Source organism: Lactuca sativa, chromosome 1 (assembly GCF_002870075.4).
Source record: "Lactuca sativa cultivar Salinas chromosome 1, Lsat_Salinas_v11, whole genome shotgun sequence".
NCBI lineage: Eukaryota > Viridiplantae > Streptophyta > Magnoliopsida > Asterales > Asteraceae > Lactuca > Lactuca sativa.
Genome location: NC_056623.2, coordinates 46800301 through 46872389, shown reverse-complemented (window position 1 = coordinate 46872389; position 72089 = coordinate 46800301). Strand labels below are relative to the sequence as shown.

At 35.6% G+C, this 72089-nt stretch overlaps 2 protein-coding genes across 3 annotated transcripts; one reads left to right on the top strand and one right to left on the bottom strand.

The window, feature by feature from the left end:
- The first annotated feature begins 21586 nt into the window (after nucleotides 1-21586).
- On the top strand, nucleotides 21587-27508 carry LOC111882475 (phosphoinositide phosphatase SAC2). Of its 2 annotated transcripts, none has more exons than XM_023878850.3 (16): nucleotides 21587-21854; nucleotides 21941-22142; nucleotides 22544-22748; nucleotides 22849-23014; nucleotides 23641-23863; nucleotides 24028-24104; nucleotides 24349-24536; nucleotides 24610-24707; nucleotides 25464-25597; nucleotides 25684-26107; nucleotides 26195-26316; nucleotides 26406-26519; nucleotides 26656-26829; nucleotides 26931-27107; nucleotides 27190-27283; nucleotides 27374-27508. In XM_023878850.3, the coding sequence occupies exons 2-16, from the start codon at nucleotides 22047-22049 to the stop codon at nucleotides 27458-27460; spliced, it is 2379 nt and encodes a 792-aa protein (XP_023734618.1). In that variant the 5' UTR covers nucleotides 21587-21854; nucleotides 21941-22046; the 3' UTR covers nucleotides 27461-27508. The 2 variants fall into 2 exon arrangements, with proteins under 2 accessions (XP_023734618.1, XP_023734609.1); XM_023878841.3 differs by having other exon boundaries at nucleotides 21590-21854; nucleotides 26641-26829.
- A 2575-nt stretch (nucleotides 27509-30083) lies between these two features.
- LOC111882465 (40S ribosomal protein SA) lies at nucleotides 30084-31992 on the bottom strand. The gene is made up of 5 exons (XM_023878831.3): nucleotides 31781-31992; nucleotides 31000-31262; nucleotides 30717-30914; nucleotides 30419-30641; nucleotides 30084-30323 (listed from the first exon to the last, which is right to left on the bottom strand). The coding sequence occupies exons 1-5, from the start codon at nucleotides 31908-31910 to the stop codon at nucleotides 30238-30240; spliced, it is 900 nt and encodes a 299-aa protein (XP_023734599.1). The 5' UTR covers nucleotides 31911-31992; the 3' UTR covers nucleotides 30084-30237.
- Between the last annotated feature and the right edge of the window lie 40097 nt (nucleotides 31993-72089).

Below are 72089 nucleotides of genomic sequence, written 5' to 3'. Positions count from 1 at the left end.
CCATGGTACGCTGCGCGTACTGGGTCAACTTCCCACTTTTGATCAAGGTCAGTGTACGTTGGGCGTACGTGCCAGGTACGCCGTGCGTACGCATGCAGAGTGGCAAACTTGGGCTTTTGGGCCTAAGAAGTTTGGGCCTGGATAATTGGGCCCCATGTCAAAGTTATTTATTTTGGGCCATATAGGACCACTCAAAATTATTTATTTTGGGATAAGGATTTATTGGGCTTATGATAAGACCCATTTGAGGAATTGGGCCTAATTTAGAAAATTGGGCCATTAGTGGGCTTTAGTGGGCCATTAGTGGGCTGGGAAAAATAAGATGGAATTGGACCTTGGGTATGGTCCAAATTAGACCAAGGGGTAAAATGGTCATTTTACCCTAAGTAGTATTCTAGATTTTGATTAAGTGTTGTTATGATAATGATATTCGGGGAGTCGTTAGAGCAACTGTTGGGTATTCCGTGCGGCGAGATTCGACACTTAGCTTTGCGAGGTGAGTTACCTTCCAATAGAAGTGGGTCGAAGGCACCAATGTCGGCCCACTAGTAATTGTTTATAGTTGAGATGATTGTTTTGAGATAATTGTCAGGTATGCCACTATTTGTTATACTTTATGTGCTAGGATGTTATGATATTATGTGATAGTGATAGGAGGGGTAAAATAGTCCCCAGTTATGGGTTGAAAGAAACCGAAAGGGTAGACAATACCCATGTATGCCTAGCATTATGTTTATGATTTGTTATTATGTAGTAGTGGTAGGGGTAAAATAGTCTCCGTAACCGGTTGAGATAAACCGGAGGGTAGGTCGGGCACCCAGATATCCCTGACATGGGTAGGTCAGACACCCAGGTATGTCTAACAGGGGTAGGTTGGGCACCCTGGTATTGATGGGTTTTGAGCATTCTAACACTCCTATGGTGTACATGCAACCCTAGAAACCTTGGATCTATGTTTTCTCTAATATTCATGCAAATAAGAATTTTCCACTGTTTACATCCTAACTAGCATGGCATGGGGTACATGTAATATAAAAACTAGTAGAATGACATACTTTCATAGTTGCTTGGATTCCTTAAGACTTTATGAGCCTAACACCTCAAATGTGATGCCTCAAATGTTTCACACAACACCAAATATTGATGTGATCTAAATTGGGAACTTTCCCGGTCCACATCTCGTGAGGTGTTTTTGGCAACCTTCTTGGTAGGGACTAGATTTAGGATATGGGCGGTAGTCTCTAAGGCAAACCCCCATAATGAGATTGATAATGAAGCTCGACTCATCATGGAACGAACCATATCCAACGAGGTTCGATTGCACCTCTCAGCCACACCATTAACCTGTGGTGTCCTGGGAGGTATCAGTTGTAAAACAATTCCACATTCCTTAAGATAGTCAAGGAAATATGTACTAAGATACTCTCCTCCTCGATCAGATCGGAGCATCTTAATGTTCCCGCCCAACTGAATCTCCACTTCATGTTTAAACTCTTTGAACTTTTCAAAGGTTTTTGACTTATGCTTGATTAAGTAGACATAACCATATCTACTATAATCATATGTAAAAGTCACATAGAAGCGGTTAGCATCCCGTGTGGCGGTTTTGAAGGGTCCACACACATCTGTGTGTATGAGGTCTTTGAAATCCCTAAAATCACGGCCAGAAAAGTGTTGGATAAGGTGTCTAAGTCTATAACTATTTCTGGTATGTACTTAACCCGACCCGGCATGGTCCATTTGGGTTGCATGGCATCATGCAATTGAATAAACTAAATGAGAGAAATAACACTTATGGTTTATTAATATATTATAAGTTCTAATATATTAATAATATTATTTAATTAGTTTTGATCAAGAATTAATTTAGAATTAATTAAGTGATCAAAAGATAACTAATTAGATATATGGGTAGATTATGTAAATCTTCCATATCTTATATAGTGGGCTAAGAGGCTCCATGGATTGTCAAGTTGGGTTCCACCCATAGGATGCTCCATGGATGCTCCATGGAGTTAACCCATGGATCAAGAATTGAAGAGTCATGTTACATTAGGGTTTACCTAATGCAACACACTATATAAGCAATGTATTTCTCCCCAAAAATGGCTACACTAACTAGAAGAAGAGGGCTTGGCCGATTTTGCAAGTGTTAGAGTTTTCTCTCAAGTTTGTTCATTGCATTTGGTGTTGTGTGAAGCATTTGAGGCATCACACTTGAGGTGCTAGGCTCACAAGGTTTTAAGGAACACTTTCAACAACAAGGTATGTAGTTTATCTTTCATTCAAAGAAATATTGTTCCCCGTGTATGCTAGATAGGAACATAACATTGGAAATCAACTTTGCATGATAATTAGACAAACATAGATCCAAGGTTATTAGGGTTGCATGTACACTTAAGAAGTGTTAGAATGCTCAAATCCCATCAAAAAGACCGTTTTAATTTATGCTTTTTAAATAATTTCAGAGTAAATCCTTTTGATTTAAAAGAGTTGTGGAATTTGTTCCCAAAACAAAATATGATAAAATAAAGTTTATCAAAGCATTTCATCAAGAGATGCATTTTCATTATATAACAATATTCGGGATGTCATGTTCCGATAAACAGACCAAAAGTATAAACAACAAAAGATATATCATACAACAGTTACATATAACAACTGGTCTAATATCAAAAGATCTTGATAAGTCGTCCAACTTATGCTCTCGCGCCACTACCTATAATACAACAAAACTGAGTGGGTCGGGTTTGGGAGCCTGGTGAGCATATAGGGTTTTCAACCCATAATAAATAAATATATTTAATTTACCAACCAACAATAACCCGATTACCAATTCCCGTTATCCTCACTCTACGTACCTAAAACAACATCTATCTCAAGGGCCCTGATCTAGGATTTTTCATCGGGACGGACATTACTGTAAGGGGTTTCCTCAAGAATAGATGTCCTAAAGGCAACCATGAGGGGGATAGAGTACACCGGTGAACACATCGTTCACAACACCTACAGGTTATGAGCCTGCTAGCGTTCCACAGGACTGTCTAGAAAGAGTATGTGGTCGTTATCCATACTCCGCTGAATAATTAGATCAACAACAACAACATCGAGGCCTCTCATCTGTTTATCACACATCAACTATCTACCCATGTTTTACCCAACATATTAGTAGATAAAAATATATATATTTATACATAGTTTAAAACCTGTATAGCATTCTCATTCAATACATATTCCAAACAACAGATGAGACACATACACATAACACGTATTTCATAAAGAATAAATCATATCTATGAGATAGAAAAAAGTGAATATACATTCACACATATAACAACAAAATATACACATAACACGTATTTTGTATAAAATACTTCATAATTATGCGTTAGAAGAAAGTGACTACACTCACTTGATCAGAAGATGATCGGAAAACACTACGACTTGTAGAAGTAGTATTCTTCGGTAGATCTGGAAGATCTTCACAAAAATTGGCTTCTCGTGGGCAGAGCTTCGGCTCTGGAATCTCACTTCTCGGGATCTTCGGGGATTCGAGACTTGCTTCGGGGCTCGGGATTAATACCGGGGATTTGGGATATAAGTTGCACGCAAAACGATGCAAAACGGGAGAGAGAGAGAAGAGAAATTGAACAAAAGGATCGACTGCCCTCGCATGCCCTTTTATAGAGGCTGAAGCCTCGCATTACGTTGGGCGTAATGCTCCGGTACGCGGGGCGCACTCCAGATTCGTCACCGCATGCGTCATCAAAGTACTTGAGTGCGAAGCGGATCACGCTTCGGTGTACGTTGGGCGTAGTGTGGATCGGATTGCTGACTCCTTCGGATAACCATCCGAATTAAAGATTAAATAATAAATATTAATTATTTAAAATTTTCAGAAATTCATATCTTCTTCATACGAACTCCGTTTTTGACGTTATTTATATCCACGCGTAGGTGAGACTACGCTCTACAACTTTCGTTTAGACTCCGTTGGCTAATTTTGAATTTATTTTTATTATTTGTTTTTAGCAGGCCGGGACATGAAAACTCCGTTATAAATTCATAACTTCTTCACCTGATGTCCGTTTTCGTCTGTCTTTTCACCAATGCACTACTATCAACGAGATCTTCGATTCTCATTTAGATTGTTTCGACCAACAATCACTCGATCCCGAATTCGAGTTTCGGGCTGCATACTGCTAAGCTGGAACTTAGAAAAATCATAACTTCCTCATACGAAGTTAGATTTGGGCATTCTTTTTATGCACACTCTCGATTTAACAAACTATACAACATTCATTTAGATCACTAGGGCTAAATATCACTCTAACATAATTTCACTTTTTACGTTATTCAGCGTCGTGCCGGTTCTGTCGCGAAACTTCGACAGATCATAACTTCTTCGTTATAACTCGGATTTCGGCATTCTTTATATATTCGGAAACCACGTTTCAACTACTACAACATTATCCATAGGTATCGGCTTTATCTAATATTTCATTTTGACGCTTATTTTCATACTTAATTCAATTAAGACACACAATTAAGCACAAAACATATAATACTCAAATAATACACTCCTATTATTTCAAAACGGGTTACAAAGGTTAACCTAGACTATTATATCAACATTAATGACAAGCCTAGAAACACAGACATTACAAGGTCCAACAAACCTTCACCCCTAGCACAAGAACCAGTGAAGGGTGACTTTGTCATTTTTCCAAGTAAACAAGACTCGCAACTATCATCAGACTTTAACTCAAACGACTCCAAAACTCCAACCTTCTGGAGTTTGCCTATGCGCTTCTTGTTCACATGTCCAAGACGACAATGCCACAAGGATGCTTTGTCCAAACTAGTGGAAGAATCGATATGTAATACATTATTTCCAAAGTTGTCTACAACCGACACAGTTTCATATACACCATTACAATGTAATGCTTTAAAATAAAGAACATTATTATAAAAAGCATTAATACCACCAATTTCATTATCAAATGAAAAAGTAAATCCTTGTTTGTACAAACCATGAAAGGAAATAATATTTCTTGCCATTTCAGACGAGTAACAACATTTATTCAAATCTAACACTAACCCACTACTTAGCAATAAAGAATAAACTCTAATCTTGGTGACAGGTGAAGCTTTCCTATTACCCATGATATGGTTTATCTTTCCGTGCTCCACATCCTCGCTTCTTCTTAGGCCCTGCATGAGTAGGTTTGACCTTCCCATCTTTAACATATTGCAAGTACTTAGGGCAGTTTTGTTTCTAGTGCCCCTTTTCCTGACAATAGAAGCATTGAGCTTCTTTAGGGTTGGAAGAAGGAGTGATGGAACCACCTTTGGCTCCACTTGAAGAAGAGCCATCAAGAGACTTTCCCTCGGTACCCTTCGAAGGAGTCTTCCTATTTTTCTCTCTACTTTGCCTGATTGCCAGAACATGGTGGCGGTAGGAGTAGGAGTAGTAACAACCGATTTGCCCTTAAGACCAGTTTCAGTGATCTTAAAAAGCCCTTGAAGTTTGCTAAGTGTGACCTCCTCCTTGTTCATGTGATAGGTCATTTGGCATTGATCACAACAAGAAGGTAAGGAGTGCAGTATGATATCAATAGCCAACTCCTCAGGGAAGTTCACCTTCAACTTCAGCAGACGGTCTACATAGCTTTGCATTTTCTACATGTGGCCAAAGATGGGTACACCATCCTTCATTCGGGTTGTTATCATGGAAGAGATGATTTCATACCTCTCTTGACGAGCACTTTGATGGTAGCTGTTGGATTAGTGTCTAAGTCCATAACTATTTTGGTATGTACTTGACCCGATGGTGCATGGTCCTTTTGGGTTGCCTTCACCAAAGCAACTTGATTGGAGAAATAAATAGAGAGAGAGGTTATTATGATTTATTAATATGTTATAAGAATAATATATCAAAGGAGAAATCATATTTGTTTAATTAATATTGGTCAATAATTAATTAAGAATTAATTTTGTGATCAAATGTAATTAATTAAACTAGAGGGGCTGAATTGTAATTATGTGATAGTTACAAAATAGGGTAAGGATTATCCTAAGGATAGGTTGGACGAATTTAAGGTGATAAGGTCTTAGAATTCGACCATGATAAGGATTCAAGGCTTATCTTATGGGTCGCTTGGTGGGCAAGCAACTAGATAAGGATAAGGACTGAAACCCTATCTCTACACCTATATAAACACCCCTTTGGCTCATAATTCGTCCAGACCTTCCCAAGGCTTCTTAGGGACGAATTCTATACCTCTCCTCTCTCTTTATATCTTCTCCATTTTCTCTTGGTGTTTGTAAGCCATTAGAGGAGTGACACTTGTGACTCTCAGCTTTCTAAAGTCAATACAAGGAGGAATTGGGATTGTTATTGCTACATAACAATCAAGGTATGATCTTAAACCCATTTATATGTTAATATCAATTTCCATATACTAGAATTAGGGTTTATAGTCTTGTATTCAAAGCATGTACAATAGAGAAACTTAGATCCAAGCTTTAGGGTTTGCATGAGCACATAGGATGTTATTATGACTAAAACTCATCAGTGGTATCAGAGCCATGATTGGTTTCTATTGTATTGATGCCTTGTATGTTTGAAAAATTCGTTTTTTGTGGTTCTGCCTCCTGAACTCGGCGAGTACCACAGTGTACTCGGCGAGTAGGCCTCAACTCGGCGAGTACAGTGTGGTACTCGGCGAGTTCGAGCGTCAGATGGAGCTATATCCGGGATTTCTTGCTGTATTTGCTTAAGGATAGTTGCCTTATCATATTATATCAATATAAATCCGATTTTATGATATATTTGACTATATTCTTGATCTAATTAAATATATTTATCAATTAATAAAATATTTATTTCCTTATATGATAATTGATTAATTATTTTGATTAAATTGGTAAATTGTTTTGCAAGAAATCATTAAATAAATCAAATATGGATAATTATGTGATTAAATTTTAATTTAAATTATTTGTTATTTGATCCTTGTTGTTATGAAAAGTTTCATATTTTCCCCTTTAGGTTTTATAGTCTAAATTTGGACCCAAAAGTTTTGTTGTTTTGAAATTTAAATAGTTGAAACCCTAATGTTTTGAAAAAAGGTTTCAAAACTTGCCCTCAAGTTTTGGAATTTAAATTTTGATTAATAGTTTAATTTTGATGTATATTTAAATTCTAAACCCTAATGTTTTGAAATGTTTCAAAACATGCCATCAAGTTTTGGAATTTAAAAGTTGATTAAAAGTTTGATTAGGAATGTTAAATTCTAAAACCCTAGTATTGTTTTGAAAAAGTTCAAATCACACCCTTATGGTTTTATTAATTAAGGAGTATAATTAAAAGAGGTTTAATAAATCCATAATAGTTTTGGTTTACAATTTAATTGAATTAAAAGTATAATTGTTAAATTAGACCACCTAGTATTTTCAAAGTGTAAAATACACCCTATACTATATATAACATTAAAAGTATAACATTATATATATGTATGAGTAAAAGTCAGTCTTACCGTTAGTAAGCCTCATTCACGAAGCTAGTCTATAAGGGGTGTTTAAGGAAATTGCCTATAAAATGGCGATTGAATGGGTATCCACTCTTACCCACCGCACTCTTGACTAGTGGAGGGTCGTTAGCCAAACGGGTAGGATAGGACAAAACCTTCCATTATAAGTATAATGAAATATAAAAGTAACTAAATGTTTTCATAAAATTCCCAATCTTAGTTACTTAGGCAAAAGTGAATTGATGCAATTCCATGAAATTACACTTTGTGCCCTTGCGAAGACGTTATTGGAGCGTGTGTGGTTTACTGGAACACTAAATGGTTCTAAGCAAAGGTAGCAAAGGGTGACTCAATGTTTGTCATAGTTCGGTGGAGCGTGTGTGGTTTACCGGCACATCGAATAGGTGACTGTAACATGTGAGGGCACCATGTAAGTTTACATGGTTATTCATACCCGCTTTGTGATCCTCGGCATCCCAGTCACAAACTAGAGTGGCATATCGAGATTTAAACATGTCATTGAAGTGTTCAATGAATCTCAAAGGATCTAGGAGTTTTCATAGATTTAAAACTTAAATTTCTTTTTCGTTTTTCATGGTGGAAATTAGTGAATCGTCATTCACTTACCTTCAAATGTTCTGCAATTTGGGTTACGGCATCCCTCTCCCGAGTTGTAGAATATTGTGTTGGGTCCTAGCCTTAGTATCTCATTTGGGTGATTTACTAAGGACTCAATCAATCAACTAACTTGAATTCGTTTTCTCCCGTTTTGTAGATGTCAAAGTTCGACAACTATGGTCTTCCCAAATCCCGTGGAACGAGCTTTCCACATGAAGATGATATTCCACGATTCGATCGAGGAACAAGAAATCATGCTTCACTTCCTCCACCTCCTCCAATTATTCTCCCTAACCCACAAGTTCAAAGGCTTGAAAAGTTCAAGATCACTCAATCCCTTTTGGCAAGTAAGTATAAAGAAGGAAAGTCGGTGTGTGCACACGTCCTAGGGATGAAGTCACACATTGATAGGTTAAGAATGTTGGGATCCATTGTTTGTGAGGAAATGGCTGTTGATTGGGTTCTTCAGTTACTTCCTAACTCATATAGTGAGTTCGTAAGAGAGTACTATATGATAAACCGCGACGTGACCCTTATAGATCTCACCTATATGCTTATTGCTGTTGAATCAGCAATGGTTTGGCGCAATAGAAAAGCAAAGATGATTGGTGAATCTGCCTTCAAGACCTCTATGGATATAGACAATGGCAACGAAAGACATGCTATGATCAAAAAGCTTGATCATAAGAGAAAGGCAATGTCTGAAGTAGTTCCATGTCATGTTCTAAAAGAGTCAATTTGCTTTTATTGCCAAGAGAAAGGGCATTGGAGACGAAGCTGCCCAATTTACCTAAGAGATCTAAGAGATGGGAGAGTCGAAACGTATGGCTCCAATATAGGTAAAATCCAATAACAAACTCTTTTAAGCCTCTATTCTAGATTCTTAATACATAATGTGATAAGATTACAATTGATGTTTTGTAGAATCGAAAAAAAGAAAGGAAGCTTAAGGGATGAAGTGAGCAAAATCTAACCGTGAAGGAATGGATTTCGATCGCATTTCTCGAAGATTAGATTCTTGAGCTACTACTTAGAGTTAGAATTAGATTGCTAAGAAAGATGTATTAACATAGTTTTTCAATGAATTGCATTGTAAGGACAAATTTTTCCGCAATAAAATAAATTTTGATTTTATATTATCCTTGCAATGGCGTATATGAAAAATTGATGTTTGAATGTTTCTATTATTAGCAATAATGGATTTGGTTCTTATTATGTTATTTATGGAAAGTCGAAGAATTTACCGAATAAGGAAAGTTTGTCATCGCCCAAGTTTCAATTGGATAGAAACTTGGAATCATGCAACTTGGTTGCACGATGAATGAGAAATTTCATATTAATTCATTGACAAAGTGTCAAGTGAAGGACTAGGAGATCGAGCACACAAAGTTGCGTGTTGATCAAGTCCACCATAAGAGTAACAAAGATATTCGTCATGATTTACTAAAGGTTTAGTAAATATGATTATACTTATAAGATTAAGTGTAATTCGGAATTGATTAAAAAGGTTTAAATCAATAGCAAAACGAATAAGAAGAATCAAGTAGGCAGAAAGATAAAAGTTTCTCCGTTCTAAGAAGAAGGGAGAGTAGCTTTTATGCTTTATGATAGGTCTTAATGATTAAGAACCATATCTCAATTGATCCTCTAAGTGAGTCTTAGTACAATTGTATGTCTAAGTAGAGAAATCAAGAATTGAAGAAATGGTTAAATCAAGAAGTCAATCATACTTCGTTCCAAAACAAGTCTTAGAGTTAAGATTGTGAAATTGAGTGATACATATTAAGAAGGTTTATAACATTCATCAAATGTGGAAAGTTGCGATGTCTTGGATAAGACAAAGACCAACTAGGACCATTTTATGAAGTGTTTTGATAAAAGCTACACTAACTCTTGAATATTTGTTTTGTCAAGAAATGGTTATTGACAAGAGAATGTTATATGTCAAGGAGTCAGTGGGAGCTTTAATGGTCTTGAAAGGTTTCAAGAACAAATAAAATAAACCTTATTGATCATCACTAGCACACGAGTTGAGGTTTACAACCTATCGTGTTGACATTATTTTGTTTCTGTGATGTTCCAATTGAGTTAATTATGCATGTGAGTTCTATGAGTTCTCATTTTGAACGCATAAAAGGCAAGGAACCTTAATCAATGAAAGGTACATTGATAGGAAAGGGTGAGCTGCTTAACTACTTGGAAGACATGGTGGGCAGCTATGCTACCATAAGGCAAGAAATCAAGAGTAAGAAAGTTCGGTCCATATGAGTTTGAATTTGTCGTAAACTTTGGTTTTGACAAATTCACATGGATAGGAACACATACACCATTTAAATCTACGTGTCATAAGATTTCCTCCTTCATGAAAATGATTGTGAGGAAATGCTTTCACTAAGAAAGATTTTAAGAAGATAGTGATTGTAAAATTGCATTCTCGAATTCGATTATGGTTACGGTATCCCTTTGCATGATTTGAATTGTGAGGTTTGGCAATTAGTCTTAATTGTTTAGACACACATATGAACTATCTAAGGCAAAGGTGTATAAGTTTAAGAGGCCTTGATAAAAGATTATTAAAGCATTAAGTATTAGAAACATGGACTTAAGAAATTCAATAGGTATTGTCTTTCTGGAAGTTAAGATGTTTATAAATACATGTCGAAGCTAGTGGGAGCATAAGTGTTATATTTTATAATAATCATCATGATAGTGGGAGCATAAATGTTATGATTGTATGATTATTAAGGCACGTATTGCAATATTAATTATAGAAAACAAGAGTTATACCTTGCAAAGTCGTAAGGGTTGTAAAGTTGTTTTGCTATAACTAAGGGAGAGAATATTATGCTTTATTTCAAATCTAAAGGTTTAGGTTGAGAGATGTTAATAAATTTAGTCAAAGGTAAATAGTGTGTTCTTAAAATTTCGATTATGATTACGGCATTCCTCTTCACAATTCGAATTTTGAGAACATAGCAAATAAAACATTATGCGTCGTGTCCCATACGCTTCAGGAATAGGATCGATTGCAAATGCTTTAATGTTTGACCATTCTAAAATTTTCCAAATGTCTAGCGCATTTAGAGGAAAAAAAGACTAGAATCAGTTTTGACTAAAATAATTAAACAACTATCAAAGGACAATCCAAAGTTCGATGAGGATTGGTTGTTTGAGAGTAGTTGGAAGCATCGTACTGGATGGACCATATCGACATTATTATGAATAGAAAAGATTCTATTAAGAATAAGTTGTCATATGGAAAATATGGAAATGTATCCATATTGGAAATTGAATATTGAAAAATCTATGACTAGATTAGAAACTTTTATGCAAAAGGATGTTCAAAGGAATGTACCTTGAATGAGAGACATCATATCTAAGGAGTTGTCCTGTAACAATTTCCGATAGAGGACTTTGTAATATCATTGGCAATAGTCTTTGTGACTTTGGTGCAGTGACATTACGAAAGGATCGTTGCATAGAATGTTAGAATCTAGCATAATCTATAAGTAGCAAGAATTTGATATTCTTTCACTTATGGAAAAAGGATTTGGAGTTGTGAAATGAGAATGATTGGGAATGTGCTCAATTTGGTCTATTTCACAAAGTAAGAATCATAGGTAAACATTGTGTGCATGCTAGGAGCATGGGACAAGTGTAATAATTCAAGTAAGAAGTTGATTACCCGAAACGACAAATAATGAGTAATCGATATGGTGATAAATAAAAGGTGTTTTATTTATGCTCAAAGGGTTGAGGCCATAGTCGTTCATATGTTGGAAGTAGGTATGAATGAAGACTGTCGTGAATTAGTGTGTGGATTGTCTAAAGAGCATTAGACATTAGAAAATGTTTGCTGCAACGTTCATGAGTGCTTATGAATATGATTTGAGCATTGGATCAAACCCACGCTCACTTGGATCACTCCATGGATTGTGTCACGAGTGATTGGTGAGACGATAACATCTTATATTCTTGAAACCGATATGTGTGAGTTGTATCTTGCAAATCGGTTGCACATTGATAATATGTAAACACACTAGTAACTTGGTGTTATAAAACATATTGTTGTGTGTGATTCGGTGAGTGAGTGCAAGCAAGCATTGTATCAAAGTTTATCCGTTCCTTTTATCCAAAGTAGGATAAAAACGATATCTTTGGGCCCCTCGATGATTTAGTGATGACAAACGTAAATGCTCGGCCGGGCTAGGGCTAATTTGATTTATTCAATTGGTCAGTCGTCATAAATCAGAAGTCGAGAAATAGTACAAAGAGAATGATTTGAAATCATATCTCATACGATATCTAGAATGGAGGAATATATGATCCCTTATCTAAAGGACACACGTATCTGATAGGATTAGAGTTGACAGCGGTTTTGGAAAGCTACGATTGCAGATCAGGATCTAAAGTCATACGCAGAATAGTTATTAGACTTATCCAAGTGGGAGACTGTTGGATTAGTGTCTAAGTCCGTAACTATTTTGGTATGTACTTGACCCGATGGTGCATGGTCCTTTTGGGTTGCCTTCACCAAAGCAACTTGATTGGAGAAATAAATAGAGAGAGAGGTTATTATGATTTATTAATATGTTATAAGAATAATATATTAAAGGAGAAATCATATTTGTTTAATTAATATTGGTCAATAATTAATTAAGAATTAATTTTGTGATCAAATGTAATTAATTAAACTAGAGGGGTTGAATTGTAATTATGTGATAGTTACAAAATAGGGTAAGGATTATCCTAAGGATAGGTTGGACGAATTTAAGGTGATAAGGCCTTAGAATTCGACCATGATAAGGATTCAAGGCTTATCTTATGGGTCGCTTGGTGGGCAAGCAACTAGATAAGGATAAGGACTGAAACCCTATCTCTACACCTATATAAACACCCCTTTGGCTCATAATTCGTCCAGACCTTCCCAAGGCTTCTTAGGGACGAATTCTATACCTCTCCTCTCTCTTTATATCTTCTCCATTTGCTCTTGGTGTTTGTAAGCCATTAGAGGAGTGACACTTGTGACTCTCAGCTTTCTAAAGTCAATACAAGGAGGAATTGGGATTGTTATTGCTACATAACAATCAAGGTATGATCTTAAACCCATTTATATGTTAATATCAATTTCCATATACTAGAATTAGGGTTTATAGTCTTGGATTCAAAGCATGTACAATAGAGAAACTTAGATCCAAGCTTTAGGGTTTGCATGAGCACATAGGATGTTATTATGACTAAAACCCATCAGTAGCGGTCCATCAAGCCCATGTGCATCTCAAAAGGGTAAAAGTCCTCATAGGACCATCTGGAGTTCATCTTTCATTATGGCCAACATGATACATGCCACCTTGGTAGCATCTCTCTCATGTTCCCTAAATTCAGCGATCTCCCCTGGAGTAGCAGTAAACTCATCAATTTCCTTCAGCTCCTTGTCGAGGACATATTCCTTGTTCTCGTAATGAGTGACCATCCTGATGTTCATGATCGAATCATTAAAGTTTGAACCATCAAAGATGACTCTCCCACAAAGGTTCATGAGAGAGAATGAGTCGTTAGGGTTTGAGCCAGAAGCAGCATTGTTGGAAGACATCTGAAAAGAAGAAAGACAAGTTTAGATTAGATATAGAATCCTTAATAAGACACCCAAATGTAATATTAAGGCTAGGACCCAACACAATACTTTATAACTTGGAAGAGGGATCCTGTAATCCAAGCTATAAAATATTTGAAAGTATGTGAATAATGATTCACCAATTTCCACCATGAAAAACGAAATGAATTATTAGGTTTTAATTGGATTGAAACTACTAGATTCTTTTGAGATTCATTGAAATTTTTAATGGCATGTTTAAATCTCGATTGTGCTCTCTCAAGTTTGTGACTGTGATGTCGAGGATCACAAACAAGGTGTGAATAACCATGCAAATTTACTTGGTACCCTTACTATTTATCATCTAATCAATGTGTCAGTAACCCACACACGCTCCACCGATATATGATAAATATTAAGTCACCCTTTGCCACTCTTACTAGTCCATGTTAGTGTGTCTGTTACCCATACACGCTCCACCAACGACTTGGTAGGGTACAAAGTGTAATTTCATGGGTTAGAACCAATTTCACATTTTCCTAAAGCAACTAAGATTGGGAATTTATAAAAGGTTTAGTTACTTTATGTTTTTCATTATACTTTTAATGAGGATTATAGTCCTTGTCCCACTCGTTCGGCTTACGACCCTCCACCAGTCAAGGAAGCAGTGGGTGAGAGTGGACACCCATAAGATGTCATTTTATAGTAGGCAACAACCTTATACCCCCTTTATAGACCAACTTCGTGAATGGGGCCTACTAACGGTAAAACTAACTTGCTCTTATACATACACACACACACACACACACACACACACACATATATATATATATATATATATATATATATTAACTTATAATATTGTAAAGTATAAGGGTTGAATTTTAACTTTTAAAACTCTAGGGTATGGAATTAAAGTTTTCTAAAGTGACTTTACAAATTCCAAAACTTGAGGACAAGTTTTGAAACTATTCAAAACCTTTCATATTCATAACTTATGAGTTAATGGTTTATTAAAATGATGACTCTTCATTTTATGTAACTTATGTTTCTTTAATGACTTTTAAAGAAGTGACTTTTGGTAATCCATAACTTGAGGACAAATTATGGACTCCATCAATTACGTTTAGATCAAGAATTCCACTAAAAAACAATTTGAAAATAATTATTATGATCTTTTAAAACTCATAAGTATGATATTAACAGTTTCAAGAATCATATAAACACATATAAAAACTTGAAATTTTGATAACAACCATTGAAAATGGATTAGCATAGACATTACACCATCAAAAACAGGTTTTATAAGTCCAAAACAGTTTAGGGTAATGTTTCTAGTCCATTTCCAGCAACAAAACTTGAAATTCTGCATACAGGGGCTCCTACTCGTCGAGTGCAAGAACCTACTCGACGAGTAGGATGCATTTTTCCATGGACTCGTCGAGTCCCCCCCCCCCCCCCCCCATGGACTCGGCGAGTTCACTATCCAGATTGCAGAATTCTCGACTTTTTCAAGCAGTTTGCATCAAATACAAAGAAAACAAGCATAGTCTTTGATACCAGTGATGGGTTTTGAGCATTCTAACACTCCTATGGTGTACATGCAACCCTAGAAACCTTGGATCTATGTTTTCTCTAATATTCATGCAAATAAGAATTTTCCAAGGTTTACATCCTAACTAGCATGGCATGGGGTACATGTAATATAAAAACTAGTAGAATTGCATACCTTTGTAGTTGATTGGATTCCTTAAGACTTTTTGAGCCTAGCACCTCAAGTGTGATGCCTCAAATGTTTCACATAACACCACAACTCTTGGAATAACTTGAGATAAGAACACTTTGATCACAAAATCGACTAGCCCTCCTTGTCTTGTCTTAGTCGCCAATTTTGCTAGCTATATAGCTTCTTATATAGTGTGTCACATGTAGGGTTACACCATGTAAACCCTAATGTGCATGACTTTTCATTTCCCCCATGATCCATGGGTTATAACCTCCATGGAGCACCCAATTGGTCCTAGCCCAATCTAGTGAATCATGAACCATAAGCCCACTATAAAAGAATGAATGATTTACAAATCAATCCCCATATATTTAATTAGTCTCTTTTTGATCACAAAATTAATTCCAAATTAACTCTTGATCAATACTAATTAAATAATATGTTTTCATATTAATATATTAGAACTTATAATATATTAACAAATCGTAAGTGTCCTTTTTCTCATTTTGTCTATCCAACAGTTGAGATGTCGATGCAACCCAAATGGACCATGCCAAGTCGGGTCAAGTACATACTAAATATAGTTATGGCCTTAAACACCTTATCCAACATGTATGCTTAACATGGGTAGGTTAAGCACCCCGATATGCTCAGCAGGGTAGGTCGGGCACCTAAATATGCCTGACAATATGTTTAGTGTATGGTATGTGGTATGATGGGGGAACTCACTAAGTTTCATGCTTACGGTTTACAGTTTTGGTTTCAGGTACCTCTTCTTCGAAGGGAAAGGAGTCGACATGACTGCAGCGCATCGCACACCATGATTTTGTGCACTATGATGTTCTTGGGATTTTATACTCTGACATTATTATATTATGACATGTTTTGAGACATATGGCGTATGGGTTTTTATGATATGAGATAACTTCATGATGTTTTCAATAATCTGTTTTATGATTTATTAAATTAAAAATGAAATTTTTGGTCTTGAATTTTGGGATGTTACAATATATATAAAAATCACACATTACTATTCTTTCAAAATGTGACATGAGTCTCTTCATTGTACTCATGAGTCGAAGGCACCAATGTCGGCCCACTGGATTATGTTTGTAGGATGATGGTTGTCTTTGTGAAACTTACTAATATGCTTGTATGTGCTTGTTGTCTTTGTGAATCATGCTTATATGTTTGTATGCTTATGTATACGGGGTGAAATAGACCTGGGGGTTGATTTGGACCCGAGGGTTAATATAGACCTGACACAGCCAAGTATTGTTATATTTGTATATATATGGTATGCAGTATTTTGGGGAACTCGCTAAGCTTTGTGCTTACGGTTTCATACTTATGGTTTCAGGTACTTTCAGTTCGAAAAGGAAGGGCCCGGCGTGTCTGCACAGTATCCCCCAGAGTTTTCTGCATTGACAATTAATGATAATACTCTGATGTTTAAATAACATATTCACTTTAATCGGTTTTGGAACAACTCATTTGTATGATTTATTGTTTTGAAAATTAAAATTTTACCTTGGATTTTCAGGATGTCACAAGTTGGTATCAGAGCCTTGGTTTAAGGGATTCGGACACACTCTTGGGTATGTCCGAACTCAAACTGGGGAATTGGTAATCTTTTGAAAGAAAAAAAAATTTCTAAAAAGATTTTTATAAAGAAAGGGGGTGGGTATGATGCGTGGAATCAGCCGAGCTCAAGTAAGTGATCACCAGAATACCCATACATGTTGATATGATATATGATATGAATGTTCACATGCTAGGATAAGGATAGGGATACTTTCAGGAATTGCATGATAGATCGGCATGTTATGTGATGCCTTGTAGCCTACATGTTGATATGATCATGGTTGTTCTTTCTTCTGCTTGAGGTACTTTTGGTGTTGGCGTGTTGATGAAATTTGGGAGACTCACAAATCAGTTGGTTCGGATAAAGGAAACAATTAAAGGTTGTTGGGAGTATCAGAAAGTCTCTACAAAATGTTGCATTTTACTCCCGTTTGTTCGCAATATGTTTTTAGGGGTTGATCATCAAGGTTGAGAATCGGTTACGAAGTCTCAAATCAAAATATCTTTGTTATGTCTCGAGTGTCTTGCCAGATGGGGTTACACCAGAGTTGTTAAGGATTAGAGGTAAATGTGAAGGTTCTTAGAATTCTTATCTTTGCTCGTATGAGCAGCGAGTGGAATGGCGTGACAGGGAGTTACGTGTTAATTAAAGGATTTTGGTGTATATTATGGATTTGTAAATGGGTGGAAAATTCACGATTGATGTGTTTGAGTTCTTTTTTTCCGCATGGTTGGTAATGATCATACTCTCATACAATGGGTGGATTCAATAAATGGATGAATGTCAGTCCTGGATATTGGGTTTTGGATTTTTGATCTGATGGGCTTCCGGCCTCAGGAAGCCTATTGATAGAGCTGATTCGATGTTTGTAGCCTTGAGAGTCCACTGCTTTGTGGATCTCTCTCTATACATTCGGTCTTAGCCAGGAAGTTGTGGAAATGCTGGTATTGTTTGTGCCTCTCTGCAGTGGTTATCTAACTGAAGCTCGTATTTGGAGCCGCCTTGTTTTCGGATGAAGAGTTCATCAACAAGTATTTGTCATAATTCTTGATTCCCCAGTGGAATCAGCAAGATAAGTTAGGGTCGGAAGGGTTCCGTATGGTTCGGAGTGTGGGAGATATCGTACCAGTGATTATTGTTATTAGAATGCTAGTTGTCTGTGTGAATCTTGCATGTATTGTATATGTTTGTATGTATATCGGGCAGGGCCTGGTGCCAAGCGAGGCTTGATGAGTGTGTTGGGCGGGACCCATCGTATGCTACAGACAGATCTGTATTGGGCGAGACCTGAAGGATGTCTTAGAGTAGTGGGTATGAGCAACAGTGTTATGAAGCCAACTACTACCACCTCACATTTCAACATGTTATAATATGAAGTGGGGGTGGTATGCATATGTTATAACATGTTAAGAAGTAGAGAGAAAAGAATAAAGAAAGAATTTGATTAGTTGACGAAAGCAAAAGCCAATCACATTTCTCGTTTTTGTTTGTCTTCATTACACCGAGTTGTGCCTTAACACCCTCTTAACTAGACTTGGGGTGATATTCATCTTGTTATGATCGGGTTATGAAGTGTCACATCAACAATAACATCACTTCTCATCGTCCATACCGTGTGTTGTAATTGTTTCAAAACCTTCGACTACTTGATCAATCGACCAAAGTACAATTGAATGGTACCAACATGCAAACATAAAATAACAAATACGCTAGGGCTGAGAATGAAATATTTTTATGTATTTTTATGAAATTTTTTAATTATTTTAATTTTTATAATTTTTTATCTATTAATGAAATGTTATCATTACTTTGAGATTTTTTTATATTTTTCTAAATTTTATTAGTTTGTATATTTTTATTTATTTAATAAAAAATATATAAAGATGTGTCAAATAAAAAGATGATAATTTTTTTAGTTACCCAATAATTTTGGGATAAGATGGTTGTCAAAGCGTAATTAGCGGCAAGTAACGATTAAATGCCGGTAATAAGTAATAACAACAAATTATTTTCAAGGTGACACATCAGCTAACATATAGCTGATTGCCCATGTGGACACGTCTTCAGCATCTTGACATGTCACCCTCAACTTGTATCGTCCACCATTTTCTATTATATATTTATTTATTATTTATTTAATACACATTTATGCTCCAATCATTATGGGTTTTATTATAATTTTAAGCGTCATGTGTTTTTGTAAAACATTTCACATGAAATCTGTAATCTGTAATGTATCATATATCAAAGTTTTATCATTAAACCACTTTTTATAAATTAAAACTTATGAGATTGATAAATTGGATATCAGGCTATTAAATTTAAGTATTTTATAAATTGAAGTTAAATGAATTGTATTTATAGGTAGTTCCTCAGAATTTAAATATCTTTAAATGCTGGAACGAGTCAGAAAAAAAAGTTTTTATCGTTATATATATATATATATATATATATATATATATATATATATATATATATATATATATATATATATATATATATATATATATATATATATGGTTAGGTTATTTTGTTTTTACTATCTATTGTATGCATGTATGATTGGTCCAGAATCAATCATACATGCATACAATAAATAGTGAAAACATTTGAACATAACTCTCTCTCTCTCTCTCTCTCTCTCTCTCTCTCTATATATATATATATATATATATATATATATATATATATATATATATATATATATCCAATTTGACCACCCTCAAAGCTCCTATGATATTTGCATTGATAGGTAAATAATTTCTATATTGAATATGATTCTAAAGTTTATATTATTAGAAATGAAGATAATAATACATAGTTTCTTATTATAAAACATGATTCCGTCGTTTAAAAATAATGTTATTTCATTAAACCCAATTCAATTGTTTTTTTATCGAGTGGCAAAACTTTTAGAGCTTTTATATTTTTTTTAACAAAATGTTGGGTTTTTAAATCAATTTCTAAAATTGTCCTTAAAAATATATTTATGTATTTATTTTCTTTAAACAATTATCATTTTATGTCATTTTATATATTTCAAAAGTTTACAACAATTTTTACCAAATTATATAACAAATAAAAACCTACATATTTTAGTTACCAACTAGTTTTGTGGTCCGTACACATTTTGTATATTGCGTCTTACAATAAAAAGAAAAACATGTTGCTTTTTTCAAATTTTAATAAAAAATGAAATGAAAACACGAGGAAGTAGAAGCAAATGTTGAAGTTTGAATATTGAATACCGAGTATACACGAGAAAGTAGTCTATATTTTATATTTATATATTGACATTTTTAAGCTTTTGCTTTTTTGATGCATACATTCTAGTTTTAAAATTGACTTCTCTATAACTTTAAAAAGGAAAAATAGGTCTTTTGTTTTTTTGATAAGAAAAAATGAAAAAATGAAAAAAAGGATTTGAGGAACACGTTCCATGATTCTATTGCTTCTTCCGCATTTTGACTAATTAAATATATTTAAATATTAATATTAATTGGTTGTTCTATAATCCTAAATTATGACGAAAGTGGTTGCCACTTCCACCTACATAATAATTTTTACTTTCTTTCAATTAACTTAAATATACTTGTTATTTTATTTGTTATCAAAACTTAGAAGTTATACAGAAACTATGATGATCAAATCTTGATAACATAATATTTAATATCATATATAATTTTGTTCAATTTTATATATAAGTTTCAAAACAGATGGACAAAATCAATAGTTGGGTTTCAAGAGATTTTATTTTTTAATACACTTATGAACACACAGTTTTGTTTTTATTAATTTTTTGTTTAAAACTTCATTTTAATCATATATTTTGTTGTTCTTAGTCATAATAAAAACTAAATTTAGTTTTGTGGTGCCGTGTTCGTTCAATCATTTGTGTTGATAAGGTCCTATTAACTACAAAGACAAAAACCGAAACATGTATAAATCATTTATCATCATCTCCAACTTGACGTGAAAACAAACTAAAAAGGGATAATTTCCTTTCATAATCGCCAGATATAGGGAAGGCTCCAAAAGGTATTTAAAGATTTTTGTAAAAAAATATTAAGAAAAAGAAATATATTTTAACAATCTTAAACTAAATAATATTAACTTTTTATAAGAATGCTATATCTTAAGAAGTAATAAAAATTGTAAGATCCTCGTTTTTATGGAGTAAAAAAGAGGTAGATGTAGACATTTATATTTATACATAATGTTAAAATGATTGTTAAATAAAATCGTAAATCTATAACGCTAGATAATATTTGGTTAAATATTGTAATAATATGGCTAGAACATGACGAATAAAAAAAAAAAAGATAACTATGGACAGAATGTTGTAATCTCAATCTCAATCTTTATAATTAATAGTAGTAGGGTATGTGTTAAAAGTTAAAACTATGTAGTTAAAAATAGAAAAAAATAAATTATATGAAGTGGAATAGGTATATTCCGTTTTTGCAATACCAATTAGCCATAGAATTACGGGAAGTAAAGGTTAGCGGGAATATAGAAATACATTTACGCCGTAGCCTTGTGGCTGTATGTAGGTTGAACAATCATTTACTCCTCTCTTAAATCTACGAATCTGAGCGACCAAAATACCTAAAAATTCAATTCCCATTTTTTTTTTTTCATATTTTTCTGTGGATACAGTCGCCGGACCTGTGATTTTCTTCTCTGTCTCTCTCTCTCTCTCTTCCTTGTTTACCATCACCGGATCATTTGCACCGGTTTCTGATCTACCAGCTCAGCTGCTCTACTCGATTCCGGGCTTTCATTCATAGATTTCAGGTATGAAGTCTTCGTTTTTTCAAATTTCAATCTTACCATATCTATTCAATGTATAGACTGAAATTTTAAGTTGTTTTGATGTACAGCGCGTGAAAGTTAGGTTTGTGGCGGCTTAGTTGACCGACGATCTCTCAGAAGTTCTGTTTGTTTATGTGATATAGCCCGGGCTTGAGGCTCGGGCTTCCGAAAAACATGGCTTCAGAAAACGACCTTCATGCTTGGATCAGAGAGATGCCTAAACTTGAAAATGCTTATCTACAAAAATTCAGACTTTACGAGTCTCGCTCGGTATATTTTTCATTGCTGCTTTCTGTAATCAAATTTCAATTCTGTTGACATATACTTTGCATCCGTTACAGAGCTGATCTTCTGTAGAAGGTTTTAAGTTCGCTGGATTTAATAGTGTTGAGATTAACCTTGTTATGCACAAGTTTTTATGAATTCCATGATATAACGTATCATTTAAGTTAGGGAACAGCAGATTATCAGCAATCATTTTTTTTTTGCTTCGATTTGGATTATTATGGCTGTTATTTGACAAAATTGGTAGATTTGTCAAATGAGCTTCCTTCTTTATGCTAGTTAAATTTAAGACTTTTTTTTAACTTGCCAAATCTCAATACTGCATTATGTGATTGGTCATTACAGTCGCTAAAGGTTGAGACATTTTGTTCTACTTGTTGCAACAGAACTTTTATATGGTTGGACGCAGTAAGAACAGATCAGTGTGGAAGGTATTAAAGATCGACAGGTCAGAAGCTTCTGAGCTAAATATTATGGAAGATCCTACAATGTACACAGAAACTGAATGTAGTGAATTGCTAAAGCGTATCCATGAAGGAAATAAGTGCACAGGGGGGCTTAAATTTGTTACTGCCTGTTATGGCATTGTTGGTATGCTTCATTTTTCATTCTGATGTTTTTCAAGTCAATAAGTATATATACACATGATTAAGGTTCTCACTCTTTTCACTTGTTTGTATTCTGATTTTAGGCTTTATAAAGTTTTTGGGACCTTATTACATGCTGCTCATTACAAAAAGAAGGAAGATTGGTGTAATTTGTGGTCATGCAATATACGCGATTACCAAGAGCGAGATCTTAGCAATTCCCAATTCTACTATTGCATCCAATATGGATTATTCTAAGAATGAAAACAGGTCTTTCGTCAATTCTGCATGTAAATGTAAAATGTATTTGGTATTTTTTAGGAGACACAAAACTATTAAAGTCAGAAATTACTTGTTGACCATTGTATCATGATAACCATTGACTTCAACCTTGGTTGTTTTCCATTTATCTTTTTTCGTTTTACTTATAACTTGATATTGCTCTTTGGACATTTAGTCTCTTTCCTAATTTAGATTGATATTTTGATAGTTATACATATACGGATTCTCCGCCTTACATGTCGATCGTCTGTTACATATAATTCACGTGCCATACATTAAATGCTAAATCCTAGCAGATAAATAGTGCTTTTTTCTTCTTTTTTTGTACACATCTCTAGTCACTATCATTTCATAGGGGCATTTTTGTCAGTGTACTTCCTGGAAGTTACAGGGGCGAAGTCCATTGCCGTTGTGATGTTAGTTTAAACTGTTGAATGAGGCAAGGTATCATCAGGGTTTCACAGGAAAATCAATTTTTATTGTGACTTATATTGATTTTAAAGTTTTAAAGTCAGCAGCTTTTGTATTTTTACTTAATCATTTATATATTTTTATGCATTCAATTGAACTTGTGGCATTTACTTTTCTTGTAATTTACTTTTTGGTTTTTATAGATACAAGAAGCTCCTCTGCTCGGTGGATCTTACAAAGGACTTCTTTTTCAGCTACTCCTACAATGTCATGCATAGTCTTCAAAAAAACTTGTCTAGTCATGAAACAGGCCAAGATGCTAATGAAACAATGTTTGTCTGGAATGAGTTTTTGACTACTGCAATTCACAATCAGGTCAACAATAACCTTTGGACTGTTGCACTAGTTCATGGCTTCTTTAAGCAGGTATCTTTGTTACTCATATAATGTATCTCTAATTGCATAATTATTGAAATGGAACATGCTTATGTACCATATATATTTCTGTAACATTGCTTAATACAATTGCTGATGATTGAGAATCTGTTCTTAAACATGGCTTTGTTTCTTTTCATTTTGATATAAATTAGGTCAAACTTTTATTATCCGAAAAAGAATTCAAGTTGACCCTCATTGCTAGACGATCTCGCCACTATGCTGGAACCAGGTTTGATTACCTTTGATCTTTACATTTGGGTAGGAATGGAATGGAATGGAGCATCATAACGGAATCAAAAAAATTCTATTTGTTTGCCACATTGGAATTGAATGGAGCATCTTCCCCACAGAATGCTTTCAATCCATGTGGGAAGAGCGATTCGTTCAATTACCTTTTTCATTCCATTCCTTTGTGATTTCATTCCAACATACATATCAAATCTATTGATCACTTTTCTCTATGTATGTTGTAGATACTTGAAAAGAGGGGTAAATGAGAAGGGTTGTGTTGCTAATGATGTTGAAACAGAACAAATAGTGTTTGAAGATGTTCCAGAAGGTTTTCCTGTGCAAATAAGTTCTATTGTCCAAAATCGGGGCTCAATACCCCTCTTTTGGTCACAGGAAACTTCACGTTTAAATATGAAGCCTGATATTGTCTGTAAGTATAAAAAACACTCCACTTATATAAATTAGTGTTTACAGTTACTTTGCTAACCTTTATTTATATTTAGTGTCAAAGAAGGACCATAATTATGAAGCCACCAGACTCCACTTCCAGAATCTTTATAAGAGATACGGGAATCCAATTATTATATTGAATTTAGTTAAGGTAAAAAAAAAGATACTCCTATTGCTTATAAATAGTTTCATTTACTTTTCGGTTCTTTTAGGTAATGTTTGGTATGCAGTAATTAGAGAGGGAATGGAATTGAGCATTATGCTGGTATAAAAAAAATCATGGTTTTCTGCCACGTAGGAATGGAATTGAATATTCCTAACGGAATGTGATTCCTTCTCCTGGGCTGATTTTCATTTCACATTCCCTGATGGAATGGAATGATATATTATAATTATATACGTAGTATTAGTTTTATTATATAATCTTCATTAACAATAGTATTTTTTAAAAGATATCAAAACTTGTACTAAATTTTTTGTTATTTTTATCTAGACTTTAACTAAAAGTATCTTTTGATTATAATTCTATGATTTCATGGTATTTACTTTTATTTAATTTTTAGTAATGTAAACATTTTTTAAATTGATGAGTAAACTTTTTTAACTATTTGAAATATATATAGTACATATTGCAAATGACATGATACATGCTTCTATAGAATTTTATTTAATGACGATTAAAGTTTATTTTTACAAAATAATATATAAATTTGTTTGTTTATCAATTTAGTTTCATTTAGTTTCTATTTATACATAACAAGCAACACGTTTGAATAACTGATTCCATTCCTTCAAACCAACCAAACATGACAATGGAATGCACTGATCCTTTCCATTACCCTACTCATTCCATTCCATCATACCAAACAAACTCTTAGTTTAATCCATCACCATGATTTATTTGCAGACCAGAGAAAAGAAACCCAGGGAATCCATCTTGCGTGTGGAATTCGCTAATGCCATAGAGTCAATCAATAGAAGTTTACCTGACGAACGTCGCTTGAAGTTTCTTCACTGGGATCTAAACAAATATTCCCGAAAGTAGCCTTCCTCCCTTCCACATTTTATTTTATTAAAGAAATAACTACCCATAATTTAACTCATTTTTTTGTTTCTTATTTCATTAGATCTACAAACGTGCTGGCACTTTTGGGCAAAGTGGCTACTTATGCATTGAACCTAACTGGCTTCTTCTATTGTCAAGTAACCTCAAATTCAAAATCCCAAGAATCATTAAATCAAGATGAAAGTGATGTTCATAATGTATGTAGTCAAGACAACAGTGACTCCAGTAACAAATTTAGTGTGAAGCCTCCTAAATATCAGACAGGTGTCCTGAGAACAAATTGTATAGATTGTTTGGATCGAACAAATGTAGCCCAATTTGCATATGGTTGGGCTGCACTTGGGCATCAACTGCATGCTTTAGGATACATAGATGCCCCATTCATTGAGCTGGATTCCCCTCTAGCAGATGATTTGATGGGGGTTTATGAAAGAATGGGTGACACCCTTGCACTACAATATGGTGGATCTGCTGCTCACAATAAGGTATTAACTAATTATATACTAATTACTTATGCTACCCTATACCATAATTCAGTTAAACTTCATGTTTATTAAATTTTTATAACACAGATATTTAGTCAAAGAAGAGGTCAATGGAAAGCAGCAAGTCAGTCCCAGGAATTTTTCAGAACTCTACAACGTTACTATAGTAATGCATACATGGATGCAGAAAAACAGGACGCCATTAATGTGTAAGATACACAATTTTTTTTTTTAAAAAAATGTCATGTATGTATAGAATCAATCAATCATTGATATTCAATTGGGTGATTTTGTACAGGTTCTTGGGTCACTATCAGCCACAAGTTGGTAAACCTGCATTATGGGAATTGGATTCCGACCAGCATTTCGATGTTGGAAGCCGTGGTTCTAACTTTTATGAGGAGAATACAAGGTACAAAATTGGTCCCTGTTGTTTTAATTGTACACAATAAATATAGATCCTTAATGTTTAAACACCATTATTATGGGTTTAACAGGAAAATTTATATTTCCATGTACTGATGTTTTTCTAGGGCACTATTTCAAAGGTCTTTGTCAGATGGGAACATTCTAGTTGATGACAGCTCAGCGATTGAAAATGGAGGGAAGAATGAAGAATCTGAGCATTTGTATCCTGAAGAAACAGAAGATAGTGGTAGGAAAGGCCTATCGGAATCATCACCTGAAATTTCAACTTGTGATAGTGACTCGTCTTACCCGAGGTTTGATTTAATTTTTTTTTCCCATAATGACATGGCAAGATGTATAATGGTAGATGTGGTCAGTTTCATGTTTTTTTTTAAGGATTGAAACATGTATGTAGGTATACGCCGTCGATGTCTCGTAGGCAGATTCTTGTAGATGCTCATTCTGAAGATTATCCGAATAGTGACCGGATATTCTACAATAAACGTTTGGATTCTTTCAACTGTTCTAATTTTCTTGATGTGGATTGGATTTCCTCATCCGGGAATTCATGTGAAGATGAACAATATGAAAGGTGACTCATTCTCACCCACCAATATCACCATATGCTTTTAAGTTTTATCCCTTTATTTGATATTTGACATTCTGTGTTGCAGGTCTATGCTCATAGGCTCTCCTGTTGCTGGTCAATCATCATCTGAGAATGTGGTGAAGGGAATGAGTGATTCTGAATCGTGTCTGCATGTCAAGGTAAGTGTTATTTTTAATTATTGTTCTTTTTAAATTTTGAGCTATTTTTGTAAAATATAATATCTTACTGTTTGTTGGAAACATTTTTAGGGAGAAGAGCAAAAGGATGGAAATGCGAGTGAGTACACTGATGGATTTGTGAAATGGGTGATGCATGGAGGATTGTTTTTCAATTGACCAGTTTTGGCTGTTTTGCCCTGAAAAATAAAAAATAAAAAATAAAAATCTTAGTGATGAGATGATAAACCATTTGATTTGTCATTTGTCACATCCAAAGGATGTGGATTGGCATTCGCGGAAATAAAAGGTAAAGAGAGAAAATTTCATGAAAATCAAAAAAACGAAGGTGACTGACTGACTACCTACCCCCTTCCGTCAAAACACCAAGGCAGAGTTACAACCTTCGACTTGGACGATGTAAAATTAAGAAAAAAAAACAGATTGCTATAGTTGTTTAAATAACTTAGGATATGTGAATCTTTGTAAATATTTTTATCTTCATACACTTCAAAACCCTTTTAATACCTTGTCATTCATTTATCAAACAGAAACAGTGTTTGCTGGTGTCAACTCGTTTATTTTTATGTAGAGTTAGTATCAGGGTTACACCTTGTAAATGTGTTGTCTTACGTATTAGGAACATAATACAAATTGAAAGATTAGGAGCTGGGCAGCTGGGTATGCAGAAAAAAAGGAAAGAACAAGTGTTTGGGAGGCAAATGATGATATTAATAGTAAGTTTAAAAGTCAATGTGGTGCATTGGATAGAATGGAAAAACTGATAATGAAGATTTTGAGTAAACATATCACCTTACAAAGTTGATCAACCCACAGTTTTTCTTTTATACAGTGTTTTGGTTCCAGTTTATTTGAAGAATATACAAATCATCTCAAGTTGAAACTGTAAAGCCGTTACTAGGGATGGTAATATTAACGTATCCCATGTGAACCCAAAACTTGCACTCGTTTTAATCGGGGAATTCTTAAGACCGGGGATGGAGAATCCCCCAATAAAAATGTGGGGAAGATGATATCATAGTCCCCGACCATGGACCCGGTTAGGGATGTCAAAAAGTCTTGTGGGACTCCGTTCCCATGGGGCCCTCATCCCGTTTGGGATATTTATTAAAAAAATCGGAGGTAAGGGCAAGGTTAACCCCCATTTTAATTGGGGGTGGGGGCGGGGTTGACAATCACGTCCCGAAACCCTCATCACCCCTTAACTAATTAAACATATATTTATATATATTAATTACATAAATATAATAAACAATAACATGATTTTGAGCTTTCAAAATTCAACAAAAAACATGGTTTTTAAGCTGTTGGTATATTGTTTTTAAGACGTCATAATTTTTTTATTTTTAACATATAAAATTATGCTATAAATGGTTATTTGTTCTCTAAAAAATAGTTTCGTTTTAACACAAATAACTTTTTTTGGTCCAAAAAAAAGACAGGTCAAAATCAATCGGAGTGGGGAACGGGGGCAGGGGCGGTAATAAGGAGGATTTGGGGGGTGGGGACGAGGTTAGGAAGGCTGGACTTTGGGGGCTGGGATGGGGACGGGGGTACGGGGAATTTCGAGAGCGGGGGATGCACTCATCGTCCCGTTGCCCGCATTGAGACATCCCTACACCCGACCCTAGTATTTATTAACCCACGTCATTAATAATTAACTGATTAAAATTATATTTTTTCTTTCCTTAGAATTTAACCTCATGTTTATTTTATATTTTCTTCTTGGTTTTTTTTTTTTCTTCTTGGTTTATCTATTTGACCTAAATTATCATTTTGATAATTTTTTTCTATTTGATTTTTGATTTTTTATATATGTATTTAAATTTGATAGAAAATTTGTTTATGCAATCTATAAATATTTTTGTTTTTTAAAATCTTTAAAATTATGTTGGTAAAATTAAAATTAAAGTTAAATTTTTTTCTTTATGTAATAATATTCTTTAAAATTATATTGGAGTAGGGATAAAATTATATTTTCCAGGGATTGAAATAAGGATTTAAGGACGCCTTGTATTAAGGTTCATTTATCCTTTGTCCCCGTTTCCATCTAACGATTCATATTGAACCGGTATTCATTTATCCTTGGTCAGCGTTTCCACCTCTAACGATTCATGTTGAACCGGTTTTATTTTACAGGCTAAAAGCTAATATCCAAAATCATTTATTGTCTATTATTTTTAAATACAACGTAATTAGGGATGAGCATATGGACTGGAGAACCGGCCGAAACCGGAACCAAAACCCAATGGAACCGGTAGGGCCGGGGCCGGGACATGGACATTATTTTTGTGGATTTTTAGAACCGAAAACCGATAGAAACTGGAACCGATATGACCGGAACTGGTCAAACCAACAAAAACCAGAACCGTATGATGCTATTTTTCGAAGACCGGTTCCATCATTTGAAGACATGACAAGAACCGATAGGAACCGCAGGGCGGTTCGGTTCTTGATTTTGGCCTAAGTCTGTTCCCAGGTCGGGTCGGGTTCGGACCGGTTCCAGCAGGTTCGGTCCTTTTGCTCGTCCCTAAACGTAATATATAAAAATGAATACTAAAACAAAAGCTGTATATTTTGGAAGGCAAAGAATGAAATTTTTTCTGAAACAAGCTACCTTTTTGTTAAATCGGGCAACTTTTTACAGAGCTTGAAAAACTTTAGACCGCCTAAATATTAATCAAAACACAATTAATTTACCAGTGATCTGATGATATGACAGACGACAAACAAACATTTCATTGTTTAGCAACTTACCAAGCTTTACCATTCAAACAGAATCTGAAAGCAAAATTAATTCTATCATTCATAACAAAACCATCAAAAATTTTGAACATTGAAAAATATCAAAAACTCATATCATAAAACTAGTCTCAGCATACTTAGTTTTAAACAAGACAAAAAAGTAAAGTTGAACACAGAAGAACAATCTTGTCTCATTCCCAGCCAGTTGCAGCTGCACCTTCAGCTTGTGGTACTGGAGCAGCAACAGCCTCCCACCCATCACCACCACTCACCGGAGCTGATTAAACAAATTATAAAAAAAAAAAAAATTAGAAAACACAAATAACATCAAACCAATACAAAATCAACTGATTTATCATGATGAATCCTTACCCTCAGCCCCAGTCCAGCCAGTGACACCTGCAACCACAGGGGCACCAGCAATTGGTGGTTGTGCCATCTCACCAGCCCATTGAGCATCAGGGATCTGGGCTGACCAATTGTCACCCATGCCAAGTGCACCTGCTGCATAATCAACATAATCTGCAGGGGCAGGACCATCATCTTCATTTTGTTCCTTAGCCTCTTCTGGCTCCCTGTAGAAAAACAAATCAACCTGCAAACAAACCAAATTCACTTCATGTTCATATCCATTGAAACAACACATGTACTCAAGAATCATGATGCCTACCATGACATCCCATTTGTGTCCTTGGTTAATCACACCTCTCATCTGCAACACCATTCTAGCTAAGAGCCAGAACAGACACCCAATGCTGTGCTTTCCCTTGTTGTTAGCAGGGATACCAATATCAACATATCTCATGGGAGAATCAGTGTCACAGAAAGCAATTGTGGGGATGTTTCCTAGTGCAGCCTCCTTGATTGGCTGTTTTAAAACAAAAGAGGATCATCAAAATAAAACTCAAGACATCAATGCTACTGAATCAAAAACTGATATCAAGAATTTTCACCTGGTGATCAGTTCTTGGGTCTGTCAAGATAAGAAGACGTGGCTCACTGAAAGATGTCTGGAGCTGATTTGTGAAGGTACCAGGAGTGTGACGCCCAGCAATGGCGTGGCAACCTGTGTACTGAGCGAATTTCAGTACAGCCCTTTGTCCATATGGTCTAGCAGATTGGACAATAATGTCCTGAGGGTTTTCAATTGCTACGATCACTCTGGCAGCCATTTGAAGCTTCTCCCATGTCTTTCCTAAGTTAATAATGTAAATTCCTGTAAAACAAGATCTTATGAGTAAGATAACTGTTTGTAATATCAGGAGAGAACTCAAAATGAAAAACTGGAAGCTGTGTTAGAAGCAACCAATGTAAACATAAATAAGCTATCAGTCTCCCACTACTTTGCTAAGATTGTCCCAAGTTACAAGTCAAATGCAAAGATTAAAGTATAGGATTAAAGAAACCAATCTTACAGGATCTTAAGTTGAAACGCAACAAAGTTATTAAAATCACACATGGATTACTAAATCGATAGTTTTGATACGTTTTAGTCTAGGTTGTGACAGAGTTCTATTACACAGCTAGCATATGTGATAACTGATACGCATATAAAACTAGAAGAAACCACGGTCGATTTGAAGAAAATAAGAGCGTAATTGGAAATCATTGTATGAATAACGGATGCTAGAACTCGAAAAAAGCACCGATCGAATCGTAAAGCAAAAAACTAACCAAATTTATTATAAAAAAACAAGGAGAAAACGAAAACATGAAGAAGAATGAAGTGTATACCGTCGTTACGGCGCTTAAAAGCGTAACGTTCCATTTGGAAATCACAGTTCTTGGTGCCGAGATGGACCTCGGCAGAAAGCATCATTTGTATATCGGCCTCTTTGGTTGTCAAAACTTTAGGTTGTGCCATTGTTGCGGCTCTTAGCTGCTGTTGTTCTTAGGGTTTCAGTACTTCGCCGTTGCAGCCAGACTAATGCAAGAGGGGGAGAAGCAGGCTAAAAGAAAGATATATAGAGGCGCACAAGAAACCCTAGGACTATGATACACCTCAGGTCCCTGCAGTATGACTCTATAGAAAGATGTCCCACGTTTTGTGTTTATTACGCCTTAGTCCCCATAAGTTTTCACCGTCGATTGTGAAGGTTAATGATAAAATTAAGAGTAAACTTGTCCATGTAGTTTGATGATTTTTTTGGTACATTAAGTGACTTTCAATCCTTTTTTGTATTTTCATAGTAAATTTGGTCTCAATCTCAAATCAAAAGATAATTAATAAAAAGGTTTGCGACTTATATGGGTCATATTTTTTTATTTTTATTTTTTTAATGTTTGGTGAGTCAGATATATGAAAATCCAACATGTTATAGATCAAAAAGGTTATTTGTAGAATTATGAAATGTGGAAGAAAAAAAATAGATGTTGTAAACAGTAGTTTTCAATTTATATAGCAAAAAATATATAATATCAAAATTACCAAAAAATGTATAGTTGTACTGATAGAATTTTTTTGATTTTCTCGTATGCTGTATTTTTTCAATTAATAAAAAAAAATAGTAAAAGTCAAGGAAATGAGTTCAATTACATCCCAAATTTTTTCTATAAATTTACAAACCCAAGCACGTCTCTTAACAAATATTCAAATCATTGACACCTAATGTGTAATTCACTTGAAATTGTTTTGTTGACATATTACAGAACAATGAGTCAAAAATACCATCATGCATTTTATATATCCACTCGCGGAACAAATTTTTGTAGAATCACAACTTCTAGATGTTGGTAAGAGACTTATATAGAACAACAGTTCGTTAATAAAAACAGAAAATGCACTCTCTTGGTAAACTTTTAGAGTGGAGTGCTTTAAAAATATTTAAAATGAAATGAGGATGTTGTAATTGGTAAATTTTCAAAGTCTAATGCTTGAAAATGAAATAAAATGAAAGTAAGATATTGTAATTAGTAAAGTAAAGTGGTTTAAAGAGAAATGAAACGAAAATGCACTCTCTTGGTAAACTTTCAGCCTCCATATCCCTTGAGTTGTTTTTCGGCAAACCCTAGTCCCTCAAGAGTGTGTTTTTCGTGTGCTTAAGGAAGAAGAAGTTGCATCAAGGAGCATTGAAGTGGAAGCAAGCTTGTGGATTTGGGATCATTGCCTTCTTGAGAAGCTCCAGAAGGTAAAAAGTCTACACATTGATTCCTTCATTGATTAAATCTCATTTTGAGTGCTTTATGTTGCTTTCCTTGTCCCAAAGGTTCCATATTTGTGCATGGTTAGTCGTTGTCGTTTTGAGCTATCCTTCTAGACCCTTAGAGGGGTCCTAAGCCATAAAAATGAGGCCCCAATTGCTAGAAATGTGTCATGCATCTTGTAAAAGGTCGTAATGGATTAAGACCTTGGGTTAAGGACTTTATGGACGTGTAAAGTCATAAAGTTGGAAACTTTATGACTCTAGTATACATCTAGACCTTGGATATGAAGTATGGGCTTAAGTGCTTAAGCCATTAAGCACTTAATAAAGATTTTGAGGTTGCAAGATTACGCCCCACGTAGGTGGGAGTACGCCCCCACGTACTCGGTCAACCACCCCGATGGTGGTCTTCTACGTAGCTTCGTGTATCGCTGAGCGTACCTCCGAAGTACGCCCCACGTACTCGCATGGGTCAGCCCATGATGATTTGAGTCGGTTAGGTTGACTCAGTGGGTTTATTGGATTTGACTCAGTTGACTTGAGGGGTTTGACCCCTTAACTTCAACTTTGACCAAGATTGACCTTGAGGGTATTTTGGGATTCTTATGGAAACTAGTCATTTGATAGAATTAGGTATCGAGTAGAGAACTGAGATTCGGAGTCGGGCCTCATCAGTTATGTTCAGTTTGTGAGGTGAGTTTTCCTTACTATACTTATGTAACGACCCAATTTTTCAAGTCCAAAATTCATTTTTAATTAAAACACTTTGCGAAACATTTGAAAATAAACAACATTCGATCATATCATTTCTTAAAACATATTACGTGTCTGAAAACCAAAACATGAAATCAACCATAGTGTCAGAGTACAAATCCCAGAATAATCTCATAGCGCGGAAAACGAGATGTGTGTATGATGTGCCGCTACCGTGCCAGCTCCTTCCCCTTCGTTGAAGAGGTACCTGAAACCAAACTATAAACTATAAGCACGAAGCTTAGTGAGTTCCCCCATAATACCTCATACCATACAATCATACAATGAACAGCTAAGAGATACGGGCCTCGCCCACACTCATGGAGATACGGGCCTCGCCCACACTCCGTTAGCTGGGAGATACGGGCCTCACCCACACTCCGCTATTTGGGAGATACGGGCCTCGCCCACACTCCGTTATCTGGGAGATACGGGCCTCGCCCACACTCAACTACTAAACCATAACATACAAGTATCACACAGACAACGAGTATAAACAATTCTATCATACTGGCATATATCATAATCAAACTCAACTATGAGATACGGGCTCTGCCCACACTCCGACACTAACATATCGTTTATATGGGCCGACCTTGGTGCCTTAGACCCGTTCCTACTAGAAGGAAACTCACCTCAAAAAGTAGCTACCGAAAGTCTGACTGCTAGACGTCTGGCTGCTGTACTGGTAATCTTCCGGCTATAAATCCATAAATATAGATTAGCCACTCATAAATACCCTTAGGTCAAATGAATGACCCACCCTTGGTCCAAGGTCATCTCCTTGGTCAAAGTCAACTTCCAGTTGACTGGACTCGCCGAGTCATGGCACAGACTCGTCGAGTCCTTCTCCTACTAACCCGGTTCTACTCGACAAGTCCCTCTTCCCACTCACTGAGTCACCCTAAACTCACTACTCGGGACGATTGAACCAATTTGCGATCCGACTCACCGAGTCCAAGAACAACTCGCCGAGTCCCCACGAGCAGATCTCTTACCCGCTTCCAAATCCTCACCAGAGCATCCTTTATGAGGATTTGGGTTTCTGGGACTATTGCTACACGTTAAATTGCTAATCCTGCGTGCAGATACGAAGGGTTGGACCTTCAACACTTAAACCCCTCTTACTCAATAGCAGTTCATATGACTCGCCGAGTTTTAAGAACAACTCGTCGAGTTCCAGGCAATCTTCATAGGACTCGCCGAGTTGTTCATCCAACTCGCCGAGTCTAAGGCCATCTTCATAGAACTCGCCGAGTTCCACTTTGGGACTCGTCGAGTCCCTTCGACCCATTTCCCATATAGATCAAATCTGAGACATGCAACGCTTCCAAACCATAGATCTATGTTCCTAGGGCATGCTTATCACATAAAGTTGCAAACTTTACGTGCATGCATGGCCCTACAAGCTCAAGAAGGCAAATCCAAGCTCTTTAAGAGGTCATACACTCATTATGGACCTCAAATACTCCAACCACAGAGACTTTATACTTCTAAGATGCCCATAAGGTCCAGATCTGAAGTCCTTTCGGACCATAGAGCACAAACACATGGAGTTTGGGGTTTTAGGGCTTGAAAACCACCAATTAGGGACAAAAAAGGGGATCTAATGAACTAGTGATCAAGGTAGGAACCTTTCTACCTGAATGGAAGCCTCTTGCAGGGTAGATGTCGGATCTACTTCCCCTCCTTGCACTCTTCCACCTCCTTCTTCTTCTCTTAAGCTTCAACTTCCTTCACAAGGCCCAAAATCACTCACAAGGACAAAAAGGGAGCTAGGGTTTCACTCTACAGCTCTTCTGGAAGTGTTAGGGACAAGGTAGACCGAGTTAGAGTGCTTAAATAGGGTGCAAACACCCGGGTTAGGGTTTTTGCCCAAACAGGGCCTACTCGCCGAGTCCAAAGCTTAGACCCCGCGTCTCATCCCGCTTCTACTGGGTGAGTTGATCCTTCAACTCGCCGAGTCCAAGGCAAAATGCATAATTTAAGAAATATTAATTACAAGGAATATGTACCAGGAACCAGGTGCTACAACTTATGGGTTGAAGTCACCAAGGCCGACCCATTGGTTTGATAACCTGATATTCATTGATATTTAGAGTATGGGATGGATATGCATGCTAGTTCTGATATGTTAGTTAATATTGTTGGGTTTTGAGCAATCTAACACTTCCTAAGTGTGCATGCAACCCTAATAAACCTTGGATCTATGTTTTCTTCTAAAATACATGCAAATAATAACTTCCAAGGTTTCTTCCTAACTAGCATAGCATAAGGATTATGAATCATAAAAGTACTAGTAGAAATACATACCTTTTGATGATGGTTGATTGTTTGGAGTTTGAGAGCCAAGCACCAATAGTGTGAATGCCTCAAATGGAATCACAAATCACCACAAACACTTGGAAAACTTTGAGAGAGTAGTATACTTTCTCGTGGAATCGGCCACCACTAAGTCTCACACAACTAGAGTGTCATTTCTTGCATCATATGCTTCTTTATATAGTGTGCATGGTTAGGGTGAAACCCTAATAACCCATGTCTTTTCCTTTCCAAGGATCCATGGGTTAAAAGCTCCATGGATCATCCATGGACTTTCATATTAGTTTAGCCCATTAACAAATGAGTATTAGCCCACACTATAAAATATAATAGCCCATAATTTAATCAGTCTTCTTTTTTATCTCTAAATTAATTCATAATTAACTTAAGACTAAAACTAATTAAATAACATGACTTCATATTAATATATTATAACTTATAATATATTAATAAATCGTAAGTATACAATTCTCATAAAATTATCCATAAATCGTTTGGGTGAAGTGCAACCCAAATGGACCATGCCGGGCCGGGTCAAGTATGTACCAAATAAGTTATGGACTTAGACACCTTATCCAACAGACTCCCACTTGGATAAGTCTAATAACTATATTTGCGTATGTTACTTCAGGAACCAACCAACAATCGTAGCTCTCGAAAACTCTGTTGAACTATGAAGCGCCATTTTAGATAAGTGATCATATAATCCTCTGTTCTCATGATATCAGCCGGACAAATACATGGAACAACGTCATACTTATTGTCCAACAGTTTGTTTCCCGATTTCCGATTTGTTTGACAAAGAACTTAATCGAACACATCAATTTAGTTCTGACCGGCCGGTACATAGGTCACAACAAAATCATCGAGGGGCCCAGATATCGCTTCTATTTCTAGAAGGAACAGATAAACTTCGACTCATATGCTTGTTCTACTACTTGTTGAATTGTACACAAAGGCACGTTTTATAACATCAAGTTACTGATGCGTTTACGTGCAATCAATGCACAACCAACTCATAGGTAACAACTCATATCTCTAGGTTTGAAGATTTATATGATATTACCGTCTCACGATCACTCGAGATAAATTCCATGATGTGATACAAGTGAGCATGGGTTTATTCCAATACACATAACTTATGAGCACTCATGAATGTTGTAGTAACCATTGCTATGACTAAACCCATTTAGCCATCTACAAACTCGATTCATGACAGTCTTGATTCATACCTACTTCCAACATATGAACGACTGTGGAGTGTTTAAATAACTTGGTCATTCGGAAAGAATAACCTAGCTATTTTGGAAGTCAAAACATGCAAAGTGAAACACAATAATAATCGAATCCAATATGGTCTCAGAACCCTTTTGAATATAAATAGAACCACCTTTTATTTATCACCATATTGATTACACATTATTCATTGTATAATGTTTCAAACAATCAACTTAAGACTTGAATAAAACAACAGTCGTCCCATGCTCCTAGCATGTACACTTTGTTTTCTAAACAATAGTTATGCCATACTCCAAGTATGCACACTATGTTTGTCTATGATCCTTACATTGTGATGTAGATCAATTGAACATGATTCCAATGATACTCATTTCACAATCCCAAATCCTTATTGTAAATGTGAGAATCCCCGATCCCTATCATTTACCAAAAAAAATTGTTAGATTTTAAACTTTTATGCAATGTTCCTCTTGTAATGATTATGCATAAAGTCACCAAAACCTTGTCACCAGTCATTACAGAGTATTCCAAAGAAGGTCAACTTCTATGGAACGGAAGTCTCATATTCAAAGTACATTGCTTTGAACATCCTTCTTGCATTAAGGTTTTCTAATCTTACATAGATTGAATAACTTCCACCTATGGAGACATTTCCATAGTCCCATTTTGACTATCACTTCCGAACAAGAGTTACTTCTTTTCAGAATATGTCAATATGGTCCTTTCCGAAAACTTACATCATACTTCCAACTGTCCCTGAGCAACCAATCTTTGCGAACCTTAGATTTGTCCTCGACAATTGCTTAATCACTTTAGTCATATCCAGTTCTAGACTTTTCCCTTCTCAATGCCTTAAGCATTTGGAAAATTTAGAAAAGGTGAATAGTATAGCACATGCAATCGATCCTATATCCGAAGCATATGGGACACGATTCATGATGTTTGACATAAAGACATGATACTAGACCAGTCTTTTGCTACAATATTTTTTATTTGCCATGTTTTCAAAATTTAACTATGAAGAGGGATGCCGTAATCATAATTGAATTTTGAGAACGCAATATATATAGAATTTCCTTAAGTCGAACCATTCAGACATAAAATTCATATATATGTCCTTGACTAAAGATGATTAAAATCTCAATCTAAGCTTCTAGAATTGAAATGAAGTATAATTTCCTCTCCCTTAATTATAGCAAAACAACTTTTCAACCCCTGCAACTTCACGAATTGAAACTTTGTTTTCTATAATTAACATTGCTAACTTGCAACACTAAACGTAATAATCATTCTCCCACTAACATGATGATTATTAGCATAACACTTATGCTCCCACTAGCTCTGACATATTTCCAGAAATCTGTTGGACTTCTGAAATTTAGATTCATACACCCTTTCTTAAATAGCTCACATGTGTGTCTAAGCAATTTCAAGAACTATGAAAAGGGATGCCGTAATCGTAGTCTCAATTTCTTAGACCTTTTCCATTTCTCACAAGTCCATGTTAGTGTGCCGGTTAACCACACACGCTCCACTAATGACTTTTGAAAATGCAAATAACACAATTGATATCTACGTAAAATCTACTTAGTGAAAGCGTTTCCTCACCATCATTTTCATGAATCGGAGAGAAACCTTATGACACTTAGATTTTATAGTGTATGAGTTCTTATCCATGTGAATTTGTCAAAACCATAATCACAAGATAAGGTTAGTGACAAATTCAGCCTTACATGGATCAAACTTGTTCAATCTTAGTTTCTTGTCACATTGGTAGCACAAGGCCCACCAATGCTTCCAAGTTGAACTCTGATAACTCACATGCAAATTCAACTTATTTGAAGTAGGTACAGAAACAAGAATTATGTCAACACGATAGGTTGCAAACCTTAAGTTGTGTGCTAGTGATAAATTACAGGTTTTACTCTTGATTAACTCTTGAAACTCTTTCAGGATCTTTAAGGCTCCCACTGTCCCCTTGACATATAAGTTTCCCCAGTCAAGAACCATTCCTTGACAAAACAAATATTCAAGGGATAGTGCGGATTCTTATCAAGACTAACACTTCACACAATTGGTCTTAGTTGGTATTTGTCTCATCCAAGACATCACAACTTACCAATCTCAAATGTACAAGGGTAGAAACATTCTACACTACATTTGATAAGTGTTTTAAACCTTACTTTATGTCACTCAATGTTACACTCTTGGAGTATGACTCTAAGAATTGTTTTGGAACGAAGTATGACTCATCTTCTCGATCTTAACCAATCCAACAATTCATGACCTCTCTTCTTAGCCATAACAATGCACTAAGACGTCCTTAGAGTATGAATTTGTGATATGGTTTCATAATCATTAAGATGATCATGAAATACGATACTAAAGTACTCTCTCATCCTTTCAAATTTGAGAAACTTTTATCTTTCTGCCTAATTTGATTCTTCTCATTTGTTTTGTCATACATTGTAACCTTTCCAATGTTACAGAATTATACTTAACCTTATAAGTATAATCATATTTACTAATCTTCAGTAAATCATGACAAATCAATCTTTGTGGTGGACCTTGACCAGCGCCCACCCAGTGTACCTAATTCCTTAGTCCTTCAATTGACTCACATATACATGTGATCAAAGAATTAGTCTTAATTTTCAAAGATGAAAATTCTCATTCATCATACAATACAACTTGTATGATTGCAAGTTTCTGTCCAATTGAAACTTGGGTGATGAAAACCTTTCTTCATTTGGTAAATTCAGACACTACCACAAATGAAAGAATCAAATCCGCTTTCCAATATTGCTATTAATGGAAACATATAAGCAACAATTTTCCACAGATGCCATTGTAAGGATATTTTTAAAATAAATAAAATTAAAACCCTTTTTTCCTTTTATTATAAAACTTTGCGGAAAAACTTATCCTTACAATCCACATGAAAACCTTGTTGTTATCTATTCATAAGCAATATATTATAACTCTTAAGCAACAGCTCAAAATTCTGATTGCCGAACCATGCGATCGAAAACCCACCTTTGCAATCAGAATCAACATATACTTACTTTAAGCTTCCTATCTTTTCTTTGATTCTTAAAAACATCAGCATGTGACCCATTCACATTATGTAATAAGAATCTCCAAATAGGAACTTAATAGAGTTAGACAGTGGACTTTACCCGAAGTAGAGTCAAACCTCTTGACTTGATCAACCTTATGACCTTTCAGGTGAATAGGGCAGCTTCGCAACCAATGCCCCTTCCTTTGGCAACAAAACACATGGACCATTTGGTAATGGCACAAGATACTATCTCAGACTTAGCCTTTCTCTTTACCATTTGGTCAACCGAGTTGACTATGGCCGATCCCTTTCCATTGGGAAGAGAAATCTTTTTCTAGATATCCAATGCTACCATTGTCAATGTCCATTTAAGACTTGGGAAGTTGTTCTTTTAATCAAATTTTCTTTACTGGTGTTCCAAATCATTGTTGATTCCACAACACCAAGCAAATAGATAACATCATTAAGGGTCATGTCATAGCCCGTCTCATAGTATTCCCAAAGAGACTCACTATGTTACTAAGAAAGTGATTGAACATCCAACTTTCACGGGACTTTGACACCCAACTCTCCCGGCTTGTCAATATGTGACTTTATCTCCAAGATGTGAGCACACATAGACTATGTTTGCCAATAGGGATTGAGTGACTTTAAACTTTTCAAGAACTTGTGGGTGAGGGGGAATAATTAAAGGAGGTGGAGGAAGTGAAGCATGATGTTGAGGGACACCATCTTCAAGAGATTTGGGAAGATCATAATTGTCTGAACCAGACATCTATAATGGGAGAAAATCAAGTTAGTTGATTCAAAGTCCTTAATATAACACCCAATATGAAATATTAAGGCTAGGACCCAACACAATATTTTATAATTTGGAAGAGGGATGTCGTAATCCAAGCTATAAAATATTTGAAGGTAGGAGAATGACGATTCACCAATTTCCACCATGAAAAACGAAATAATTTATTAGGTTTTAATTGGATTTGAAATTCCTAGATCTTTTGAGATTCATTGAACTTTTCAATGGCATGTTTCAATCTCGAGTGTGCCCTCTCAAATTTTGTGACTGGGATGCCGAGGATCACAAAACAAGATGTGAATAACCATACCAATTCACTTGGTACCCTTAATATTATCACCTAATCAATGTGCCGGTTAACCACACACGCTACATTGATCTATGACAAACATTAAGTCACCCTTCGTGATCCTTACTAGTCCAAGTTAGTGTGCCGGTTAACCACACACGCTCCACCAACGACTTGGTAAGGTACAAAGTGTGAATTCCATGGGCTAGCACCAAATTCACATTTTTTCCTAAAGTAACTAAGATTGGGAATTAAATAAAACATTTAGTTACTTTATAATATTCATCATACTTAATGATAATTTATAAGTCCTTGTCTTACCCGTTCGGCTAACGACCCTCCACCAGTCAAGCAAGCGGTGGGTGAGAGTGGACACCCATTAAGTCGCCATTTTATAGGCAGCAACCTTATACCCACCTTATAGACCGGCTTCGTGAATGAGGCCTACTAACGGTAAAACGACTTGTTCTTATACATATATATAATAATTAACCATTAATCTTATAATAGTATAAGGGTAGAATTTTAACTTTTAAAACTTCTAGGGTATGGAATTAAAGTTTGTGTGAGACTTTACAAATTCCAAAACTTGAGGGCAAGTTTTGAACAATTCATAAACTTTTGGATATTCATAACTTATGAGTTTTAATTAAGTGCTTAATACTTTTAATGAAGAGTCTCTTGGAAATCCATAACTTGAGGACAAGTTATGAAGTCCATAAAAGCATTTATTAGAAAAACTCTTCTAAAGTGTAACTTATGACTTCTTAAAAAAAACATTTAAAAGAAAAAACTTTTGGAATTCCATAACTTGAGGACAAATTATGAATTCCATTAAAACACATTAAGATCAAGGATTAACTAACAAACAATTTGCAAATAATTCCTATGATCTAACAAAACTCATATGAACATGAACATCCACATCAACAATTTCAAGAATCATATGAACACATATAAACTTGAAATTTTGATTATAATTTTGAAATTGGTCCACCATCATCATTACCACATCAAAAACAGGTTTTATGAGTCCAAAACAGTTTAAGGTAATGATTCTAGACCAATTCCAGCACCAAAACTCGAAGATATGCTGTCTGGGGTTCCAATTCGTCGAGTGCATGAACCAACTCGCCGAGTTGGATGAATTTTGTCTTGGACTCGTCGAGTCCCTTCATGGACTCGGCGAGTCTGCTGAGCAGACAGCACATAAACTTCGATTTTCAGCAATCTACATCAAGTATTCAAGAAAACAAGCCTAGGCTCTGATACCACTGTTGGGTTTTGAGCAATCTAACACTTCCTAAGTGTGCATGCAACCCTAATAAACCTTGGATCTATGTTTTCTTCTAAAATACATGCAAATAATAACTTCCAAGGTTTCTTCCTAACTAGCATAGCATAAGGATTATGAATCATAAAAGTACTAGTAGAAATACATACCTTTTGATGATGGTTGATTGTTTGGAGTTTGAGAGCCAAGCACCAATAGTGTGAATGCCTCAAATGGAATCACAAATCACCACAAACACTTGGAAAACTTTGAGAGAGTAGTATACTTTCTCGTGGAATCGGCCACCACTAAGTCTCACACAACTAGAGTGTCATTTCTTGCATCATATGCTTCTTTATATAGTGTGCATGGTTAGGGTGAAACCCTAATAACCCATGTATTTTCCTTTCCAAGGATCCATGGTTTAAAAGCTCCATGGATCATCCATGGGCTTTCATATTAGTTTAGCCCATTAACAAATGAGTATTAGCCCACACTATAAAATATAATAGCCCATAATTTAATCAGTCTTCTTTTTAATCTCTAAATTAATTCATAATTAATTTAAGAATAAAACTAATTAAATAACATGACTTCATATTAATATATTATAACTTATAATATATTAATAAATCGTAAGTATACAATTCTCATAAAATTATCCATAAATCGTTTGGGTGAAGTGCAACCCAAATGGACCATGCCGGGCCGGGTCAAGTATGTACCAAATAAGTTATGGACTTAGACACCTTATCCAACAAATAGATCTATAGGAGTACCTGTGATATTGTTTATATGATTATTTGTATATGATATTATTGTTGGATTAGGTGTCTAAGCCCATAACTATAATTGGGATGTACTTGACCCGATAGTAGCATGATCATTTTGGGTTGCCTTCACCATTGCAATTTGATAGGATGGACTTTTGAGAATAAGGCTATTTGTGATTTATTAATATATTATAAGTATAATATAGTAATTGAGAAATCATATTATTTAATTGGTATTGATCAATAATTAATTTGGAATTAACTTAGTGATCAAAAGAGACTAATTAAATATACGAGGATTGATTAAGTAAATCAATGATTCTTATAGTGTGGGCCAAAGATCCATGGTTAATAAAGATGGGCTAAACCAACATGGATAGTCCATGGAGGTTTAACCCATGGAGCCTAAGTAATATGAAAGGTCATGGTGCATTAGGGTTGGCATGGATGTAACCCTAGCATTTGTAGCACTATAAAAGCACACCCCTAGATCTAAAATCGGTTACCTCATCATTCTAAGAGTGTGACAATAGATTTTGAGCTAACTTGCTTATTCTCTCAAGCCTCCTCTTGCATTTGGTGTTTGTGACACATTAGAGGTATCACACTTGAGGTGCTAAAGTTTTCAAGGGCCAAGAACTTCAAACTACATAAGAGGTATTCATCAAACTATGAGTTTTATATTGTATATCCTCTATTGTATGCTAGTTAGGATGTATGCTTTTGAAAATTGAAAATGCATGTATAATTAGAGAAAACATAGATCCAAAACATCTAGGGTTGCATGTGCACCATAGGAGTATTATAGTGCTTAATACCCAATAATGGTATCAGAACCTAGGATTGTTTTCTACTATATTTGATGCTTGCTAATTTTCAAAGCTGAAAAAATCGATTTTCTGGTCTCTGACTGACGAACTCGTCGGGATCACTGGCTGACTCGACGAGTCCACTAAGTAAAATGGCAACTCGACGAGTCCAGTTCATGCACTCGTCAAGTAGATGTTGTTGGTTGCAGAATTTCGAGTTTTTGGCCAGAATTGGTTTATGATCATTACCACAAAATGTTTTGTATCATAAACAATGTATTTCTGATTTGGTAATGATGATCCCTGAAAGATCCTAAAAATACAACCCAAAATTTTTTATTTTAATATTACTAAAAACCACAACATCAAATGTTATCTAATAAAACCATGAATCATATATCTCAAAATGCCATAGTAAGTGTATCAAATCAAAACTGAAGTCAATATCATATCAAAATATCTTTAAAAAATCCCAAAATAAAACTGTGACTGTGGTGTGTGCCATGCCATCATCCCGAGCTCTTCCCCTTGCTAGCGGAAGCACCTGAAACCAAACTGAAATCTGTAAGCACGAAGCTTAGTGAGCTCCCCCAAACTACCACATACCATACAATAACATATAAAGCACATATTGGGCTTTGCCCACTACATCAGAACGAAATTTGAAAACTGCATCGGACTGAAGTCTGAAAACTAACCAAGGCCTTGCCCTCTACATCAGACAGAAGTCCGACAACTGCATCGGAACGAAGTCCGGAACTAACCAGGACCTTGCCTTCTGCATCGGACCGAAGTCCGGAAACTGCATTGGGCCGAAGTCCGGAACACACCAGGGCCTTGCCCTCTGCATCGGACCAAAGTCCGAAAACTGCATCGGACCGAAGTCCGAAAACGACTGAATATAGCATAGCATAATCATATTAACATAACACATAAACTGCATACTGCATCGGACCGAGGTCCGAAACAAATAACACAAAGACATCAAGCACACTGAACTACTGCATCAAACCGAAGTCCGGAAACTACTGCTGACTAAATGGGTCGGAATTGTGGTCGTAGACCCGTTCCTACTAGAAGGAAAACTCACCTCGTAAGGCTGGCTGCTGAGATGCAAAATCTGAAACTGGCTGACTGCTGCTCCGGAACTCCCCGGCTACAATCCCATAAACACTAAATTAGATACTGATAACTGTTCTCATGGTAAAATGACTATTTTACCCCTGCTATGGTGTGGGTCACAAACATGGCCCAAACCCTTAATTCCTTCTAAGTCCTCTAATGGCCCACTAAAGGCCCACTAATGGCTCCATTTCTACATTGGGCCCAAATCTTTTTATTGGGCCTTACCCTAGGCCCAACACCTATACAATGCCCATATTCACTGACTTCTGATGACTCATAAGGCCCAAAGACTCTAAGTCCAAAGCACAACCCACACCGAGGCCCAAATGCTCGAAGCCCAAACTGACAGCGTACGCGGGGCGTACTGGCTGCTGGCTTGTACGCCGTGCGTACCTCCTTGTACGCCCAACGTACAACCATGTTAAGCCAACTTCCTATTAAGCGCTTAATCCTTCGATTCAGAAGCTACAAATTCAGATCCATGTCTTATTCTCAGTCCTAAGCTAGAAAGTTGCTTACCTGATGGCTTGGATAACTCAAAAAGGCTCAAACTTCAAAAAGCAATAACCTAACCCCATAGAAATGACTAGATCTCTTGCATGGCCTCATGCAAACCTCCAAGATCGAAACTTTATTACTAAGGAGGTGGTTTGAGCCCAAAGGATGGCAATCCCAAGCTCAAAAACGAATCTTCATGATCTAGGTCCAACCTTTGGACCTAAAGATGTCCAAAACTTCAATAACTCTAGATCTAATGTGACATCCCCATTTTCACGACCAGAAAAAGACCGATTTTGTTTATGCTTTGTTTGAAAATCAGAGTAACATTTTAAATAAAAGTGTTGCGGAATTTGTCCCAAAACAATATATGATAAAGCTTTATCAAAAGCATTTCCATAGAAATGTATTTCATTAAAAGACTTGGGATGTCATGTTCGTACAGATCAAAAGCATAAACAGTACAATATAAGCTTTACTACATTATTTCATATCTACAGGCCTATATCCGTAATCCCTCGTCCAAACATCATATCTATGCTCAAGCGCCACTACCTGTAATACATAAAACTGAGTGGGTCAGGCTTGGGAGCCTGGTGAGCACATAGGGTTTTCAACCCACAATAAATAAGTTTATTAATTTCATCAATCAACAATAACCCGATTACCCATTCCTGTTATCCTCACTTTACGTCCCTAAACACCTATCGTAAGGGACCTAGTCTAAGGATCATCATCGGGATGGACACTACTGCTAAGGGGATTCCTTAACAATAAATGTCCTAAAGGCAACCATGTGGCGGATGGAGTACACCGGTGAACACATCGTTCACAAACACCTACAGGTTGCGAGCCTGCTAGTGTTCCACTGGACTGTCTAGAAGAGTTCGTGGTCGTCATCCATACTCCGCTAGATGACAGAATCAACAACATCAACATCGAGACCTTTCACCATTTTATCACACATCACCTATTACATCTACCCATGTTTTACCCCAACATTTTCGTAGATATAAAATACATATACAGTTTAAATCATTGAAAACATGTATAACAATGTTCATCCAGCATAGATAGCAAGTGTTCAGATAATATGCACACATAACACATAATTTATATAAAATACTTCATATCTATGTGTAAGCTGAAAGTAACTATGCACTCACCTGGTAAAGTGGTGACTCAGCACTCGGACAACTCTTCGTTACTTCTTAAAACAATTTTTCCTTGACCAAAACCTAGTATTAATACCACTAGAGTTTAGTTTTAACGTTAATCGCGACTAATTAATAGTCTAGCTATTATTACTATTATATAAGCGTTAAATAACACTCAATATAACTCATAATAATAGCCCAAATAATTATTTTAAGGTCCTAATAATGTTACTATAATTAAATAAAAGCTATATTAAATATAGTATAGGCGTAACTCACTTACAACGGGTTTTTATTAAAAACCGGGCTTCGCTGGAGAAGCGTTTCCGAGCCGAAAGCTTTTCTTCTCGGAGCCGTCGGGCGCTCCGGGGCTTTCTTCTCGTGATAGGGAGGTTCCCTAGACTTGGGAGGGGTTTAGGGAGGTTAGAGAGAAGTTAGAGAGAGAAAGAAAGGTTTGAAGGTGTGAGGAAATAATGAAGAGTTCATCTCTTATTTATAGGAAGTGTATAGTAAAGTAGTCTCCAAGCTTCGTCCGTAACTTTTGCATACAAGCTCCGTTTTTGTCTGTCTTTTTACCGTTGAGTTCCTATTAATGAGATCTTCAACTTTCATTTAGACCTCGTTAGCTAATTCTCATTCTATCTCGGATTTACAAAACTATATCGAATTCGCCGCGCTCGAAAAGTAGAGACTAAGTTTCATCCATAACTTTCGCATACGAGCTCCGTTTTTGTCTGTATTTTTACCGTTGAGTTCCTATTAATGAGATCTTCAACTCTCACTTAGACCTCGTTGGCTAATTCTCATTATATCTCGGATTTACAAAACTGTATCGAATTCGCCGCGCTCGAAAAGTAAGGACTAAGCTTCGTCCATATCTTTCGCATACGAGCTCTATTATCGACGTTATTTATATCCACGTGTTGGTATTTACGAGTACTAAAACTTTCATTTAGATCCTGTCGGCTAAAAATCGACTGATCTAAAATTCAGATTTCGGGCTGTGCACTGCTGTGCTAAATCTTAGAAAACTCATAACTTCCTCATACGAAGTCAGATTTGGGCGTTCTTTTTATCGATGTTCTTAGTTTAACATATTCTACGACTTTCGTTTAGAGCGTTAAGGCTAAATCTCGCTCTATCGTAAATTCACTATTTACGCTTCCCGGTATCGTGCCGGTTCTGTCGCGAAACTTCGACGGGTCATAACTTCTTCGTCGTTATAACTCGGATTTCGGCGTTCCTTATATCTCCGGAATCCTTGTTTCGACCACTACAACTTTATGTAGAGATATAGGGTTTATATAACACTTTAATTTTTAACGCTTATTTTTATTCTTTATTAATTATACATTTATAATTAAATAATAAGCACGATAACACACATAATTCACATAATACTCAAATATTTCATCTTTATTACTTCAAAAAGAGTTACAATAGTTAACCTAGACTATTACATTGACAAATATGCTTAGCCCTGAAACCCGGTCGTTACATCTAACATATGAGGAAGAAAGTTCAATGCTTTATACCTTCTTTTGGTGACAAAGAGTGAGTCTAGTCCAGATCTCTGAGCTCAAGCTTCTTCTCCAACCTTTGCTTTCCTTCTTCAAAACTTCTTTCTCACTAAAAACTCTCACAAGGAGCAAAATCACACAAAAGAGAAAGTAAGGACGTATTAGGGTTTCTTTAGGGGTGAGGAGGCTGGTAAGAATCCAGAGGGAGGCTATAATGAGGTTTATATAGGTCTTAAACCCTTAAATTAGGGTTTTCTTATCTGCTCACTTACGCTGCGCGTACCTAGTGGTACGTTGCGCGTAAGTGTACGCGTACCCGATTCCAACGCGGTCCATTACGCCCCGCATATGCCCAGGCTACGCCCCGCGTACGTCTTATGGGCGGCCCAAAACTTGGCCCAAGTGCATAATTCCAAATCCAATACTCTTTTCTTCCATACTAGGCCCAACTATGATTTAAGAAAATTAAATAATTAATACTTCGAGAGACGGGCGTTACAATCCCCATCCAATTAAAAGACAAATGTCAAATTTTAAGATAATAAGATATTATTTGTATTATTTGATATGAATTGCCATGCTATAAGTTATATTAGATCAATGGTGAAATTATATGATAATGTTGGTTATAATTGATCTAAGTTGTTCCTGAAATTAGTTTTGTAACTTGTCCTCAAGTTATGTGAAGAGTCTCATTCATGAACATTAAAACTCATAAGTTTTCATAAGTTATGGAAACCAAAAGTTTTGAAGAGTTACAAAACTTGCCCTTAAGTTTTGGAATTTGTAAAGTCTCACTAATGAAACATTTAATTTCAAACCTTAGAATTTTAAAAGTTTAAAATTCAACCCTTATACTATTATAATATTAAAATTTTAATATATATATATATATACACACACACACACACACACACACATAAGACAAGTCAGTCTTACCGTTAGTAGGCCTCATTCATGAAGCCGGTCTATAAGGGGGGTATAAGGTTACTGCCTATAAAATGGTGGTTTAATGGGTGTCCACTCTCACCCACCGCTTCCTTCACTGGTGGAGGGTCGTTAACCGAACGGGTAGGATAGGACATTAATTCTCGTTATAAGTATACTGATAATTATAAAGTAACTAAATCTTTATTAAATTCCCAATCTTAGTTACTTTAGTAAAAATGTGAAAATGGTGCTATTCCATGAAATTGCACTTTGCACCTTGCTAAGTCGTTAGTGGAGTGTGTGTGGTTAACCGACACACTAATCGGGACTAACAAGGGTGGAAAAGGGTAACTTGATGTAATCATAGATCAATGGAGCGTGTATGGTTAACCGACACATTGATTGGGTGATTTGTAACATTAACAGTACCAAGCACATCTGCATGGTTATTACACCTTGTTTGTGATCCTTGGCATCTGTCACACCCCAAAACCAAGAACGGCGGAAACGTTCTGGGGCGGAGGACGTCATGTACAGTATCACAACAATGAAAAGTAGTAAATCAGCAACAACATCATCCATTGCATTAATAATATAATTATTATACAAGTGTGTTCTTCAAATTTTGATAAACACTAAAGCATAAATCAAAATGAAAGATGAGTCTTGAACGAGCTCCATCTTCCCTAATCCTTGCATCGGTACCTTACTATGATGACCTAAGGATACAAGTAATTTTGAAAGCGAGTATCAGCTTTGAAGCTGGTGAGATCATAAGTATTTTAGTGTCTTAATTTTTATGTAAGAATTTGTATGTATATGAATTGTAAGTATTGAAAATATATATGAACTGTAAGTATAACAATGTATATGAACTATAAGTATAACAATGTTTTGTAAATCAACTGTAAATGTTTGAAATACCCTAGAAATCCCTATGATTCCTACTACTATATAAGGGTGTCTTCTACCAAGAACTAACTGCTCTGAATGTAGTCTTCTACCAAGACCTAACTACTTTGAATGTTCGTTTCTTGTAAAAGTATGTAAATTTCCCAAGTGTAACTATCATTAACAAAATATAGTTTGTACATTTTTAATGTTTAAGTGAAATGATCACTAAATATATGTAAAGGGGAAAGTAATGTAGTATTGTAGTGTTGTATTATAGGAACTACTGATGTACTAACTACCTTAAACCGGATTTATATTAAGGTATCATGTGATTAATTGTACCATACTATCGACTGGTAACAACGACAAAAGTTAGGTCGTAAAAAGAAATGACGTTTGGCACCCGCAGACCTGCAGGTCCGGCTGTAGCTAGCAGCAAGGTGTAGGATAGTCAATCCAGTATAGATCTATACGCAAACTCACGCTCTCCCTCCAAGAGACTCTGGCTATAACTCGGGCCATGACATTTAAGGCATGCTCCGATACAGTGGATCACAATTTTGTCAATGTATATATGTATATGTAATGTATTGTTACTCGTTCTAGTATCGTTGTATATGTTCTCTTTCTAGTATAGTTGTATATGTTCTTCCTCTAGTATAGTTGTATATGTTCTTCCTCTAGTATAGTTGTATATGTTCTTCTCCTAGTATAGTTGTATATGTACTCATAGTAATGTAATGTATATGTTCTCATAGTAATGTATGTTCTCTCTATCTAGCAAGTATTGACTCATGAATGAACTGACTCATTGTATGATATCGCATTCTAGTAATAGTTCTAGTATCCTCCTAAACTACCCATATGGTAGTTTACTAGTAATCTAACTGGTACGTATGGACATGGATGTATACCCTTGCTACCCAAGGGCATGGGATGAACTGGAAGGGCCTTTATGACTATATATGTACATATGTTATATAACTAATATTTAAACGACCTTCGGACGAGTACCCGATATCCCACCAGACCACATCTCAAGCGCGAAAAGGAAATAGGGTGGATAGCCTTCCTAAGCCTTTTAAACATTTCTTATATAACTATACATATAGAGGCATGCAATTTATAATATAAAAGCATAAATAAGTTTTGTAAAACCTTTGAACATAATTATTATCTTAAGAAAAGATCGACTTGATGTCAATCTATAAAACGGTTTGAAGGCATGGGTTTGATAAAACAATTTAAGTATAAGGAAACATTTGTTTGAAACATAATTGTAAATAAGTTTGAAATGTAACATACAGAGTAAAATGAACAGTTTAATAAGGAGTTTTAAACATATAAAATGTTTATGAAAACATTTGAAGGAAACTGTTTGGTAAAACGGCTAATGAGTAGCCAATCATTTGAATGCTGCTTATTAATCACATGTGATTGATATAATAATTAACATAATTCTACTTGTATCCCCCCCATAAAACATTTAAAAACAGTTAAGACATTGATTAAGGGGTATGAACTCACCTGTTGTGGTTGACACGGATGAACCGAAGAGGTAGGACTGCTAGGTGTCAAGTGAAGACTTTAGACACACACAATGGTCCTAATTACATATGAAGACAAATGTATATAAACAATTAGTGATTATAACACTAATTAAACATGTATAAACATCCTAATGCGAGGAAAACACTTTTGGTCAAGTGCTAGGAGGCTAATGGGTTGCGACAAAGGAGTGCAAGACCTCTTATGGGAGTTTATGGTCAAAAGACCATATGTGTTGGAGTTTACGGCCCAGGGGAGTAAACTCCTGGCCGTAAACTCTCAATAGGGTCCCTAAATGAAGCTTAGAATTATTACAACTTATGTGGTGAAGTGCTTATAGGCTTAAACAAGTGTTTGGGCTTCTTTTTAACTCCATTTAGGAGTTAACGGCCTTTGGACCACTCCCCCATGAGTTTACGGCCGTAAACGCATGGTAAGGAGTACCATTTGATGTTTTGAGGTTCCTAACACTTCAAAGATATGATCTAAGTTGGGTTTTAGGCATAAGGAAGGAGTTAGGGTGTCATTTGTCCCATTTATAGGGGTTTACGGCCCAAGAACTTGTCTTGGTCGTAAACTCCTTTATCCTTGTGATTCCTTATGTTTTCTAGGCTATAAACACTTTAGGGTACATGTCTAAATTAGTCTCTTGGCTTAAGGAAGGTTTTTAAGGCATTTTGGCACCTAAACATGGAGTTCACGGCCCAAGAACTTCCTTGGCCGTGAACTCACTTCTTTCCTTTGTTTCTAATTGATTTGTGGTCTAAAACATGTAATGGAGGCTTCTAGTTTGAGTTCCAAAGCTTTGAGGGACATTGGGCACTCTTTTGGCCCTTAAAAAGGAGTTTACTCTCCAAGTGTTCTTGGGCGGTAAACTCCCGAATCTTGGGGTTTTGATCCGATTTTGATGTTATAAAACACAATCTAAGCTATACTATACAACTAGATAGAAGTACTCACAATTTAGGATAAAAACCCGAAGATCCGTGAGAGAGAATTCAACTTTTCTCTAGTTGGAAATGTAACTAATGAATGAATATGGTTCAGATTTCTATATATAGTCCTGAGATTTTTGGCAGAAAATATTTTATTCCCGAAATGAACTCTAATATCATAGAGTATTGGAATAACAGTGTTGCACAAAACCCTAGTGCATCCACTCTCCTGATATCTCCTTAAGTGCTAATCCTGAAATACTCAAACTTATACCCAAAGTCTGGAATTTCACTGTAACTATTCTAACTTCTATTGGCTTGATATGGTTTGTTCAGAATGGAAATTTTGGGTTGTCACAACATCCCAGTCACAAACTTGAAGGGCACAATCGAGATTAAACAAGTCATTGAAACGTTCAATGAATCTCAAAAGAATCTAGGAATTTCAATCCAATTAAAACTTAATATTCAATTTCGTTTTTCATGGTGGAAATTGGTAAATTGTCATTTACCTACCTTCAAGTATTTTGCAATTGGAGAACGACATCCCTCTTCCGAATTGTAAAATATTGTGTTGGGTCCTAACCTTAATATTTCATTTGAGTGTTATATTAAGGATTCCCATCTAATCTAAAATTTGTTCTTTCTTTTCAGATGTTTATCCTAAACAATGCTTCAGGTTCAAACCCTTCTAGCTCATTCTCCCTTATGAATTTGGTTGGGAGAACTATCTTCTATGGATCAAAATTTAACGATTGGATAAGAAACATTCGCATGGCCCTTCGCTACAATGACAAAGAATATGTCCTAGATAAAGAGTTGAAGGAAATTGATGAACAAAGTGCTATTCCCGAACAAATCGAGGAATACGGGGTTCATGAGAGGGACGCGACAAAGGTGTCGTGTATTATGATTGCTACCATGACTGCTGAGCTTCAAAAGTCCTATGATGACTTTTGGCCCTTCAAAATGCACCAAAATTTGATGGAAATGTACCATCAAAGTGCTTGTCAAGAGAGGTATGAGATCATTGCCTCCATGATCACAACCAAAATGAAGGATTGAGAGTCCATCACGGCCCACTTGCAAAAGATGCAGAGATATGTGGACTGCTTGCTGAAGTTAAATGTAAACTTCGATGAAGAGTTGGTCATTGACATCATCCTACATTCGTTACCTTCTTGTTATGATCAGTTACGTATGACCTATCATATGAAAAAGGAGGAGGTCACCCTTAGCAAGCTTGAAGGTCTTCTAAGAACTGCAAAAAGCAACTTAAGAGGGAAGTAAATTGTACCTACTCCTACTACTGCTACTGCCCCTGTTCTGGCAATTGGACATGGGAAGGGAAGAAGAGAAAGGCTCCTTCTAAGAGCCGCAAGGGAAATTCTCTTGATAAATCCTCTTCCAGTGGGACCAAAGTTGGTTCTGCTAATCCCTCTACCAATCCAAATGATGCAGAGTGCTTCCATTGTCATGAAAAAGGGCACTGGAAACGAAGCTGCCCCAAATACTTAATAGGATATTAAGGATGGGAAGATAAAGCCCACCTTTGCATGTATTTATACTATTCTTTCTAATAACTCATCACATGCTAATTCTTGGGTCCTTGATACAGGTTGTGGATCTCACATTTGTTATGATGTGCAGAGACTAAAAGGAAGTAGGGATGTGGAGCACGGGAAGATAAACTTAATCATGGGAAATAGGAAAATGTCAAAAATCTGCCATCAGGAGCATGGGAAGATAAACTTAATCATGATCCTAATCCAAAATAGGCCAAAAATCCCGAAAATCTGCCATCAGAAGCATCTATTCGACGAGTACATGAATTGGACTCGTCGAGTTGCCCTTTTACTGAGTAGACTCGTCGAGTCAGGCATTGGACTCGGCGAGTTCATCAGTCAGAGGCCAGAAAATCGATTTTTTCAGATTCGAAATTAACAAGTATCAAATATAACAGAAAACAATCCTAGGCTCTGATACCACTGTTGGGTTTTAAGCACTATAACACTCTTATGGTGCACATGGAACCCTAATAGTTTTGGATCTATGTTTTCTCTAATTATACATGCAATAAAATTTCGAAAGCCTGATGCCTACAACTAGCATACAATTTTGGTACATTAATCATAAAATCAAATTAGAAGAATACCTCTTTATTGTAGCTTGTAGTTTTGGCCTTTCAAGAGCTTAACACCTCAATCGTGATGCCTCAAATGGTTCACAAACACCATGATCGAAGGAGGACTTTGAGAGAGAGGCTAGACACCACCAAAATCAGTTATGATTCTCTTAGAATGCATAGGGGTGTCGATTTTGGCTAAGGGGTAGCATTTATATAGTGTAGGATTCCAAGAGTCATGGGTAAAACCTAATCCATACACTTGGGTTATGATCCATATCTAATGTGGGCTAACTCTTATAGATACTTACATAAACTTAGCCCATCATAGATTAATAGCCCAAACACTATATATCAATGATTTACATAATCAATCCCCGTTAATTTAATTAGTCTCTTTTGATCACTAAATTAATTTCAAATTAATTCTTGATCAATACTAATTAAACAATATGATTTCTTAATTGATATATTATACTTATAATATATTAGTAAATCATAAATAGCCTCTTTCTCAAATATTCATCCTGTCAAGTTGTTCTGGTGAAGGCAACCCAAATGGACCATGCTACTCTTGGGGTCATGTACATACCAATTATAGTTATGGACTTAGACACCTAATCCAACAATAACAATGTAACATCCTGAAATTCAGGTAAATCTATTTAACCCTTATCGTTTTGTCAAATTGTCAAGATTAGCCCTTGAGTGAATTTTGTAACAAATGAGTACGTTAGGCGTACTGGGGAGTATGTTGCGCGTACTCATGCGCTTAATTTGGACGCGGACTTGCCTAGGTACGCTGGGCGTACCCAGGGTTATGTTGGGCGTAGAGGGCCCAGATGCAAACCCTAATATTTGACTTGTGCACTATATAAGGAATGCTAAGGCCTTATCCTCAACCACCATATCAGAGAGTGAAACCCTAAGAGAGCATTTCCTTCGTCCTTAAGCTTGTGTGTGAGTGTTTTGAGCTAAAAGTGCCTTTGTGTGTCAGTGAAGAAGAAGGAGAGGAGCTTGTGGAGGCTAGGGCTTGAAGTGCAAGTTTGGATATGAGTTCTTCAGAGGGAGGCGCTTCATCTAGAGGTATAAAGCTCAAAACTTTCCTCTTTATTTTGGTTTAGTGTTGCATGGACCATTTCTAGGGTTAAGAGTCCCAAAGGTGGAAACTTTATGAGTATAAGGGACTCCATGGAGCTAGATCTATCCCATTTCAGTGTTATATGTGTTATAGATCCATAAAAATCCCAACTTGGTCGTTGTTATGGGGTCATGTTTGAGTTATGAGCTTTTTTAGGGTTGGAAGTGGAATGTTATGGGTTTTGGTGACTATGACAGCCATGCAAAGGCTTAAAGTCACCAACTTTATGGATTAAGAGGATTAAGGATGGCCAGATATGGAAGTTGGATGTTTGTCTTAACTGTTTAAGACCCCAAAAGCTTAGGAATTTGAAACTGGGAGTTACGCGGGGCGTAATCCCAGTACGCGCGGCGTAAAGGGGTCGCGTTCCCCGTTTCTGTGAGGTCGTCGGGTACGCCCAATGTACAGGTTTGGTACGCACAACGTACCCCGGAGGATTGACTTTTGTTGACTTTTAGGGTTTGGTCAACTTTAGGGTCTTTGAGCCATGAGAGGGGTAAAATGGTCTTTTACCCTTCTGAGAGTGCTAAGAGAGGGAATAGTCTATCCTTGAGAGTGGTATTGATTAGAGTGCTTATTCCATGTGATTAGGCGGAGGCTAGACCAGATTTTTACTGAGCTCGAGATTACCGAGTTACCCGAGGTGAGTCTTCTCACTATACTTTACCAAAGAGTGGTAATTAGAGTTATGTGACAGAGTACCTTGTATGTTTATGTATGATGAGATTTCTATGTGATTTGTGCTATGTATGATTCAGAGTTTACAGAGTTAGGACCGAAAGGTCCACATAGTTAGGACCAGAGGGTCCACAGAGTCATGGGACTGGAGTGTCCCACTGAGACACATTGACCAGAGGGTCAAACAGAGTTATAGCCTTGAGTGGATAATATGTGTTGTATGTGGTATTTTGGGGGAACTTACTAAGCATTTATGCTTACAGTGTTGTGTTACGTGTTTCAGGTACCAGTGAGGATCGCGGGAAGGCGCCGACATGATCAATACACACATGAAGAGTTTTTACACATTATGATCTTGGGTTGTGTTACTATGGATTGATATGTGATACAAGGACATTTTATAATGTTTATGAATGAAAGTGTGTTTTCAAAATGTGAAAAATTATTTGAAAATTTGGTGTTACAAACAACATCCTATACAACAGGATACCGATCTAACAGATCACAACAGCAAAATAACATACATAATAGGATATCAATCCAATGGGACGACATTGGTGCCTTTGAACTGTTGGATTAATGTCTAAGTCCATAACTATATTTGGTAAGACTTGACCCGACCCGGCATGGTCCATTTGGGTTGCATACCATCATGCACTTGAATGAGAGAAATAAGACACTTATGGTTATTAATATATTATAAGTTCTAGTATATTAATAATAAGAATAATAAGATTATTTAATTAGTATTGATCAAGAATTAATCTAGGATTAATTAAGTGATCAAAAAGAAGACTAATTAAATATATGGGTTGATTGTGTAAATCATCCATACTTGTATAGTGGGCTAATGCTCCATGGATAATCAAGTTGGGCTAAAACCCATAGGATGGTCCATGGATGCTCCATGGTGTATTTGTACCCATGGATCCAAGGAAATGGAAAGCCATGACAATTAAGAGTTTACCCTAATTGTGTAACTATATAAGCATCTTATTATTGAGGAAAAATCGGCCACTAGAGATAGTGAAGAAAGGGCTAGCCGATTTTGAAGAGTGTAGAATTCTCTCAAGTTATTCTAAGTGTTTTGATGATTGTGATTCCATTTGAGGTGTCACACTTGGGGCACTAGGCACTCAAGCTTCATGAAGACATTCTACACCAAAGAGGTATGTATTCTATCTTGCTATAGTCATTGTTTTGTATGCTAGATTAGGATAATACCTTGGAAGTTCTTATTTGCATGTATAATAGAGAAAACATAGATCCAAGGTATTTAGGGTTGCATGTACACTTAGGAAGTGTTAGAATGCTCGAAACCCAACAGTGGTATCAGAGCCACGGGTTGTTTTCTGTTATATTGATGCAAATATTTTATTTTCAAAGTTGAAAAAAAAAGGAAAAAAAAACATGAAGTTCGTCAAATTTTAAGATAATTACTTGTTCTTGTGAAAAACTAATTATTTGTAAAATTTGAATAATTTGCTTTATGAGTTGAATTAGGTCAAATTTAATAAAAGATAAAATAATATGATTATTTTATTAGTTTTAAAAGTTTGATCTAAAGATTTTTATTTTTTGAAACCTCCATAAGTTATGGATTTGAAAAGGTTTTAAAAAAAAAAATTGATTCAAAGTTTTTTTTGGAGTTACAAAATTTGGTGTTAATGTTTTAAAGGATTACATAACTTAAGAATAAGTTATGGATCACCAAAAGTTTTTTGTGTTATCTTGTTTTATGAGTGAATTTGGATTAATGATGAAAATTATGTGATAGTTGGTTTTAATCCAAATTAATCTAAGAATTGATTCAAAAATGTGTTTTTGTAACTTGTCCTCAAGTTATATGAAAAGTCACATTTAAGAATCATAAAACTCATAAAAATTGGCAAAGGTTACAAAATGAAGAGTCTAGTTCTAATTAAATGGTTTTATGACTCCATAACTTGTCCTCAAGTTATGGAGGACCAAGAGTCTCTTCATTTAATAAAATAAAAAAAATAAAAAAAAAGGTGTAACCTTAATTAATTCCATAAGTTATAAAATAAAGAAAAGTTAATTCTTTTATTAGTTTAAAGTCTTCCATAACTTGTCCTCAAGTTATGGAACTTGAAGAGTTTTTGGATTAAAACTACTTTAAACACATAAGTTATGGAATTAATTAGTTTTGAATAGTTTCAAAACTTGCCCTCAAGTTTTGGAATTTGTAAAGTTTTCTCTAATGAATACTTTAATTCCAAGTTAGCCCTTAGAATTTTAAAAGTTAAAATTCAACCCTTATACTTTATAATATTATAAGTTAATAATATATATATATGTATAAGAGTAAAGTCAGTCTTACCGCTAGTACGCCTCATTCACGAAGCCGGTCTATAAGGTGGGTATAAGGTTGTTGCCTATAAAATGGCAACTTAATGGGTGTCCACTCTCACCCACCGCTTGCTTGACTGGTGGAGGGTCGTTAGCCGAACGGGTTTGACAGGACTAGAATTCTCCCTTCATTAAAAGTATTAATGAAAAATACTAAGTAACTAAACTCTTAATAATACCCAATCTTAGTTACTTAGGAAAAATGTGAATAAGGTGCTAATCCATGAAATTACACTTTACACTTTGTCTAAGTCGTTAGTGGAGCGTGTGTGGTTAACCGGCACACTAACTTGGACTTAACAAGGTAGGTAAAGGGTGACTTAATATTTATCATAGTATCGATGGAGCGTGTGTGGTTAACCGGCACATCGATTGAGGGGTAATTTATTAAGGGTACCAAGTGATTTGCATGGTTACTTCACACCTTGTTTTGTGATCCTCGGCATCCCAGTCACAAAACCTGAAGGGCACACTCGAGATTGAAACATGCCTTTGAAAAGTTCAACGAATCTCAAAGATCTAGGAGTTTCAAAACCAATTAAAACCTAATAATACATTTCGTTTATCTTGGTGGAAATTGGTGAATCGTCATTCACCTACCTTCAAATATTTTATAGCTTGGATTACGGCATACCTCTTCTAAGTTATAAAATAGTTTGTTGGGTCCTAGCCTTAATATTTTCATATTGGGTGTCATATTAAGGACTTTAAAATCAACTATCTTGAATATCTCCCAAAAGATGTCTGGTTTAGACACCTATGATCTTCCCAAATCTCTTGAAACAAGGTTTCCTAATGAAGATGATGTCCCATGGATATCATACTTCTTCACCTCTTCAAATTATTCTCCCTAACCCACAAGTTCTTGAAAATTTTAAGGTCACTCAGGCCCTATTGGCAAGGCAAGGTCTAGGTGTGGTCACATCTTGGAGATGTAGTCACATATTGACAAGCCGGGAGAGTTGGGTGTCAAAGTCTTGAGAAAGTTGGTGGTTCAACTACTTTCTAAGTCACATAGTGAGTTCTTTTGGAACACCTATGAAAAAGACTATGACAAGACCCTTAATGATCTTATCTATTTGCTAAGATCAACTTCCTAAAACTTTATGGACATTGATAATGATGACATTGGTTATCCAGTAAAGCATTCTCTTCCCAGTGGATAGGGATCGGCCATAGTCAACTCGGTTGACCAAATGGTAAAGAGAAAAGCTAAGTCTGTGATAGTCCCGTGTACCATTATCAAAGGGTCCATATGTTTATATTGCCAAAGGAAGGGGCATTGGTTGCGAAGCTGCCAAATTTACCTAAGGATGTTAAAGTCAATAAGTTTGACTCTACTTCAGGTAAAGTCCACTATCTAACTCTGTTAAGTTTCTATTCTGAGATTCTTGATACATGATGTGACTGGGTCGCATGGTGATGGTTTAAGAATCAAAGGAAAGTGAAGAAACTTAAAGGAAGAATATGCTGAATCTGATCGCATAGATGGATTTCTATCGCATAGTTTGAAAAATCGGATTCTTGAGTTACTTCTTAGGAGTTATGAGATATTGCTTAGGAATAGATAACAACAAGTTCTCATATGGATTGTAAGGATAAGTTTTTTCCGCAAAGTTTTAAAATAAAAGAAAATTTTTTGATTTTATTTATTTTAAAATATCCTTACAATGGCATTTGAGGAAAAATTGTTGCTTATATAATTCCGTTAAGAGCAAGAGTGGAAATATGAAATTGATTCTTTCATTTGTGGTAATGTCTAAATTTACCAAATAAGGAAAGATTCTCATCATCCAAGGTTCAATTGGACCGGAACTTGGAATCATGCAAGTTGTATAGCATGATGAATGAGAACTTTCAAGTTTTGGAAAATTAAGACTAATTACTTGTTCACATGGATGTGTGAATCAAGTAAAGGACTAAGGGATCGAGTACACATTCTTGTGCACTGGTCAAGTCCACCACAAAAAGTTTGATAAGACTATTCGTCATGATTTACTTAAGTTCAGTAAATATGATTATACTTACAAGCTTAAGTGTAACTCTGAGACATTGGAAAAGGTTCCAATGTAAGGCAGAGCGAATAAGAAGAATCAATTTAGGCAGAAGGATAAAAGTTTCTCAAATCTGAAAAGATGGGAGAGTACTTTAGTATCAGTTTTTGTGATCATCTTAATGATTAAGAAACCATAGCACAATTAGTTCTCTAAGGAAATCTTAGTGCATTCTTATGACTAAGAAGAGGGATCTTGAATTGTTGAAGTGGTTAAATCAAGAAGATGAGTCATACTTCGTTCCAATATAAGTCTTAGAGTCATACTCCAAGATTGTAATTTGAGTGACATGTCTCAAAAGAAGTTTAAAACACTTGTCAAATGTAAGAGTAAAAGTTTTCTACTCTTGTACATTTGAAATTGGTAAGTTGTGATGTTTTGGATAAAACAAAGACCAACTTAGGCCAATTGGGTAAAGTGTTTTTCTTGATTAGAATCCGCACTATCTCTTGGATGTTTGACAAGGGAGTCTTATATGTCAAGAGGACAGTGGGAGTCTTAAAGGTCTTGAAAGTCTCAAGAAATAATCAAGAATAAAACCTCAAGTTCTTCACTAGCACACGACTTGAGGTTTATAACCTATCGTGTTGACATATCTGTGCCCATTCCAGTTAAAGTTGGCTTTGCATATGAGTTCTTAGAGTTCTCAGTTTGTTGCATAACAACTTGGAAGCAATGGCAGGCCCTTGAGCTGCCATGTGGCAAGAAGTTAAGATTGAGTTCAATCCATATGGTTTTGGATTTGTCATTATCTTTGTCTTGTGATTATGGTTTGACAAATTCATATGGGTAGGAACTCATACACCATATAAATCTAAGTGTCATAAGGTTTCTCTCCGATTCATGAAAATGATGGTGAGGAAACACTTTCACTAAGTAGATTTTAGCTAGATAGCAATTGTGATATTTGCATTCTCAAAGTCGTTAGTGGAGCGCGTGTGGTTAACCGGCACACTAATATGGACTTGTGAGAAGTGGCAAAAAGGTCTAACCATTATGATTACGGTATCCCTTTTCATGGTTCTTGAAATTGCTTAGACACACAGGTGAGCTATCTACGGAAAGGGTGTATGAATCTAAATTTCAGACTGTCCAGCTGATTTCTGAGTACATGTCAAAGCTAGTGGGAGCATAAGTGTTATGCTAATAATCATCATGTTAGTGGGAGCATGATAATTATGATAAGTATTGCAAGTTAGCAATGTTAATTATAGAAAACAAAAGTTTCAATTGGGAAAAAGTTGTTTTGCTATAATTAAGGGAGAGGAAATTATGCTTCATCTCAAATCTATAAGCTTAGATCGTGAGGTTTTAATCATTTAGTCAAGGATATATATGAATTTCATGTTGGAATGGCTCAACATAAGGAAATTCTGTATATGGGTCCATTATTTGCGTTCTAAAATTCGATTATGATTACGGCATCCCTTTTCATAATCTGAATTATGAGAACTTGGCAAATTGAAATGGAAATATTATAGCAAAAGACTGGTTTAGTCTTTATGTAAGACATCATGAATCGCGTCCCATATGCTTCGGATATAGGATCGATTACATGTGCTATATTCATCCGTTTTAAAATTTTCCAAATGCCTGGGGCATTAAGAAGGGAAAAGGTTTAGAACTGGATATGACTAAAAGGATTAAACAATTGTCGAGGACAATCTAAGGTTTACCAAAGATTGGTTGCTCAAGGACAATTGGAAGTATAGTGATAATTCTAGAAGGACCATATTGACATAATCTGTAAGGAGGCAACTCTTGTTCAGAAGTGATAGTCAAAATGGAATCTGGAAATGTTTCAAAGTTAGAATTTTCAATCTGTGTAAGATTAAGGAAACTTAATGCAAGAAGGATATTTCCAAGGCGTTGATCTCCTTTGGAATACTCTGTAATGATTGTTGCCAAGTCTTTGTGACTTTGTGCATAATCGTTACGAGAGGATCAATGCATATAAGTTTAGAATCTAACAGATTTCAGTAAATGGCATGAATTTGGAATTCTTGCATTTGCGGTAAGGATTTGGGAGTGTGAAAAGAGAATCATTGAAGTTATGTTCAATTGATCTAGTTCACAAAGTAAGGATCATAGACAAACATAGTATGCATACTTGGTGTGTGGCATGACTAGTGTTTAAGAAAACATAGTGTACATGCTTGGAGCATGGGACAACTATTGTTTTAAATTCAAGAATAAAGTTGATAGCTGAAACAGTATACAATGAATAATGTGTAATCATATGGTGATAAATAAAAGGTGTTTTATTTATGTTCAAAGAGTTGATACCATATTGGATTCAATTATTATTGTGTTTCATTTTGCATGTTTTGACTTCCCGAATAAACTAGGTTATTCTTCCGGAATGACTAAGTTATTCAAACCATCCACAGTCGGTCATATGTTGGAAGTAGATATGAATTAAGACTGTCATGGGTTGGCTTGTAGAGGTCTAAGGTGTTGGACAAAGGGCTACAACACTCATGAGTGCTCATAAGTTCTGAGTATTGGATTCAACCCGCGCTCATTGGAATCACTTCATGGATTTTATCACGAGTGATCATGAGACGATAATATCTTATATTCTTCAAACCTAGAGATATGAGTTGTTACTATGAGTTGGTTGTACATTGATTGCACGAAAACGCATTTGGTAACTCGGTGCTATAAAACGTGCCTTTGTGTATGATTCAACAAGTAGTAGAACAAGCCATATGAGTCGAAGTTTATCCATTCCTTTTACCTTCGGGATAAAAGCGATATCTGTGGGCCCCTCGATGATTTGATGATGACAAATGGAAGTGCTCGGCCGGGCTAGGACTGATTTGATTCGTTCAATTAGTCAGTCGTCATAAATCGGAAATCGGGAAACAACAAATGGACAGAGAGAATGATTATAATCCATGTCTCAGTCCATATGATATCTAGAATGGAGGAATATATGATCCCTTATCTAATGGACAAGTCACTGACAAAGGTCAGAGTTCATCTACAAGGTCAGAGTTCGACAGAAGCTTTTGAGAGCTACGATTGCCAGTTGGTTCCTGAAGTCATACGCAATAATAGTTTTAGACTTATCCAAGTGGGAGACTGTTGGATTAATGTCTAAGTCCATAACTATATTTGGTAAGACTTGACCCGACCCGGCATGGTCCATTTGGGTTGCATACCATCATGCACTTGAATGAGAGAAATAAGACACTTATGGTTATTAATATATTATAAGTTCTAGTATATTAATAATAAGAATAATAAGATTATTTAATTAGTATTGATCAAGAATTAATCTAGGATTAATTAAGTGATCAAAAAGAAGACTAATTAAATATATGGGTTGATTGTGTAAATCATCCATACTTGTATAGTGGGCTAATGCTCCATGGATAATCAAGTTGGGCTAAAACCCATAGGATGGTCCATGGATGCTCCATGGTGTATTTGTACCCATGGATCCAAGGAAATGGAAAGCCATGACAATTAAGAGTTTACCCTAATTGTGTAACTATATAAGCATCTTATTATTGAGGAAAAATCGGCCACTAGAGATAGTGAAGAAAGGGCTAGCCGATTTTGAAGAGTGTAGAATTCTCTCAAGTTATTCTAAGTGTTTTGATGATTGTGATTCCATTTGAGGTGTCACACTTGGGGCACTAGGCACTCAAGCTTCATGAAGACATTCTACACCAAAGAGGTATGTATTCTATCTTGCTATAGTCATTGTTTTGTATGCTAGATTAGGATAATACCTTGGAAGTTCTTATTTGCATGTATAATAGAGAAAACATAGATCCAAGGTATTTAGGGTTGCATGTACACTTAGGAAGTGTTAGAATGCTCGAAACCCAACAGAATGCTCAAATATAGTCTTGGTGTCTGTTGGGTTTTGAGCATTCTAACACTTCCTAAGTGTACATGCAACCCTAAAAAAATAAAAAAAACATGAAGTTCCTAAGTGGTATCAGAGCCAGGTTGTTTTCTGTTATATTGATGCAAATATTTTATTTCAAAGTTGAAAAAAAAGAAAAAAAACATGAAGTTCGTCAAATTTTAAGATAATTACTTGTTCTTGTGAAAAACTAATTATTTGTAAAATTTGAATAATTTGCTTTATGAGTTGAATTAGGTCAAATTTAATAAAAGATAAAATAATATGATTATTTTATTAGTTTTAAAAGTTTGATCTAAAGAGTTTTATTTTTTTTGAAACCTCCATAAGTTATGGATATGAAAAGGTTTTAAAAAAAAATGATTCAAAGTTTTTATGGAGTTACAAAATTTGGTGTTAATGTTTTAAAGGATTCCATAACTTAAGAATAAGTTATGGATCACCAAAAGTTTTTTGTGTTACCTTGTTTTATGAGTGAATTTAGATTAATGAATAAAATTATGTGATAGTTGGTTTTAATCCAAATTAATCTAAGAATTGATTCTAAAATGTGTTTTTGTAACTTGTCCTCAAGTTATATGAAAAGTCACATTTAAGAATCATAAAACTCATAAAAATTGGCAAAGGTTACAAAAATGAAGAGTCTAGTTCTAATTAAATGGTTTTATGACTCCATAACTTGTCCTCAAGTTATGGAAGACCAAGAGTCTCTTCATTTAATAAAATAAAATAAAAAATAAAAAAAAAGGTGTAACCTTAATTAATTCCATAAGTTATAAAATAAAGAAAAGTTAATTCTTTTATTAGTTTAAAGTCTTCCATAACTTGTCCTCAAGTTATGGAACTTGAAGAGTTTTTGGATTAAAACTACTTTAAACACATAAGTTATGGAATTAATTAGTTTTGAATAGTTTCAAAACTTGCCCTCAAGTTTTGGAATTTGTAAAGTTTTCTCTTATGAATACTTTAATTCCAAGTTAGCCCTTAGAATTTTAAAAGTTAAAATTCAACCCTTATACTTTATAATATTATAAGTTAATAATATATATATGTATAAGAGTAAAGTCAGTCTTACCGCTAGTACGCCTCATTCACGAAGCCGGTCTATAAGGTGGGTATAAGGTTGTTGCCTATAAAATGGCAACTTAATGGGTGTCCACTCTCACCCACCGCTTGCTTGACCGGTGGAGGGTCGTTAGCCGAACGGGTTTGACAAGACTATAATTCTCCTTCATTAAAAGTATTAATGATAATACTAAGTAACTAAACTCTTAATAATACCCAATCTTAGTTACTTAGGAAAAATGTGAATAAGGTGCTAACCCATGAAATTACACTTTACACTTTGTCTAAGTCGTTAGTGGAGCGTGTGTGGTTAACCGGCACACTAACTTGGACTTAACAAGGTAGGTAAAGGGTGACTTAAAATTTATCATAGTATCGATGGAGCGTGTGTGGTTAACCGGCACATCGATTGAGGGGTAATTTATTAAGGGTACCAAGTGATTTGCATGGTTACTTCACACCTTATTTTGTGATCCTCGGCATCCCAGTCACAAAACCTGAAGGGCACACTCGAGATTGAAACATGCCTTTGAAAAGTTCAATGAATCTCAAAGATCTAGGAGTTTCAAAACCAATTAAAACCTAATAATTCATTTCGTTTATCTTGGTGGAAATTGGTGAATCGTCATTCACCTACCTTCAAATATTTTATAGCTTGGATTACGACATCCCTCTTCTGAGTTATAAAATAGTTTGTTGGGTCCTAGCCTTAATATTTCATATTGGGTGTCATATTAAGGACTTTAAAATCAACTATCTTGAATATCTCCCAAAAGATGTCTGGTTTAGACATATATGATCTTCCCAAATCTTTTGAAACAAGGTTTCCTAATGAAGATGATGCCCCATGGATATCATACTTCTTTCTCCTCCTCCAACTATTCTCCCTAACCCACAAGTTCTTGAAAAGTTTAAGGTCACTCAAGCCCTATTGGCAAGGCAAGGTCTAGGTGTGATCACATCTTGGAGATGTAGTCACATATTGACAAGCCGGGAGAGTTGGGTGTCAAAGTCTTGAGAAAGTTGGTGGTTCAATCACTTTCTAAGTCACATAGTGAGTTCCTTTGGGACACCTATGAAACAGACTATGACAAGACCCTTAATGATCTTATCTATTTGCTAAGATCAACTTCCTAAATCTTTATGGACATTGACAATGATGACATTGGATATCTAGTAAAGCTCTCTCTTCCCAGTGGAAAGGGATCGGCCACAGTCAACTCGGTTGACCAAATGGTAAAGAGAAAAGCTAAGTCTGTGATAGTCCCGTGTACCTTTATCAAAGGGTCCATATGTTTATATTGCCAAAGGAAGGGGCATTGGTTGCGAAGCTGCCAGATTTACCTAAGGATGTTAAAGTCAATAAGTTTGACTCTACTTCAGGTAAAGTCCACTATCTAACTCTGTTAAGTTTCTATTATGAATTTCTTGATACATTATGTGACTGGGTCACATGGTGATGTTTTAAGAATCAAAGAAAAGTGAAGAAACCTAAAGAAAGAATATGCTGAATCTGATTGCATAGATGGATGTCTATCGCATAGTTTGAAAAATCGGATTCTTCAGCTAATTCTTAGGAGTTATGAGATATTGCTTAGGAATAGATAACAACAAGTTTTCATATGGATTGTAAGGATAAGTTTTTCCGCAAAGTTTTAAAATAAAAGAATTTTTTTTTTTTTTTGATTTTATTTATTTTAAAATATCCTTACAATGGCATTTAAGGAAAAATTGTTGCTTATATGATTCCATTAAAAGCAAGAGTGGAAATATGAAATTGATTCTTTCATTTGTGGTAATGTCTAGATTTACCAAATAAGGAAAGATTCTCATCACCCAAGTTTCAATTGGACCGGAACTTGGAATCATGCAAGTTGTATAGCATGATGAATGAGAACTTTCAAGTTTTGGAAAATTAAGACTAATTACTCGGCCACATGGATGTGTGAGTCAAGTAAAGGACTAAGGGATCGAGTACACATTATTGTGCACTGATTAAGTCCACCACAAAAGATTGATAAGACTATTCGTCATAGTTTACTAAAGCTCAGTAAATATGATTATACTTACAAGCTTAAGTGTAACTCTGAGACATTGGAAAAGGTTCCAATGTATGGCAGGGCGAATAAGAAGAATCAAATTAGGCAGAAGGATAAAAGTTTCTCATATCTGAAAAGATGGGAGAGTACTTTAGTATCAGTTTTGTGATCATCTTAATGATTAAGAAACCATATCAAAATTAGTTCTCTAAGGAAATCTTAGTGCATTCTTATGACTAAGAAGAGGAACTTGAATTGTTGAAATGGTTAAATCAAGAAGATGAGTCATACTTCGTTCCAATACAAGTGTTAGAGTCATACTCCAAGATTGTCATTTGAGTGATATGTCTTAAAGAAGGTTTAAAACACTTGTCAAATGTAAGAGTAAAAGTTTTCTACTCTTATACATTTGAAATTGGTAAGTTGTGATGTTTTGGATAAAACAAAGACCAACTTAGGCCAATTGGGTAAAGTGTTTTTCTTAATTAGAATTCACACTATCTCTTGGATGTTTGACAAGGGAGTCTTATATGTCAAGAGGACAGTGGGAGTCTGAAAGGTCTTGAAAGTCTCAAGAACTAATCAAGAATGGAACCTGAAGTTTTTCACTAGCACACAACTTGAGGTTCATAACCTATCGTGTTGACATATTCTATGCCCATTCCAGTTAAAGTTGGCTTTGCATATGAGTTCTTAGAGTTCTCAATTTGTTGCACAACAACTTGGAAGCAATGGTAGGCCCTTGAGCTGCCAGGTGGCAAGAAATTAAGATTGAGTTCAGTCCATATGAGTTTGGGTTTGTCATTATCCTTGTCTTGTGACTATGATTTTGACAATTCACATGGATAAGAACACATACACCATTAAATCTAAATGTCATAAGGTTTCTCTCCGATTCATGAAAATGATGGTGAGGAAACACTTTCACTAAGTAGATTTTAGCTAGATAGCAATTGTGATATTTGCATTCTCAAAGTCGTTAGTGGAGCGTGTGTGGTTTACCGGCACACTAACCTGGACTTGTGAGAAGTGGCAAAAAGGTCTAACCATTATGATTACGGCATACCTCTTCATAATTGTTTAGACACACAAGTGTGATATCAAAGGGAAGGTGTATGATTTTGATATAGTTTTATCAAAACAATCTAGCATCAGAAATCTGAACTTTGGTAAGAAAGTCAATGAAGTATTGATTTCTAGAAGTCCAGGTGATTTCTGAGAACATGTCAAAGCTAGTGGGAGCATAAGTGTTATGCTAATAATCATCATGTTAGTGGGAGCATGATAATTATGATAAATATTGCAAGTTAGCAATGTTAATTATAGAAAACAAAAGGTTTCAATTGGGAAAAGTTGTTTTGCTATAATTAAGGGAGAGGAAATTATACTTCATCTCAAATCTATAAGCTTAGATCGTGAGGTTTTAATCATTTAGTCAAGGATATATATGAATTTCATGTTGGAATGGCTCAACATAAGGAAATTCTGTATATGGGTCCATTCTTTGCGTTCTAAAATTCGATTATGATTACGGCATCCTTTTTCATAATCTGAATTATGAGAACTTGGCAAATAGAAATGGAAATGTTATAGCAAAAGACTGGTTTAGTCTTTATGTGAGACATCATGAATCGTGTCCCATATGCTTCGGATATAGGATCGATTACATGTGCTATAATCATCCGTTCTAAAATTTTCCAAATGCCTGGGGCATTAAGAAGGGAAAAGGTTTAGAACTGGATATGACTAAAAGGATTAAACAATTGTCGAGGACAATCTAAGGTTTACCAAAGATTGTTTACTCAAGGACAATTGGAAGTATAGTGATAATTCTGGAAGGACCATATTGACATAATCTGTAAGGAGGCAACTCTTGTTCAGAAGTGATAGTCAAAATGGAATCTGGAAATGTTTCAAAGTTAGAAATTATTCAATCTGTGTAAGATTAAGGAAACTTAATGCAAGAAGGATGTTTGCAAGGAGATGATCTCCTTTGGAATGCTCTGTAATGGTTGTTGTCAAGTCTTTATGACTTTGTGCATAATCATTACAAGAGGATCAATGCATATAAGTTTAGAATCTAACAGATTTCAGTAAATGGCATGAATTTGGAATTCTTGCATTTGCGGTAAGGATTTGGGAGTGTGAAAAGAGAATCATTGAAGTTATGTTCAATTGATCTAGTTCACAAAGTAAAGATCATAGAGAAACATAGTATGCATACTTGGTGTCTGGCATGACTAGTGTTTAAGAAAACATAGTGTACATGCTTGGAGCATGGGACAACTATTGTTTTAAATTCAAGAATAAAGTTGATAGCTGAAACAGTATACAATGAATAATGTGTAATCATATGGTGATAAATAAAAGGTGTTTTATTTATGTTCAAAGGGTTGATACCATATTGGATTCAATTATTATTGTGTTTCATTTTGTATGTTTTGACTTCCCGAATAAACTAGGTTATTCTTCCGGAATGACTAAGTTATTCAAACCATCCACAGTCGGTCATATGTTGGAAGTAGATATGAATTAAGACTGTCATGGGTTGGCTTGTAGAGGTCTAAGGTGTTGGACAAAGGGCTACAACACTCATGAGTGCTCATAAGTTCTGAGTATTGGATTCAACCCGCGCTCATTGGAATCACTTCATGGATTTTATCACGAGTGATCATGAGACGATAATATCTTATATTCTTCAAACCTAGAGATATGAGTTGTTACTATGAGTTGGTTGTACATTGATTGCACGAAAACGCATTTGGTAACTCGGTGCTATAAAACGTGCCTTTGTGTATGATTCAACAAGTAGTAGAACAAGCCATATGAGTCGAAGTTTATCCATTCCTTTTACCTTCGGGATAAAAGCGATATCTGTAGGCCCCTCGATGATTTGATGATGACAAATGGAAGTGCTCGGCCGGGCCAGGACTGATTTGATTTGTTCAATTAGTCAGTCGTCATAAATCGGAAATCGGGAAACAACAAATGGACAGAGAGAATGATTATAATCCATGTCTCAGTCCATATGATATCTAGAATGGAGGAATATATGATCCCTTATCTAATGGACAAGTTCGTTGACAAGATCAGAGTTCGACAGCAGCTTTAAGAGCTACGATTGCCAGTTAGGTTTGAAGTCATACGCAATAATAGTTTTAGACTTATCCAAGTGGGAGACTGTTGGATTAATGTCTAAGTCCATAACTATATTTGGTATGTACTTGACCCGACCCGGCATGGTCCATTTGGGTTGCACTTCACCGACACAATTTATATGGATAATCTTTTGAGAATAGTATGTTTATGATTAATATTAATATATTATAAGTTCTAATATATTAATATGGAATCATATTATTTAATTAGTATTGATCAAGAATTAATTTATAATTAATTAAGTGATCAAAAGGAACTAATTAAATATGGACTCTTATATATATGGAATGGGCCAAGTTCATTTAGGTTGGGCTAAGCTTTCATGGATAGTCCATGGAGTGTTTAACCCATGGATCCTAGGAAATGAAAGGTCATGGGTATTAGGGTTTAACCCTAATCCTCCATACTATATAAAGATGTCTTTGGTTGGTGAAATTGGCACTAGTGTGGATACACTAAAG

Coding starts and splice junctions, on each gene's coding strand:
- LOC111882475 (XM_023878841.3), top strand. CDS start 22,047: ATGGCTTCAGAAAACGACCTTCATGCTTGGATCAGAGAGATGCCTAAA. Junction 24,537..24,609: donor TATGAAGCCTGATATTGTCT/GTAAGTATAAAA, acceptor ATTTATATTTAG/TGTCAAAGAAGGACCATAAT. Junction 26,108..26,194: donor GATCTGCTGCTCACAATAAG/GTATTAACTAAT, acceptor TTTATAACACAG/ATATTTAGTCAAAGAAGAGG.
- LOC111882465 (XM_023878831.3), bottom strand. CDS start 31,910: ATGGCACAACCTAAAGTTTTGACAACCAAAGAGGCCGATATACAAATG. Junction 30,915..30,999: donor ACCCAAGAACTGATCACCAG/GTGAAAATTCTT, acceptor GTTTTAAAACAG/CCAATCAAGGAGGCTGCACT. Junction 30,324..30,418: donor TGGCTGGACTGGGGCTGAGG/GTAAGGATTCAT, acceptor TTGTTTAATCAG/CTCCGGTGAGTGGTGGTGAT.